General features: G+C 40.8%; 1 protein-coding gene and 1 long non-coding RNA gene across 2 annotated transcripts; one reads left to right on the top strand and one right to left on the bottom strand.

The window, feature by feature from the left end:
* The first annotated feature begins 13415 nt into the window (after positions 1–13415).
* On the top strand, positions 13416–16218 carry LOC147615296 (uncharacterized). Its single transcript, XR_015262821.1, has 2 exons — positions 13416–15949; positions 15989–16218. It is a non-coding gene; the product is annotated as an uncharacterized LOC147615296 (long non-coding RNA).
* Positions 16219–63335: 47117 nt separating this feature from the next.
* LOC147615295 (Cytochrome c oxidase, subunit Vib family protein) lies at positions 63336–64443 on the bottom strand. Its single transcript, XM_086778910.1, has 3 exons — positions 64281–64443; positions 63780–63917; positions 63336–63680 (listed from the first exon to the last, which is right to left on the bottom strand). The coding sequence occupies exons 1-3, from the start codon at positions 64344–64346 to the stop codon at positions 63564–63566; spliced, it is 321 nt and encodes a 106-aa protein (XP_086635036.1). The 5' UTR covers positions 64347–64443; the 3' UTR covers positions 63336–63563.
* Positions 64444–72089: the final 7646 nt, after the last annotated feature.

The raw sequence follows: 72089 nt of genomic DNA, 5'->3' as shown, positions 1-72089 counted from the left end.
GAGAGCTTGTGGTGGGGACAAGATCACCTTTTATAATAGCATGAAGCTTTACAATGGCAATAGCCAAGAGGAGTGTTGCACTTGTGCTTAGATTGGTTACATGAAGTGAATATAAGAGCTGGCTGACTACTCCACGACTTGCAAGAATAGGAGAAAGAGATAAAATCCCATAAAATAGGGAAAGCCTCATAACACTAAGTTGCACAATTCCTAACACCCCCTCTTTAGCTCATAGTGTGCAAGAGTCTAAAGAAGATAAGTTGATGAAGATGCAACCATGGACCCTCCATTACTATAGATACCGGAATCACCTCAGAGAGAGCACCTGCTAACTTGTTTCCTTGAAACAAAATGCCACCACGAATAGCAAGGAACCTTTCTTGTCTCTCCAAATTCCCACACAAGTGTGCAGTGAACTCCAAGAATATGATGATGAGCTACTGGACACACCGCGCCCATAATCCTCAACATTGGACTGTGAACACATTACCTTCCAAAAGCCTTGAACAATGAACTCAGAAGCAGATCGTGTCCATAATCTCTGCTACACCAAAGATGGCCATGTCCTGTCAGATTTTTAATGCTTGGAACTCCGACTCACGGTTCCCATGCACCAACAAATGGAGCTACTAACAGCCCCCTCTCCCGCCCACACAAGCCTCCTCTGGCTGGAAGCACATGGGAGAAACTGCATGTATACTAGAGAAGTACACCATCTTGGTCCTCCCTGAGCAGCCAGAAGCACCCTGGGAGCCCTAGATGTGTTACTAGAAGTATCTGTATCATTATCGTGTGTCGTGTCTTTGCCCTTCTTCTGAGATGAAGGCTTGCCCTTGGTCTTGTCCTTCTTCTTGGAAAAACAATCCTTGGACATATGTCCTCTCTTGCCACATGAGAAGCAACGACTCCAACCTTTCTTCTGAAAGTGAAGTAAGTACATGGTTAGAACTGTTAAAAAGAGACACCTTGATCTTACCCTAAGAAATGGTTAGAACTATTAAAAAGAGACACTTGATCTTACCCTAAGAAATGAGGACGAACTCTTCTTCCAAGAGAAGGAAGCTAAGTTCATCAAAATCCAATTGAGTGGTTATGACCTGCAACTTCAAAGCTTGAGAAACCACATCATACTCTTGGGGAAGCTTGGTGAGGATAAGTGCAACAAACTGAGCAGAGAACAAAGTAGCACCCATTGCCAATAATTGGTCATGGATAACTTTGGCCTTCATGAGAAACGACTGCAAAGAATTGCTAGCAGGAAATAACAAACCATTGCCAATAATTGGTCATGGATAACTTTGGCCTTCATGAGAAACGACTGCAAGAACTGCTAGCAGGAAATAACAAACCACAAAGTTGCTCTTGCAAAGTAATTGCCCACATCGACGAATCTTGAGCAAAGAGATCCTCCAATTTGGACCATACTTGATGAGCACTAGTAAGAGTTTGCACGGTTGGTGAGCCCTCCTTTGTAATGGTCTGCACAACCACTGAATGCACCTTCGAATCACGATTCTATCAAAGTCAAGTAGCAGCAGCACGCACACCACCCTAGGGCACTGAGCAACGTCAGTGGTGGCTGGGCTCCCAGCCATTGCTCCCCCCCAAAAACCCAACCAGGAGAGGAGATATCTATGACAAGGTGCCACCACACCCTATATATGGCTCTTCGACTTTCCATGCTCTTGCATATGGGATAATCCACCACAACTTCTAGTCATGTGATAACCTGAGAGTAGCTACGAGAATTGCCACCTCCTTCAATTCGAGCACCTCGATTAAACAGAGGTTAGGACTGCCCAAGACCATAGAGGTTAGGACTGCCCAAGACCACAGGTCGAGCTTTGATACCATGTCAAAGTCATGCAATAGCAGCACACACATTACCCTAGGGCACTGAGCAACATTGGTGTGGCTGGGCTCCCATCTCCTAGCCATTGCTTAGTGCCCTAGAGTGGTGTGCTACTACTACTGCGTGACTTTGACACCTCCAACATCGGTGGCTGGGCTCCCATCTCCTAGCTTTGTAATTCTGTAAGGAAGCCGTTGCTCACTGCCCTAGGGTGACGTGTGGGCTGCTACTGCGTGACTTTGACACCTCCAACGTCAGTGGTCCATCTCCTAGCCTTGTAATTCCACAAGGAATTCATTCTCTTAATGCTTGGTCCACCTCCTCGAGTTCTGAGGATGCTCGGGCTTCTTCTCACTTCCCTGAACAATCTCCCATAAACCCTTATGGATGAACCAGATCCACATATTCAGCTTCCAATGGGGGAGCCATATCCAGAGCAACAAAGTACACAAATCTCAGACTCCAAGACTCCTCTCGAGCACTTTCCAATGAAGCGAGGCACCATGACCAATCAGCCCCCTCTCAAATGTAAGAGAGAAAGAGCAGCAAAACAGTCCACCAAAACTCACTGGAATTACCCAACCAAAGGGAAGGGAAGCCGGGAAGAATATAACTTAGTTAGTGTGACTGTAACATGTATTTTTAGTAAGTACAGTAAGTATAATTTTTAACTTTTTATCGGGGCCGCTTGTTGTCGAGATGAACCACACGCGAGAAGAGAATACCTTTCACTGCAGTCCATGCTATAAAAACAGATAAAACAGCTATTTCACCTCAAACACTGAAAAACAGCACCAAGAAGCTTGTTGATGATGCTTGGTATGAAGTAGCAGGTCAGTCGGGGGAGTGAAAACACACATGAAGAAGAGCACCAGGAGAAGAAAAACGCAGTTATGTTCAGAAAACACAACCACTCCTTCGATCTCCAAAAAATGCAATAGTGGAAGGAGAATAAATAGTCGCCTTCAAGAGCTAGAAATGCAACCAGTAAATGAAGAAAACATAGTCACCTTCAAGAGCTAGAAATGCAGCCAGCAGATGAAAACACAGTTGCCTTGTAGAATGCAGTCTCGTACTTAAGTGATTGATACCATGTTGGAGTATGCACAGGCAAAAGCGTAGACAAACAAGAGAATGAAGGAGAAAAGGAGATAGAGAGCTTGTGGACAAGATCACCTTTTATAATAGCATGAAGTTTTACAATAGCAATAGCCAACAAGAGGAGTGTTACACTTGTGCTTGGATTGGTTACATGAAGTGAATATGAGAGACCCCTTTTATAGTGATTTGAGGAAGCTGGACGAGTACTCCAGAACTTGCTAAAATAGGAGAAATAGATAAAATCCTATAAAATAGGGAAGGCCTCATAACACTAAGATGCACAATTTCTAACAGCCTAGATGATCTTGGCTTTTCCTACCCAGAATAGCAACTCATGGAAGCTAATCTTACATGAAGAGTGCCCACGCTTGAGTTTTGACCATTAAAATTTGGTCCAACTTGTAAGCCCAATGGAGCGTGCATTGACGGATTCAACCACGTGTCCAAGAGATATAGATAGAGAGAGCAGGGGGAGAGAGAGAGAGAGGTATAGGGGTTTTACACAGTACACCACGTTGAGCGAGGAACAAGCTTCGCCCCCTTTTCAGGAATTTATTTCAAGAGCAATCCATGGGCTTTTCCAAGCATGGACCAATACAAGAAAATGAACACAATATCGAATAAATACATCAATGACGAGGTCAGGCTGGTGTCGGTGTGTCGAGGCACAAGATCTCTGATGCTGAGCACACCACGAGAATGACCCACAAGAGTCCTACACCGGGCTAGTACCAATATCCAAGGTCTAAATCAAATCTTGAGGATCACAGATACCCACAAGAACTCTGTACCAAATCTGGAAGGGATCTCAAAAAAATGATAAGCACAAGAACTCTGTACCAAATCTGGAAGGGATCTCAAAAAAATGATTAGCACCAAGGACAATGGTGGTGATGCAAAAATAGCTCAGTATTCTTCTTGTGTGGATGGCATGGGTTACAAGGCAAGCAACGGCAGTACTTTGAGATGGATGCGGCACTCTTAGAGCAACAACGGCAGCAGTATCAGCAGAGCATTATTGTGGTTGGTTTTGCACAAGCTGCACGACGTAGGGCACTCCAAAGTGTGGCGCAGCCGGCGGCTTCTGGCGACGATTACAGGCAGTGTGCACTGTGAGAGCGGCAATGACATTGCACATGGAGGAGCAACCAGTGGAGTAGTGGTGCAGAAAGCTTCAAACTTCTCTTGAGGCAATGCCTTCGTAAACAAATCTACAACATTAGCTTGTGTAGAGCAGTAAGATAATGAGATCTCCCATGCATAAATCCTCTCTCCCTGATATAGTGATAATGAATCTCTATGTGCTTAGTACATGCATGAAACACTAGGTTTCATACCACGGCTATAGCACTCTGACTGTCAGTAAGTATGGTGGTGGGTGTCAGCTGACACTCACGAAGATCAGTCATCAATCTCCTTAACCATACACAATCTACTATTGCTGTAAAGGCTGCCCGTACTCACCCTCATAAGTAGATGTGGCAATAGTGGGTTGCTTTTTGCTCAGCCATGATATGCATGAATGCCCCAAAAAGAAACAATTCACACTGGTGGATTTCCATATATCATAGTCACTAGCCCAGTCCGAATCATGGTAAGCATGTAACTGCAAGCTGCCCCCATACCAATGCAAGATCCAGGGAGCCCTGAAGATAGCGGAAGATCCGCTTCACTACTTGCCAATGCTTTGTACTTGGGCTGTGCATGAATTTGCTACACTGGGAAACCCCAAACTAAATATCTGGGTGTGTGTTGCATAAATATATGAGGCAGCCCACTGCTTGGCTGTAAACACTCATATCAAAAGGCTCTCCAACATCATACATGCTCAATTTCAGCCCCTTAGAATCTTGAAACCCAAATTTGTGCAGCAGTTTTTGAATTTACTTTGATTGGTGTAAATAAATCCCCACATCTGTCTGCACAAATTGTATGCCCAATTAATAATGCAACAATCCCAAATCTGTTGCCTCAAATGATATTTGCAACTCAGCTTTGAATGCTGAAATTTTCTCCATATCATTCCCAGTTAGCAACATGTTATCCACATAAAGAATGAGAATAATCAAAGTGCCATGATTCTCTTTCACATAGAGTGCTCTCCGTTGGACTATTGCAAAATCCCTACGTGGTCAAATAAGTATGTATCTTCTCATACCAAGCTCGAGGAGCTTGTTTGAGACCATAAAGTGCTTTTTGAGGCTTGCATTCTTTGTTTTCATGACCATGCATCACAAAACCAATGGGCTGATTTACATACACTTCTTCTTGCAAATCCCCATTGAGAAAAGTTGATTTTATGTACAATTGATGCACATTCCATCCATGATGGCCAGCCAATGCAACATCACATCTAACTGTGGCCATATGCAAAGTAGGTGTAAAAGTCTCATCATAATCCATGCCTTTCTGCTGGGCATATCCTTTGGCCACTAGCCTGGCCTTGTACCTGTCAATGGTACCACTAGATTTTCTTTTAAACTTGTAAACCCACTTTGAGCCAATGGGCTTCTTGCCACAGCAGGCAAGTCTACCAAATCCCATGTGCTATTTTTATGGATAGAATCCATCTCATTTTGCATGGCTTGCATCCAATGCTCATCCTCATGAGCCTCTTCAAATGAATTTGGCTCATCTGCATCACAAAGTGTACCCATGCAAGCAACATCTCCATGTTCTCTTGTATTATGTGAACCAACCCAAGTTCTGCTACCAAGTGGAGCTAAAAGTTTGCTCTCCTATAAAGTACAGAGTAGCCAACGAGGCACAACTCTAGCCTCTTCCGTTGTTGTTTGCTCTTGCTCCACTGCCTCCTCCACATTTTGAGGTGTAATGAGCTCATTCATGGGCTGATTTTGAGCACTCAAATGCTGTCCATTAGGCAAAGTTGATGGCTGATCTATTGTGCCATCAATTCCCAATGGGAGAAGTCCTTCAAACATGTTAAGTGGGCCTCCACCCTGGGGTGTGTGATACTCACCCTTCCCAACGTCATGTTGTGTATGATTTTACGGTTCATGGTTTAATTTGTGTTTGTTATATATACGAGATTTTTTACATAAATGGCACCATTACCTGTAGCCATCCTTGGCCGCAGTCATTCAACCTCCCCATGCTATCTGAGTGGATGCGCACCTCACCCTTTCACTGGACCAATGTGATCTCGCCTTGATGTTGGCAGTCCAGCTTATGGAGAAGAGACCAAGACCTTCTCCAAAAAATTCAGCCAATGGTGCTGATCTGAATTTTCAACAAATACATCTCTGCTGTCCAAAATCCTTTGTGTGGAAGGATTAAAGAGATGGTAGCCTTTACTGCCACTATTGTAACCCACAAATATTCACTTGTCATCAAGCTTACCTCTCAACTACTGAGGTACATGTGCATAAACTATACATCCAAAAACTCTAAAGTGATCAACTTTAGGTTTCCTTTCGTGCCAGGCCTCATATGGCGTTATGGTTTTCAATGCTTTGGTAGGGCATCTATTCAACACATGTGTAGCACACATTATTGCCTCCATCCAGAATTTGTGAGGCAAGCCTTTGCCTTTAACCATGCATCTAGCCATTTTCATCAAAGACATGTTCTTTCTCTTAGAAACACCATTTTGCTGAGGAGAATATAGCATTGTGCATTAATGCTTTATGCCTTTCTTTGCCATAAAAGCTTTGAAAGCAATGGACATGTATTCCCCCCCTCAATCTGTACGGAGAGTCTGCACTTTGCAACTTGTTTGATATCAATAAAGGTTACAAAGTATATATGCTTTCCAATAGATGGTGTCTACATAGGATGACACACATCACTATGCACAAGCTGTAATTTTCAGACAGCCCTTGTTGATCCATATTTTGGAAATGCATTTCTGTGCATTTTACACAATATGTACCCTTCACATACATGTTTTGGTGGCAGCTCTACATGAGGCATATCCTGTACCATTTTATGCCTTTGCAATAGCATCAAACTGCCATAATTCACATGCCCAAACGTGGCATGCCACAATTCTACCTCATGCATGGCAGGTGTAAGAGTGGTAACCACATGAGCATCATACTCTCTCGTGTCAAACCTATCAAGCTGTTATAACCCATGGTACCACATGAGCATCATTTTCCCTCGTGTCAAACCTATCAAGCTGATATAACCCATGGTACAATGTGCCAGAAGTGAGCAATGCATAGCCACCTTCACAGTCTTTCATTGTGCATTTGTCGTCCTCAAAGTTCATTGCATTGTTGTGGAGAATGCACATGCGGAAGCATAAACAAGACAAGAGAGAGTAGAGAGAGCTTGTGGACAAGATCACCTTTTATATTAGCTTGAAGCATTACAATGGCAATTGGCCAGCAAGAGAATGTTGAACTTGTGCAAGGGAATGGATGAGAAAGTGAATAATGGGAGAACTCCTTATATAGTCCATGTGTGAGCTGGCCGACTGCCTCTAGGGCTGGCCGACTGGCACAAGATAAATAAATAGGATAAAATTACATAAAATATCAAATAAATAGTACAACCCTAAAACACTGAGATGCATAAATTCTAACACCCCCTCTGTAGCCCATAGTGTGCAAGAGTCAAAAGAAGATAAGCTGATGAAGATGCAACCATGAACACCCTCTAGCACCATAAATACTGGAATCACCTCGGATAGAGCATCCACCAACCTGTCTCCTCGAAACAAAATGCCACCATGAACAGCAAGGAACTTTGCTTGGCCACGAATTCCCACACAAGTGTGCAGTGATCTTCAAGAATAGATGATGAGCTACTAGACACACTGCACCTAGAATCCCCAACAGTGGACGGTGAACACATCACATCCCAAAAGCCTCGAACAATTAACTCGGAATAGATCCAATTCATAATCTCTACTACACAAAAGATAACCATGTCTTGCCATATGCTTAAGGCTTGGAACTCCGAATCACGGTCCCCTCTCCCACCCACAAGCCTCCTCTGGCTGGAACACATGGGAGGAAATTGCATGTGTACTAGAGAAGTACACCATCTGGGTTCTCTTGAGCCGATTGGGAGCCCTAAAAGTGGTACTAGAATCTGTATCACTATCCTATGTCGTGTCTTTGCCCTTTCTTTGAGATGAAGCCTTGCCCTTGGTCTTGTCCTTCTTTTTGAACAAACAATCATTAGGCAGATGTCCTCTCTTTACACAAGAGAAGCAATGACTCCGACCTTTCTTTTGAATTGAGGAAAGTGCCTAGTTAGAACTGTTGACTAACACCTTCAACTTACAAGAACAGACTCCTCCTCCAAAAGTAGGGAGGTAAGATCATCAAAATCCAACTGAGTGGATGTGACCTAGCACTGCAAAGATCGAGAAATCACATCATAGTCCAGGGGAAGCTTGGTGAGGATAAGTGTAGCCAGGTGAGCAAAGGACAAAGCAACACCCATAGCTAGTAACTGGTCATGGATAACCTTGGCCTTCATGAGAAATGACTGCATGGAACTTCCCTCAGGGAATAAGAAACCGTAGAGCTGCCCTTGCAAGGTAACTGTCCTCATCGACGAATCTCAAGCAAAGAGATCCTCCAATTTAGACCATACCTAATGAGCACTGGTGAGAGTTTTCCCTGCCAGTGAGACCTCCTTTGTGATGGTCTGCACAACCACAGAATGCGCCTTCGAGTCTCATTCTCCCGGTCTTGTAATTTTGCAACAAATTCATCCTCTTGATCCTCAGTCCACCTCTCCTAGAGTTTTGAGGACGATCAGGCTTCCTTTTAGTGCCCTAAACAATATCCCACAAACCCTTGTGGATGACCCAGATCCGCATCTGAAGCTTCCAATGAGCATAGTTGGGTTCTTCCAACTTGTCATCCTTGTTCGAAAAGGGGGGAGCCATATTCACAGTAACAAGAAACACAGACCTCGGCTCTCAAACACTTCTCTTAAGTGCTTTCCAACTAAGCGAGGCTCCATAATCAATTAGCCACCTCTCAAACCGGAGAGAGGAAGCAAAACAGTCTCTAAGAAACCACTGGGAACCTCCTACCGGAAGGATAGGGACTCGTGGAGGAATAAGGAAATGTACAACCACTTGTCTGGCAACTCCACGTGCAAGAGAACTCACCAATAACTAATGCCAGAGCAGAAATTACAGCCAAAACTCCAACGCTTGCCTCCTCTCTAGAAGAAAACGCATCCAAGTACCTGGTCGGCTTGCCTCTATAGGAGAAAACATAGCCAACAAACTGGCTAGCAGCAATGGAAGGGCTGGCTGGACCAGAAAACGTAGTAGTGTAGGAAAACGCAGCCATTGTTTGGGATTGATCTTCAGCCAGGAGGAGGTAGGGCAGAAAATGCAAGGCACATATGAGAAGGCGGGCAGATTTGTAGAAGATGGAGCAGCCTGAACCTAACCGAATGATACCATGTTGGAGAATGTACAGGTGGAAGCATAAACAAGACAAGAGAGAGAGAGTAGAGAGAGCTTGTGGACAAGATCACCTTTTATATTACCTTGAAGCTTTACAATGGCAATTGGCTAGCAAGATAATGTTGAACTTGTGCAAGGGAATGGATCAGAAAGTGAATAATGGGGAAACTCCTTATATAGTCCGTGTGTGAGTTGGCCGACTACCTCTAGGGTTGGCTAACTAGCACAAGACAAATAAATAGGAGAAAATTACATAAAATACCAAATAAATGGTATAACCCCAAAACATTAAGATAAATAAATTCTAACATGCATATCCTCTTTTAGCAAAACAGGAGATAGACAACAAGTTCTTCTTAATCCTTGGCACATACAATTCATAGGAAGACATAAGTCTGCATAAATTCTAACATGCATATCCTCTTTTAGCAAAACAGGAGATAGACAACAAGTTCTTCTTAATCCTTGGCACATACAATTCATAGGAAGACATAAATCTGCACCATCTACTGTTGTGCAGATCACCACACTAACACCTTGAACTGAATAATAATAATTGTTTGCACATGTTACCCGCTTGCGTTGAGGGGCAACCATAAGCTTCTTAAACAAATCCCTCTATGAGGTAATGTGTTTAGAAGCACCACTGTCAAACTACCATGTGTCATGTCTTTCATTGACACTGAGAGACATATGCTCCAATGATACATCATAATTGCAAGTAAGGAAAGTCCACTCATCTTGCACAAGATTTAATGATGCATTATCTTTCCATGTAGGTGATCAAGAAGAATCTATAGCCATGTTGCTTTCCTTTTTCTTCTCCTTTCCAAGCCTTTTTCTTCTCCTTTCCAAGCCTTTTTTTGCACTCATTCAAGTAATGACCTGGCTTCTTACGGTACTGACATTTTCCCTTTTTCTTGGGCTTTGCCTGCATCATTTTTAGCCTTTTGTGAAGGCTTTCCTGAAGCAACCTTTCGTTAAAAAGTGTGTTTGGCTTTTCCCTTGCCCTTGTGTTGGGCAACAAAAGCCCCATCATCGCCACGCATGCTGGAAGATTTGTTCTTCCAATTCTACTCCTCTTGTAGTAACAAACCAGCCAACTGTTCAAATAAGATTGAATCTGGTTTTTCTCGCATAGAGAGAGTGAGCGATGTGTGGAAGTTTAAGTAGGTTTCTGGCCAAGATGATGGTGTCCTGGAAACCAGCTCCTTTTTGGAAATGACCTCATCAATATTGAGCAACCGCTCAATATTGAGCAGCTGCTCTTGAAGATTCTGAGTCTTCTTAGTAAGATGATCATCCATACTATCGCCATCATTCATGTCCAAGTTCTCAAGCCCTTTCTTGAGAAATGTAACCTTGGCCTCATTCTTTGCTTGATACTTGGTTTTAAGTACATCCCAAGCTTGCCATGAGGTCCTACAAGACCGAATATATGGTATGATTAATGCTTTACTGACAAAAAGCAATCAAAGGCATCGCTTGGGCATTGCGAGTATCCCATCCCTTCTGCTCCTGTGAGGGAGTCTGATAAACCTCCTATAATATGCACATAACCCAAGAAAACTCCTAACCTGAGGAACAAACTTCAACTCTAGCCAATCCTGGATAGCATGTATCTTGCTTGGATCCATGCGTATCCCATCCTTGGATCATAGTAACAAAAAACCCGCATCTAGCTTTCGAAACCTCGAAACCTTAAAACTTCGAAACGGTTTTTAAAAACCTCGAAACCTCTTTAGTAGTACGGTAGTTTTGCCCGAATTTCAAGTCCCCCCCCATTTTTTGAGGATTTTTTTATTTAAATTTTTTTTCTATATCCCCCTCATCACCTTCCTTCCCTCTTCTTCTCCTACCTCCCTCCTTCCGTTTTCCATCTTCTGCTACTTCTTTCACCTCTACTCCTTCCTTCATTCTCTTCTTCTCCTCTACTCCTTCCTTCATTCTCTTCTTCTCCTTCCTTTCTCTTCTTCTCTCCTCTTCTTCTTGTTTTCTCTTCTTCACCTCTTTTCTTTCCCCTTTTTCTTCATTCACCATCCATCAATGTCTTAAATCTTTCCCAATTTCTACCTTCTCTGCTTCAATTTCTTAAGAGTCCTTGATCGAACCACTTGTGGCATCTAATCAAGCAAAATTGCCATAATGCCTCACCAAAATAAGAATAGTTCCCTGAGATGTGTGAGAAGACACCATTTTTTCATCATTACACTATGTTTTTAGATGGCTACTATAATTTCTTTAAGTATTTATACTTTATGAAATTATTGATTTTTTGAAACCTCGCAGTTTCTTAGCAAAACCTTTCGAAACAAAACTTGAAAAACCTTGAAATGATAAAAACCTCAAAACGTTTCTTGTGAATATGCCTTGGATACGATACGACCAAGATAATGAATCTCAGATAAGAAGAATTCACTCTTCTTACCATTTATGTAGAGCTTATGTTGCCTAAGCTCCTCAAAAATTGTTACCAAATGTTCTCTATGTTCAACCTCATTCTTTGAGAAGACAATGATGTCATCAAAGAATGTGCCAATAAACTTTCGATGTTTCCTGAATATGCGGTCCATCATTTGATTAAAAGTGGCGCGAGCATTGGTGAGGCCAAAAGGCACTACCAAAAACTCATAGAGAGCCCAAAAGCGGTTCCAAAAGCCGTCTTATGAACATCCTGAGGTGCCACTCTAATTTGATGATAGCTGCTTTTAAGATTAATGCGGGGCTAAAACAAGCAGCTCCTCCCAGTTTATCCAAAATATCATCTATGCATGGAATAGGAAACTTGTTCTTAATCTCGTGATCTTATTCAAGGCACGATAATCCACACACATGCAATATGAACCATCCTTCTTTGTACCAATAAAACTGGTGAGGAATAGCAAGAAGAGCTAGGGCATACTAGCCCTTTCTCAAGCAAGTCGTTAACTTGTGTCATAATCTCCTCTTGTTGGTTGGCACTTACCTAATCAGGTGGCTTATCAGGAGGAGAACTACCTAGAATTAGATCAATGTGATGACCTTTGGGTCCCTCTGGCAGTAATGCACCAGGCAAAGCATCACGAGAATAATCGCTAAAACCATGTAAGAACTTTACCCTTTCTTGCGTCAAATGATCCATGTTCACATTAGTTTGAGCATTGTGTTGCCATATATTTGAGGTTGATATATCGCCTGCACAACAATTTGCACTAGTGGTTTGCTTTTTGGAGAGAGAGGCTAGTTGGCTGATGTACTCCAAAACATATGCACAGGCAGCTGGTTGCTCTAGACACACAGGCGGCCAGGGGGGGCTGGTTTCTCTGGACACATAGGCAGCACAGTGCTGAATTGTGCACCTACTCTCGCTGGCTAGGAATCGGGCAGCATAAACATGTGCGTTTTCTCTCTTAGAAGAGGGGGTTGGACAACAGGTTGAAAGGAGGCGTAGGACTATAGGTGGCTGCAAGAAGTGCACAGTCGTGTGGGTTTCTCTATCTCCTACACACTTGTGGGGCATCAGCAGCTTGGTGTTGGTGGTTCCGAACACATGAACACAGACATCGTCAATGGCGTTCAACTGATGGAACTTTGAGCTTCTTTTTGCTTTAGTTTAGGACTGTTTTGGAAAGGGTTTATGGACTGTTTCGTGGCAGTGCATGTGGCTATGAACATGAGCAATTTCGGGGTTGTTTTGAGACCCGTTGAGGGCTATTTTGAGACTATTTATGGGTTGTTTTGCTTGGCTGCAAGTACACTGTGTACATGGGTTATTGGCTGTAAGTACACTGTGTACATGGGTTATTGGCTGCAAGTACTTTAATGTAACTTGGTTATGTTTCTTGGCATGGGAGCGATGCAAGCTCTCATGGGTGCATACCCATGGACCAGATTGCTTTCTTCCTGCCTGGAGGAATAGAGGGACCTACAATTTTGGGCATATCTATGAAACATAGTTGTGGGGAAGAAATACAGCCAGACATATTCAGTAAGAGTTCTCTCTCTTTTGTTTGTGTGTTGTGTTGGCACTACATTTGAGTATGTGCTGAGAATGTTTTCACGTGGAAACATGTTGAGAGATATAATCGCGGTGTTGTGTGTATGTGGGAAAGCACCCTAGAGGTGCAAGATATTGTGTGTATGTGTGTATGTGGGAAAGCACTCTAGAAGTGCAAGATATTGTGGTGAGATGGAATGCCACATGTAATATTGTATGGTGTGTGAGTGTTGACCAAAAGAAGTGGAAAAGGAGTTGCCACATGGATGATGATGTGTAAAGTGGGATAAGGCTTGAGAGCCTATATCATTGTATGGTTCATTGTGATAAGTGAATACAAGGGAATAGTGTTGAGTGTGCAATCTCCCTCTCTCTCTCTAGTCATGGAGTTTTTAGTGTGGTTTAATCCACCTTAATCTTATGCTTAATCTATGTCCTTCACCATGACCAATCCCATTTCTAGAATCTTAACATGGTATCAGAGCCAAATGGGCTCTTGGTCATGGGTGATTATTATGTATATTAGCTTGTTTGTGTGTTTGTTTGATTAAGCATTATATTTTCAGTTTATTATGAAAAAAAATTATGCACACTCATATTATCATTTGGATTTGCATTTGTGAGGATTTGAGAGGAGATTTGCAACAAGGAGGTTGCATAGAAGCTGCCCAAGAGAGTTGCAAAGGGAGTTTTGCAACAAGGAAAGCCTGCTCATCATCAAAGAAGCTGAAAATGGAGATTTCAGCAAGTGTGAAGACTATGGAGTCTTCGGTTTCATCAAGGAGAAGCTGCCAAGGAGATTTGTGAAGACTATGGAGTCTTTGGTTTCATCAAGGAGAAGCTGCCAAGGAGATTTGTGAAGGTATTATAATGTTTTTGCCTCTAATTTGGTGTTTGAGCATAGGAGAATGCTCATTTTTTATAAGGGTTGCTATGTGATGGGATGAGTGGATCCCATGGCTCTTGCACTTAGGCAAAGAGCATGAGAAGGTGCAAGCTTGTCCAAGTAAGGGGACAAATAGTGTGGGCAAAGAATGAAGCCCATGTTTGAACTCACCGAAAGGGGTGGAGCATGGTTAAGTTTGCTCATGAAAGGTGAGCAAAATTGTGTGGAAGTCATTGAAGGCTTTCAAGAGATTGTGCACCTATGGTTTCTCTAAGGAAACCAATGAAGAGAAAGCACCCTTCAAGATTTGGCATGCAAATAGGAGAGCATGTAAGTTTTGGAACTCCTCAAGGAGCTCATTGTAGCTATAATGATGGCTATTGGAACCTTAAAAGCACAGTATAGGAAGAGGTGAAGAGAGTTGCAGCTAAGAGGAGCTGCATACACGAAGGACATGCAATGAAGATGGACTTGGGCATAGGAAAGCAAAGAGCAAGTGCAGGACCACCTAAAGAAGACAATGAGTACATAATATGATATGGCGCAAGCGCTATGAAACAAAGCAGCAGAGAAAGGTCATCATGGAAGCTAGCAGTTAGAGAGAAAGCAGTAGCAGCAAACCTCCACTGCAGCAAGCACTCAATAACCAAAGCGAACAGTAGCAGAGGCAGCAGACTACCATCGCTTAGCTGAATAGTAAAGGAAGGCGACAACCTCTGGAGAAAATAGGTGATAGCATAGAGAGGCTTGCATCAGCAGAGTAAAGCTCTGGATATGGCGATGCACAGAGCCACAAGCAGCTAGAAGGCAGCTTGAGGTAAAGGGCTTGAAGCTCAGCAAGGCGGCAGAAGAGTGCTGGTAGAAGGTCGCCATGGAAGGTCGGCCCCGCAGGCAGCTCACGAAGGTGAACACCCACGTGGGGTCTGCATCTACCTAGCAGAGGCCAGGTCTGATAGACGAGAGCATTAATGGAGTGTAGCTGGCATCTCTGCATATAGCTGTGTTGCACTCTTGAAGAAGAGGGGCCCGTGTGGCGTGTATTGCATTGCACGTTGCACGTTAAAATTAAAAAAAAAAATACTTGACCTTCATTAAACCTTGGCTTTGTTCCCATGCTTTAAAAAAAAAAAAAACAAAAAAAAACAAAATCATTATCAAAGAGATTTTCACACACACAAGGTTGTAAGTGCCCTAAATAATTGGGCAAAATATTGGTCTACCAATGTGAAGTCGTGGATAACTTTCATATGTAGGTCCCCTACCCGGTTGCGAGACCAAAATGGAGAAAAAAAATTGTATTTGTTTCACCCATGTATATGAGGGCAACCGTGCCCGAGCCTGCATGCTCAAAACGAGATGTGTATTCACCCATTGGTATGAGGGTTGCTTGCCCGAGCTCACCTACAAGCTCAAAATGGTTGTTGAGATGTGTGCATGAGCGATGCACGTGTGAGGTGCATGCGCATGGGTTGGATCCTACCCGAACTTCCATGTTCAAATTGGACTCAGTGGTTCCGCTGTGAGCGATGCGTCGACTCAAAATGGACTAGGTGTCTAAGATGGTAGACACGGGCACACATGTTTGGTTGACGGACACTCCAATGTATCATTGAGGGGGAGTGTTGAAAGATAGCAATTGCGTTTGTGCAATGCTACATTGTATGGGTGATGGATGATGGGTGAGTTGTGGAACACCTCGATTAAGAGGGGGTGTTGAGAGATATAATCGCGGTGTTGTGTGTATGTGGGAAAGCACCCTAGAGGTGCAAGATATTGTGTGTATGTGTGTATGTGGGAAAGCACTCTAGAAGTGCAAGATATTGTGGTGAGATGGAATGCCACATGTAATATTGTATGGTGTGTGAGTGTTGACCAAAAGAAGTGGAAAAGGAGTTGCCACATGGATGATGATGTGTAAAGTGGGATAAGGCTTGAGAGCCTATATCATTGTATGGTTCATTGTGATAAGTGAATACAAGGGAATAGTGTTGAGTGTGCAATCTCCCTCTCTCTCTCTAGTCATGGAGTTTTTAGTGTGGTTTAATCCACCTTAATCTTATGCTTAATCTATGTCCTTCACCATGACCAATCCCATTTCTAGAATCTTAACAAAACAGGACATGGGTTTCATGCTAGGCCAGATCAGATGTTTAATGGGAAAACAAGTCACCCGATGTTTGCTGAAATAGGTCTTTGTTTCATGCGGAAACACGTTTTTGGGTTTCTCCTGAGATAGGTCACATGAGTGGACACATGTTCCTTGGAAGTAGAGAGGGAGTGTATAGGTGTGTCTACTGTATGGTATGCTATGCTGTGATGCGAGTTCTCCTATGTGAGATAGTTTGGGAGTCTTTGTGTTTGTGATGCAGAAGCATTGGATGTGTGAGGGTGTGATGTTGTTCATAGGGTGAGAGGCTATGGATGGTTGTGGTGGCAGCCCTGTTCATGGGAGAAAGCTTCTGTATGCAGACTCAATGTGTGGGAGTCTTTTCATGTGAACAATGGCTGGACTTGTTTGTGGATGCCGAGTGGATATGAAGCCATGATGCAGGGTCTTTGTAGGCTTCAGGAGTTCTACTGTGACGGCTGAGTTTCCAGCCTTATTGTAGTGAAATCTCTTTTATAATCAATTAAAGAATACCGCAAGGGTGCCACTGCGTTTTGTGGCCAATCGGTGTCCATGTACTATTTGCAGGAGCACACTAGCTCCCCCTGTTTGTTTTCCTTTTTCTAGTTCATCAAAGATGTTGAAGTGTTTTGTGTGAAAGTTTGTTTTTGCACCACCCTCTGGTTTTGTCTGAAGGCTAGAGGCCCCGGTTTACAAGGTTCCGTTTTGCCGGGACATCGTCAACTTTCTCAAGGAGGTGAGCCCGTGATTGCTCTGGCCAGGATAATCGCCAACTTTCCTAAGGGGGCAAGCTTGTGGTTGTCTCATGAGAGTCACATCAAAAGCTTGTGGTTGTCTCATGAGAGTCACATCAAAAGCTTCAACATGTGGAAAGTGAAAGGGAAGTGTAGGAGGCAGTGCAGGATTGTGTGTCTTTGCCTATATGAGGTGAATAGCAAAAGCTGAGGATGAAGCTCAGGAGAAAAGACCCCAAGGACAAGAAGTAGTCGGCTAGGAACAAGAAGCAGTTGAAGTGTTATGGTGTAAAACATGGGTTGAAGGCTATGGCTTTCGACAGTCTGTCATCACCGGTGGTATCTTTACGGAGGCTTCATGGGTTTGGAAGGTAGCCTCTTTCTATGTTTAGTAGTGGTGGTCTACTATGCTTCATTAGGGACTTGTGCTTACCACTTGGGTGGGGTGCAAGCAAGTTTTGGGTGCCTAAGGATGTATCAGATGAGGCTCAGTCGGAAGTAGATGAACTTGATGAGGTTCTTATTCCCAAGCAGATACTAGCACACAAGGAAAGAAAGGTATGAGGTAAAGTTTCCCATCGCTATCTTGTGAAGTTCAAGAACCATTCACCAATGGATGAAAAGTGGGTGGAGGAGGGTGACTTAGCAGATTCACCTCTCAGGTATTATAGCTTTATCTTGATGCCTTTGAGTTGGAGCCGACTCTTGCTCTACGGCTCATTCAGGTTCAGCAGAGCTAAGGTCTGGAGCTGTGACATGTGAGGGATTGATCATAGTAATCACAACCTTAGGCTAACTAAACTTCACTTAATGATGCTTAAGAGATAGACAATTAGTGTCAATGCAATGCAATGCAGCTACATTAAAATGAATAGTTACAATGAAGATCTAGAAATAGATCTATTATGCTGTCCTAGATGAAGATCCTTCTCGGGATGAGAGGGATAGGCTGAATGCTGATGATGAGGATTGTTCCTTGCTCTCCAATACTGAGGTCCACCACTTGAATGCCGGTTTTCCTTTATGTAGGAGGTAGGAAGATGACTTGAGTGCTGAATATGCTGCCTGGTGCTAAATATGCTGATTTGATGACTATATGCTGGGTGAACTGCTGTCACGCTGACTTCCCTTGTCTCCTAGGAAGGAAACACTGAAGAGAAGATGAGATGACCATGTTGAAATGATGTGCTACGCTTATATATGAGAGCATGGTTGCTGGTTGGCTAGTGTGCGCTGCTGTAGTTAGGGGCCTATCTAGGACCTCACGACCTCATCAATGCATAATTGCTGCTGTCGGTTGCCCATAATATGATGTCGGCTGGTGCTAACAGCCCTGACCTAATGCCAATAAATGCCCTACATGTAATGAAGACTAAGGTACTGATGGTGGTGCTGAAACAGCCCCATATACATGCTTATGCTGATATATGCGTGAATAATACTTGGATTAATGCTTAATTATCTTGATTAATGTTTATGGATGCTTGATGATGCCAGGCCACTTGTACACCTGATGGGTGTGCACGTGACATTCCCCTCTGTTAAACTATTGCTAGGTGGTATAACTGGCAACCTCTAATGCTTTGATACCAATGTGACATGTGAGGGATTGATCATAGTAATCACAACCTTAGGCTAACTAAACCCCACTTAATGATGCTTAAGAGATAGACAATCAGTGTCAATGCAATGCAATGCAACTATATTAAAATGAATAGTTACACAATGAAGATCTAGAAATAGATCTATGATGCTGTCCTAGATAAAGATCCTTCTCGGGATGAGAGGGATAGGTTGAATGCTGATGATGAGGACTATTCCTTGCTCCAATGCTAAGGTCCACCACTTGAATGCCAGTTTTCCTCTATGTAGGAGGTAGGAAGATGACTCGAGTGCTGAATATGCTGCCTATGGTGCTAAATATGCTGATTTGATGACTATATGCTAGGTGAACTGTTGTCCCGCTGACTTCCCTTATCTCCTAGGAAGAAAACCTGAAGAGAAGATGAGATGACCATGCTGAAATGATGTGTTGCTTATATATGAGAGCGTGGTCGGCTAGTGTGCTGCAGTCGGCCAGCCTGCTCACGACCTCATAAATGCATAATTGCTGCTATTGATTGCCCATAATATGCTGTCGGCTGGTGCTGATAGCCCCGACCTGATGCAAATAAATGCCCTACATGCTGATGAAAACTAAGGTACTGATGTTGGTGCTGAAACAGCCCCATATACATGCTTATGCTGATATATGCTTGAATAATACTTGGATTAATGCTTAACTATCCTAATTAATGTTTATGGATGCTTGATGATGCCATGCCACTTGTACACCTGATGGGTGTGCACGTGACAGGAGCATTTCTTGATGCTCAACCTTGTTAGACATGCTCAGTTGTCATCTAGGAGTCGCTTGGTGACATCTTTGTATTCACCCGAAGGAGTAGTAGCTGATAGTACATCTCGTAGCCACGCCCACCCCCCCTCTCATCTCCATGCCATCGCCAGCCCCCCTGCCTCTCATAGTGGAACAAGGAGTAAGAGTTGTTTTCTGAATTCGGGCATGGATCTGGTTGATTGACCTTGTTGGTCCTCAACGGAGTTTCCATTTTGATATGTGAATATATTGCCAATTACTATGAGCTAGGAACTATTGAAAAGGCCCCTGAGTGGTCAGGTGGTGAGCGTTTTGGTTGCCAATGATGCCATAGATACACCGATGAAGGAATGATTGGAAATAAGGATTCAATTGGAGATTTTGAGGATTATGATCAGTGAGACAATGGTTTCATTAAATGATTATTTTTAAAGATAGATGATGCTGAGAAAAAGACAATTTCATATTGGGTGTATAAGTGGTGTGACTAGTTTTAAGTTTACATGAATATCTGGTTAGGGGGCCTGGAAACTCTTTTCCCTGGTACCCGGGACAAAACCTAACCAAATTCTTAATTGGATCCCATGACTACAGTGGTTGGGCGGTTGGCTAACCCATGGGACTGGATGAGGCTACAGTGGTTGGGCGGTTGGCTAACCCATGGGACTGGATGAGGCTAGACTGATGGATCCCTAAAATGAGACTAAATTTCTGTTGGTACGATAGATGAAGTAAATCCCGGATAAAAATTGTTCTATGGAAAAGAATCAATGGCTGTGCCTCTCAATGAGGAAAAAAGCATTGGTCTCTATGATCCAAGTGCAATCTTTCCTTGACTATGGGACTTATGGGTTCGATCATATCAGTTTAGTTAGTTAAGGCTTTTGTGACTATGTTAGAGAAAAGTTATCTTGGAGGAATCGCCCATGCTTTCCGAGCAAGGGGAGTTTTTTCGAGTTTGGTTTTGGAAGAACCGATGGATTAGTCTCTTGTCTGGATATCCGTGGGCGAGGCCCGAGTGTGGGACCCTGCCCCATGCAAGAAGTGCTACTTCCGCTCTGCTAGCACCCCAAAATTCATTGCACAGCAGGGTCAGGGATCTTACAAGACCCAGCACCCTTGTAGGGACGGCCTATAAGATTTTGGCCATCAGCAAAACAAGCGACTTCAGCCTTCTCTCCCAGACTTGATCCACAACACTCAGCGTGGTTTTGTTCAGGATCAGAGCATTCTAAACAACATCTTTACCTTTTGGGAGGCGACAGCTTCGACCAGGATGCTACAGCAGGACCTCATTGTGCTACTCCTAGACTTTGAGAAAGCTTATGGACAGGGTGGAATAGAGCTTTCTAGAGGGAATAATGAATCGGATGGGGTGGATTCGTGGAATCTTAGAAATTTATTCAGCATCTCACAGCTAGGTTCTCATTCAGGGAGCCAAGGCGATAGATTTCCCCTTTCCCACTCGGTTTGACAGGGCTATCCTCTGGCACCGTACCTCTTTCTATTTGTCGCCAAAGCCATGAGTAGTTTTATCTCCGCCCAAAAGACCGGACTTTAGGGATTATGCCTTCCCCTCCACACATGGGAGGAGCTACCGGACTCAGAGTTTGCAAATGAGACAACAACTTGCCTTGCTACTAGAGATGTTGGGAATCTCTAGAGATTCACGGAGGCAATAGAGATTTTCTACTGTGCATGAGGAGCACAAATCAAATGGCACAAGTCGTGTGGTTTTTGGGTAGGCTCACCACCCCGACTTGGCGACCAATTGAGGCTTTCCAGTGGATCCCAAGGGGCACTCTAGTTCAATACCTCGGTTGCCAAGTTGGCAATGATATCTCTCTCGAGCAGCAGCTCGCTCCCCTTCTTCTGAGTATTCGGAAGAAGCTTTTATACTGGAGCTCGGCAAGGCTATCCCTAGTAGGCAGAGTGGTGGTGGCAAACCAGGTGCTACTTGCCACCATGTGGTACATCACCTCGTGGTGCTGGGCCTTTTCTCAAGCTTGTATTGGCCAGGTACAACGTTTGATCCGAAACTTCTTGTGGGATGGAAGTGATGGGAGGCCAGACAAACAAGGCCAAGGAGGCATGGAGAGTGATCATTCAGCCACATAGCAGGGGGGGCTTGGCCTCATCCATCTATTTATACAAAGCTATACCCTGCTGGGCAAGTTGATTGTCAGAAGGCTCCTACCCGGTGGTGGTGAGCCTTGGAAGGATTTCCTCTTGGCCCGGATTTCATCTCCCACTGTAAGCCTTGGAGGCTTGTGGCTACAGAGTACTAGATGGATCTTCACAAAGTGCAAGCCCCCGTGGTTTAGTCCTGCCTTTGAGGATAGATTCGCAGCCAATCTACTTCATTCTTGGGATCATCTTAGGCCAACCCTCAAACAAATTGTTCCAGTGGCCTTAGAGGAGAAGCTTCGGCAGGCTTTGATCTAGAACCATCTGATCCGTCACTACCTAGTGGCCACATGCTAGGGGACCGATCATATATATCCTAGGGTGCCTTGAGCGTGGGACCGGCCAGGTCTCTTGGAGATTGGATTGCACATAGGCAGTTACCTCAGGAGGAGCAAGAGAGAGGCCTAACAGGGATCCGGGGTAGAGACAGGCTCAACATCGACATCGACTCAGCTATTCCTCAAGAGTGGCTGACTCCGATTCCAAACCTGACCCCCCAGAATGGCTAGGTGTGTTCACCAAACATGATATCCTCATGGCGGTCCATGGAGTAGATGAGGACATTGGTCTGCTCACTTTTTCCATTGGATTACATGGCAGATTAAAGATATCAGAGCACCCCTTGGAGGATTTCAGAGGCTGCACCTAGGGTGAGGGTGATTGGTTTTCAGGCACGGCCATGGCACATAGATCCAGCATCGGCCAAGGTGGCTAGGGAGAGACTTTGGCGGTTATGGATTTGGGAGTGCCGACCTCTCACACGGTTGAAGTGGAACCCTTAAGAGTGGACTTGGCATCACTTGGTTGGTTCTCCTATCTCTCTAGAAATGAGAGGGGGTGGGGAAGTTAGTAAGATAGAAAGAAGTTAGTGGAGTACTAGCGATTAAGAATCCAACTAGTTGTATGGGCTCTTATGAGCTTGCTTTTTTGTATGTGCCCAATAGTACTCTTTATTATTATTATTATTATTATTATTTTGTTGCCATTGCGGAGGACATCCTCATTAGAGGAGTTAGAGCATGTGAATAAGTAGACTAGCATGGACTACTTAATGACGAGCAGTATCCAAGTGGTAGGTGGTATATAGAAGGAAGAGTTAGTCAAATAAGCAAGTGGTGAGGGGGGAATTCTGGAGGGACAAGGAGGCAATGCACATAGAGACTGCTTGCGCTCCGAGATGTTATATGTCGATGGCGATGTACATGAAGCTCTAGCATCATTGTCAAGACACCTTGATGGGTATCTTGGCTCCCGTGGAAGTATCGGTTTATGGTGTTGTCTCTTTTTCTTTTTGTGGGTTGTCTTCTTCTGTTATGGAGCTCGGGGATCCTGTGTTGATAATAGGAGTGGTAGTTTATGGGCGAGGATCTATAGGTGTTGAGCCAAAGAAGAAGTTATGGGTCAGATGGGTTAGGCATGAAGCACAGTTTATTGGGGTGAAGTGGGGGTGATTAAGATGATCCAGGCGATGGGTCGTACCTAGATGGCTATCGATGATGAAGCTTTGTGCGGTGTGTGCACGTAGGACAAAGCCTAATGATGAGAAGTGTAGGTGTCGTGCATAGGAGTGGTAGTTTATGGGCGAGGATCTATAGGTGTTGAGCCAAAGAAGAAGTTATGGGTCAGATGGGTTAGGCATGAAGCACAGTTTATTGGGGTGAAGTGGGGGTGATTAAGAAGATCCAGGCGATGGGTCGTACCTAGATGGCTATCGATGATGAAGCTTTGTGCGGTGTGTGCGGTGTGTGCGCGTAGGACAAAGCCTAATGATGAGAAGTGTAGGTGTCGTGCATGGGTGAGGGAAAAAGGTGTGCCCGTGGTCCTAATCCCCTAGAGACTTTTTTAAAAGGCCTCATGTGGATGAGGACTTACATTTGTTTATTAATCAGCACCCCTAAAAAAGAGGGTTTTGTATTGAGTGGCCCATGTGGCTAGATTTGTGAGCTTACCTTTGAGTTTATCTTTGAGTTGTTGGATAAGCTTAGCCATTTGTAGCACTTTCCCGTGAGAAGTTGAGGGGTGGACTGGAGCTTCGTGTGGTTGAGGATACAGTGGGAAAAAGGGCTAGGTGAATTGAACTTTTGAGTGCCCATGGGTGGGGTGTGGCGAAGTCCGTAGGATTTTTTCAAGGAGGAGGGGACTCGCCTACCCATTGGTTGCCAAACCACTTTTTTCGATTGGACAAGTACCGACTTAGCTGGTGTGGTTTGGGCAAACCGCTGAGGTTTTGCTATGGGAGCCAAATGATGGAGTTGCCATCATGGAAGCCTTGGGCTTCTAAGAGATGTGTGGGCACTCATTGCCTACCGACGAGTGATGAAGGTCCATGGTGTCGAGGCTTCTTGGGTTTTGGTCAATGAGGCTTTGAGCTAGATGTAGGTTGTCGATGCTAAGGATAGGCTTTTGATGGGGGCTTGGGGAGCCACATGTGTGTGTTTCCTTCATGGAAGCCTTGAGCTTTAAGCACCTTGGTAGGCACCCAACGTTGTTGGCTTCGTTGTGCTTGGAGTTGCCTAACTCGGCTGTGGGACCTTTTGTTGCAGCTTCCAGGGAGTTTCTATAGGGGATGAGCACATGCGGCATGCTTGGTTAACCAAAGGTGAGTGTTGCCTTTATAGTAGCCTTGTGCTCATTAATAGGTGGTCGAGCCAACGTTGAAGCTTCGGCGTAGGGTTGGTTTTTGTTGGCTTAGTTGGCTTCTTGTGCTTGGGTGGTGGAGATGGCCATTTGGGGATCCATAGTTCTGTGTAGCCATCGTAGAATCCTTGAGCAACAAGAAGAGTCTTGGGCACCCACCATTGATTGTTATGATAAAGATATGAGGTCGGGGTGCTTGCAATGTGGGTGGTCAAGGAGGTAGAGTTGAGGGAAAATGTCGACGAGGCTTGATTGTCATTGTTGGATGGTGTCGACAGTGGTGGCCAATCGACCAGCTGTGGTGAGGCATGGGATATGGTCACAGGGAAGACAGTCGGTGATGATAAGGATGGAACACATGAGGGGAAAGGGAAGTTGGGGGTGAGGGTGTGTATGTTTTCCTCTTGGGGACACAAGAGGACAATGGCCTTTTTGCCATTGATTTCCATGGTGGCCATTTCTTCGCACCAATTTGTTGGAATTATTTGTCATTTATGGATTTATTGATGGATATGTATTTTATGTGCAAGCGAGACTGATCACCTCTAACTTGTCACATATTTTGAGCTTATATTGTGAATGTCAGTGCAAATCAGTGGTGGTAGGGTTAATGTGCAGGATGTGCATGGATCCACTAGGCTTGTATCAACAAAAATTTATTGATGCATGGTGCATAGCGATTATTTATGATTGGCAATGTGGCAGTGATATTTTATGTGCACATTAGTGTGCAACATTTTGATATACATTAGTTCTATTTCATGAGTGAACCTTAGAGTGTTCACACTTTTTTATTTAGTTTTATGTAAGCCCAAAGTGGAGATCCATATTTTTGGCTACATGTATTTTTGGCTCTTCCTTTTTGTACAAGAAGGAAATATATTTAAATACACCATGTACAAGAAGGAAATATATTTAAATACACCATGTAGAGGATGTGAGCCACTCTCATGGTGGGGGAGATTTAACCCATGATTCTTGAGTCATGTGCATAATATTTCATCTATTTTGATTGTATTCCTCTCAAGTTTATTTTTATGGAGGGCCAACCGTCAGTATTGGTATCAGAGCCAGAGTTAGAACTGTTGTACTTCTGCCATCATACCTTCTTGCTGTTAGAAAAAAAAAGTTTATGAATTGGGCACTCAGACAGCTTGGGACTATTGTCTTTTGCGTGTGAAGGTGAGGAATGCCGGCATGAAACCCAATGTGACAGCAATTTGTCAGAGCACCGCCCGAGTAGACAGGCATCTACAATGGACACCGTGATAGTGGACAGTCACCAGTGCACCAGGCCACCGACAAGCAAACACACTAGCCCAGCACATGGGCTAGCAAGCAAACATAGAATCGCCAGCGCATCGACAAGCATAAGGGAGCACATAGCACCGCCAGCGCATCGGCACAACAAAGCACTGAGGCGGATGGGCATAGCCACAAACCAATGCACCTCACCCCCCACAAATTAAGTGTGGATGTCTCCTAAGAGACAAGGGTAAACACATGTCTTTTCTTCCCTTTATACTCCTCTCATACATCCCTCTCCACGCTATATTATAGGTGCCTACATGGCAGCCTTTGGTGAGGCCGTGAGAGGAGAAAGAAGAGAAGAAGAAGAGATAAGAAGAAGAAGAAGAGAGAAGAAGAAGAAAAGAGAAGAGAAGAGAAGAGGGAAAGAGAAGAAGAAAAGGAAAAAGAAAAAGCAAAAAGAGAAATAAAGAAATATATATATATCTTTCATCTTTTTGAAGGGGTCTTTTTTTTCAAAGATCTTTCAAAACTCAACTCAAAGATCTTTCAAAACTTTGTTTTGCTCAACATCTTTGATTTCTTCAAAGCATCTATAGCCATGGATTCTGATGACGGCACTTAACCACCAACGATTTCGAATGTGTCACCTCTTCCCGCTCCTACTTTGGAGGAGCGCATTCTTCTACTCAAGATGGAACTTGAAGAACAACGTAAACGCTAGCGCATTCAAGAAGAATCTCCTGATGTCATGCCTCCTAAAGTCTATGATCGCTTGAGCAAGATTCTCAAATCCATTTTTGTGGACTCACAAGGACTCCAAGACTAGCCATTGTGTATTCACGTTTTCCAAATTTGATGGTAAAAAAGATGGTCATTTAGTTCTTTCTTGGCTAACTCAATTTGCAATCCCCTGCACACGGAACTCTGTTCTATATCGTTGGAGAATCTCCTTCACTGTGCAAGCGAAAGGGATTCTTCTCAGTGTTCCTCTGATAAAACTTGATTTCTTGTAGAGCCCTATGCCCTTGGCACATCCTTCTCCTTGGAGCTCTCTGTGTTGTGTTAGTGCGTTGGCGAGGTTGGGACTTTATTGGCTTGAAGAGCTTGACCTTTCTACGCTTACGCGCACTTGCAGGAACCTCCTCTTGGTCTCTCTCATAGTCTGAATCCTCCTCCTCCTATTGCTGTGGTACCTGTGTATCAAGTTCCTCCCGGGTAGGTAGGGGACCCTATCCTGGTAGTAGGGTCTTGCCAGCTATGGTGCTGCGCAATGTAGGAATGTTTTCACCAACCCAGTCGAATTGCTCATCGGCCTCTCTGTCTTGATCTCTGGGGTGGCTGCATTGTGGGATCTTCTTCACACGCTTTCTCCCACTAGCAGGGCCTACATGTGTGTGCGTTGGTGTTGCTGTGGGAGGAGGGTTGGACTCTAGTGATCCCATTGGGCATGTCCTAGAATCCAAGGGGTCACTCTCTTCCGTGGTGTCGCCAGTATGTGGTCATTGGGTGCACTGTGTTTTGTGAAGGCATGGTAACACATGCAGTGTTCTTGGTGCGTGCCATATCCATGTATGACTATGCTAATGTGGTGATGTGCTGGTGTCCTTACGTGGGTGTCTACGTAGATCTTGAGCTCAAGCTCTCTAAAAAAGTGAAATGAAAATGAAGTGAGAGAAGGAACTATTAATAGTTTTTTTTAAGTGCAAAAAAAACCTAACTAAACTTATTTTCTTAGCCTTATTACATCTAGATTTATGTTGGTGCGTGCACAACCCAACGCCTCCCTTGTCTCCTCATTCGTGCATGCCAAGCACCATGCCTATGGGGAGCATTAGTCTGCAACCATTCAAGCCGACACATGTAAACATACCCATCATCATAGTTGATGATGAATAGTTAAAGCCATTGTTGGCCCCTGGGTGTCACAGCCAGTAAAGAAAAGAAAACAAGTAGGGCAAGTGGAAGAAATAGTGATTGATCGAGTGCTACCTGCGGTAACATGTGAAGAGCCAGATTTGAACCAAAAACTAGCTTCAGAGGAGAATGATCGCAAAGCATTGATACTAGATCTTAATGATGTGTTGTTGTGCCATTTTAGGGAAGGTGAATATATTCCAAGGTATACAACATGAATGAAAGAGGTGCATGTGCCCTTGGAGAGCGAGTATTTGTCCATGAGGGAGCCTCTACATTTTTGCTATGGTGCATGGAGAACTTCACTGTGTTTATATGGAGTTATGCGAGGTCACAGAATGTAAGCAGGCTGCTAAGGGTAGCATTTCCAGAGTCTGCAACCAAATTAGCAGGCCAGATTTTGTCCTAGCAGCATTGCCAAAGACAGGAAGACAACGCAAAAGTTCTTGGAATAGAAAAGCCAATTGTTTATAAGTGCTTGTCTGATTTTTGGAGCCACTACAAGCAGTTTAATGATTTGAACACTTTGATAGTTGATGATTCAGCTTACAAGTGTTTCAAAAACCCACGTCACTGTTGTTTAATCATTCCAAAGCTTGCATACGTGGAAATGTTAAAAATCGTAGGGTTTCTTAATAACAAGATTCTTAATTGGATTTGGCATTGGTTGCTTGCAGAGAACCATCCATAGCATGCAATCGCGAATCTTATGTATACACCCTTGGATAAAGAGAGCCAAGAAGTGTTTCACATGGTAACCAAAAAGTAGCTTTAGAGGGATTTTGTAAATTTGTGGCCCAATGTGTAATCAATACTGTTTTTCACCTCTTTTTTAGGACTTTTTTAAATTTTTTTTAAATTTTTGGCCCAATATGTAATCATTACTGGGGCGGCCTCTTAAGAGGGCGATGGTAATTTTTTTGGCTTGATGATAATACAATGAATATACATATACATTCAAAGAATGTGCAGTCTATTAAAGTGTGTATAAACATGTACAGTTTATGAAAAAGTGTTGTTTGTTCAAATGAGTCACCTGTTGATTAGTTACAACAGACACCTATTCTCTCTAGTTAGTAACATGTACAGTTTATGAAAAAATGTTGTTTGTTCAAATGAGTCACCTGTTGATTAGTTACAACAGTCACCTATTCTCTCTAGTTAGTTAATATGTTTAGTTAATAGTCACTTGTATGCTAGTTAACAGTTACCAATATGTTTGTTAACAGTCACCTTTTCACTAGCATGTTATCAACAGAAGTCGCCTCTGTTAGTTAACAGTATACTGGTCTTCTATTCTCTAGGAAAACAAAGAGGCTAGTTAGTTCTCTAGCTATCCATGTTTTGCTTGCACACACATGTTCCATGCTTAACATGTGAGGTCCCCGCCCGCCCGCTCCGGGGCTCCTGCCACCCCAGCGGCACACACATGTTCCATGCTTAACATGTGAGGTCCCCGCCCGCTCCGGGGCTCCTGCCACCCCAGTGGCGAAAGTGGTGTCGGCCTCCCGCGCCGCGAGGCAGGGGTCCTGCACACTCGGGGCCTTGCTCGCGGATGTCCGGGACGAGAGGCTAGCCCGGGGGGCAGTCCCTCCAAGACCGGCCCCGAAAGACTTCCCTCGCCCGAAACACACGGGCGATTCCTCTAGGAAGGTGAAAAATCTTTTAACTAGGAGATTACTCTAACGAGTCAAGTCTTAACTAAATTAAACTGATCTAACCAAACCTGAAGTCACATGTTCAGATCAAGAAAAGACTTGCACTTGGTCCATGGAATCACCGCTTTTTTCCTCATTTTCGAGTCACATCCAATGATCCTTTCCCATAGAACAAGGTCTTCTCAGGATTTAAACTGATTAACGTAACTAATCGTATCTAGTTGTTTCTCAGGAATCCTCCGATCCAGCGGCCCATGGGTTAGCCAACCACCCGCTGACCACTGAATTGGTGGGATTCTTTTATAAAGATTTGATTGGGTTTTTGCCCGGGTACCGAGGAAAAGAGTTCCCAGGCCCCCTACCCGGCGATTCATACAAAAATCAAATAGGCACACCACATACACACCCAATATGAAATTGCCATTTATAACAGATTCGATTGGCTTTAAGACAATCCTTGAATAAAATCATAATATTTCCTATCATCATTTTCCAAAATTCCAAGTCCATTGCATTACAAAAATGCATCATCTGAACTCTCCGGCGTTGAAGACCAGCTGGCCAACCAACGAGATCCAGTATCAAATTTTTGTTCCCAAAAATCTTTCCTTTTTATCCATCAGATATCTTCCTCGACGTACGCTTGGGTGTCCTAGCAACTGCAAGCCTGTGCATCGCCTGGTCAGAACCCTCTAGGATCCTCCTTAGGTGTCCTAGCACTTCACTCAGGGACCGCTTCGTTGGCCCTTGCCCATCGTACTGGAAGCGTACCATTTTAATCGTACCGAGGCTGGTCAAGACCTCGGTAAGCTGTACCGCGGGCGACATCCCTTGACGACTCCCCGCTTGCTGTTCCAACGAACCTTCTTTAGAAAAAACATAAGCCAAATGCTTCCTCCAGCATTCTGGCGCGTAAAACAGTCCTTTGAATGAAAAACAGAGTTTTCAATGCAAGTGAGATTCTAGTTTGAGATTGGTTCCAAAGACCCTTTTTCCAATAATTCCCAGTTTCATACTGAGGATCCTGGATCTCTCATGAGGGTAATCTACCCGTCATTTTATCCATTTATCCAACTAGATTCTTGGTGAGATTGGTCAGGAAAAAACTAGATTAGTTCCGGTAGTCTATTCTTTGGATTTAGTAACTGGAATTGGTCACGAAGTTTTTGTCTGATTCAGATCGAGAGAAGGACAATTAGGTTTACTGTCCGACCTCATGTGGTCTAACTAAATTCATTCACTTTAGTTCTACCAGGATTACTTTCAACTAAACATCTAGTTTTTGGGTAAATATCTATTTAGTGATTTTACCAATTCAATTACCCAAGATTTTCTTTTTCCCACATAAATTCTCAACCTTAATTCATTAGGTAGAATTATGATGGAAATTCATCTTTTGACATTAGAATTTAATTCAAACCCATCTTTTCTCAATTATCATGAAAACTCATCTTTTAACTAAAATATCAATACCTATTTTTTTGAATAAACTTGAAATCCTTCTTTTTCTCGTTTCAATGAGTGCAATCCAATTATCATGGGAATTCCTCTTTTCCCTAAATTAAATCTATTAAAATTCTTCTTAAAAATTATATAAAAATAACCATTAATTCCTTTAAGCTAAAAATTTCACTTTTCTCATCTAAACATTTGAATTCCAATATAGTAGGAATTCCTCTTTTATCGTTTAAACTTATCTATGCAAAAAGATAAATTTAATTAATATTTTCTCTTAAAATTTAAATAAAAAACTCCATTAATTCCTTTGCACTAGGAATTACACTTTCTTCATTTAATTAATTGGATTCCAATATGGTGGGAATTCCTCTTTCATCATAAAAATTTATCTATACAAAAAGATAAATTTAACTATATTTTCTCTTAAAAATTAAATAAAAATCTTCATTAATTCCTTTGCACTAGGAATTATACTTCCCTTATTTAAATATTTGAATTTCAATATGGTGGGAATTCCTCTTTCATCATAAAAGTTTATCTATACAAAAAGATAAATTTAACTAAAATCTTTCATAAATAATACATTATCTTAGCATTCCAATTTTATTCTCTAAATCATTGGAATACATGGATTTCCAATGTCTTGGGGATTACTCTTTTAACATAAAAATAAATTACCAAAAATTTCTCTTTTTTCTAATTTACTAATTATGCATAATCATAAAAATAAATTTCTTCATGAGTGATTACAATGAGAATCATTCAATTAATCTAGGATGATAATTCCTAGAATATGGTAGGAAGTCCTCTTTTCATATTATGAATGAAAATGTTTTATGTGTTTATTTTACAGAAATTTTACCATAGCTCCGCTGCTATTACTGATAATTCTCAATTTAATTGAGAGAATGAAGTTTAATATGATTAGGATGATCACTAATTGGATCATTATCCAATTATGGATTGATCCATAATTTCTCTATGAAATAAATATCATAAAAGCATTAAAAAGCCATTATTTTGGTCTCCAATTAAACAAGCATAAAAATTACTTTTGGATTAGAGAAATGCTTCATGAGAAGCTTCATTTGGATTGAGAATAGGTCATAGGAATGACCTTTCTTTGGGGGGGGGGAGAGAGAGAGAGAGAGAGAGAAATGCTTAAAAACCATTAAAATTAAACATAAGTAGAAATTTATGTGTTTCTTTATTACAATACGTTGAAGCAATTCAATAATGTTCAAAAGCCATTCAAATTAAATCTTCTCAAGCTTGAGAGGGATTGAGAAGAAAGGAACATTTAGAAATTATAGAAAAAAGACCATAATCCACTCTTTACCTCCTAAAATGCTTGATTTTTTAGTCACTCTAGAGGACCCTAACCAATCAATTGGTTTGGTATGTTGTAGGAGTCACCAAGGAATATTGAAGAGAGAGAGAGAGAGAAGCTCCAATCTCTTCAATTTTGTAGAGGTTTTTAGAGGATAATAGAAATTAAGCTTAGTTTAGAGTAATACCGGCATAGTTTAGTTCACAGATAATAATACAAAGGAATGAGGGTCTATTTATAGGAGAGGAAGGCCACTAACTAAGTCCAATTGAGTTCTAGAATTTTCCAGCTTCAGTTTGGCTGAATTTGGACAAGTTTTGGACCAGTTTGGCTCCCTTTTTGATTTGGTTTGATTTAGGAGAGAGGAGAGATAAAAATATCCTATTATTTTTGAGTTTTAAACTCATCCAAGCATGTGAAATAGGCGCCTTCTTAAAGGTCTCCCTTTTTCTTACACATGTGTCAAAAATAAATGATTACTCTAAAATATCTCTTTTTTTATTAATACACCATAATTTTTAACTAATAAACCTAGTACTTGGTCAACTCTTCATCTTATGTGGGCATTTACTCATTTTTGGGTATTTTATTTTATTCTTTAGATTTAACTTGTCCTAACACTTGGATTAATCTTATTGGTCCATAGGAACCTTAATTGGACCATAATTTAAAAAAATTCGAAAATCTGGAGGTCTTCTGAATCAATTTTAATTAATTCCAATTGCACCTTGGAAAATCTATTTTGATTTTTTGTTTTAGGGAAACATTTTTTTGATATTTGAAGAATTTATTTATCCAAAAATATCCCAATTTTGATTTACCACTCTCTAGAATTTTTTTATCTCACTAGGCAAAACAAAGAAAAATGATATTTTCTTGTATTCAAAATCATAGAATGATTACAAGAGATTCAAGTAGAGGCTTATTTGATATTCAAGCTGAGGAGGAATCTTACATCCTCTCCCACTTGAAAAACGTGAGATGTCCTCATCTCGCAAAGTGATGGTAATCCTTCGCCAACTCTTCTTCTTTCTTCCAGGTGGCGTCTTCTAGAGGGAAGAACTTCCACTTTACTAAGAATTCTCTGAGGACTTTGCTTCTGAGAATCTTCTCTCGAACGTTAAGGATTTCCTCAGGTTGGAATACCATCTGGCCTTGAGTCAGAGAGATCAATTGCTCGTCACCAAGCATGTGATTCGGGCTAGATACATACTTCTTAAGCAAACTAACATGGAATATATCATGTACCTTGAGATGGGGAGGCAGAAGAAGTTTGTAGGCTAGATCGCCCACTTTCTTTATGATAGCATACGGCCCATAGTATCTGGGAGAGAGTTTCTTGTACTTCCCTAAGGATAAGGAACTTCTTTTTGGTCGTACTCGAATGAAGACCATATCTGATTCTTCAAGCTCTCTCTCGGATCTCTTTTTATCTGCATACTGCTTTTGCCTGTCTTGGGCTGCCTTCTTTATATCTTTACGGATTGATTGCATCTGCTAGTCCATGTCATCAAGCATTTATCTGGACATTTTGACTCTGATCAATGGGTCAGACCAAGTCAACGGTGTAAGGCAATCTGGTCCATACAAAGCTTTGAAAGGACTCATCCCAATGCTCCGATGATAAGATGCATTGTAAGCAAATTCGACCAGATGCAAATTCGACCAGATGCAAATGACTTAACCACTTCTTGGGTTCCCGGCTGCTGCAGTAAGGACTCATCCCAATGCTCCGATGATAAGAAGCATTGTAAGCAAATTCGACCAGATGCAAATGACTTAACCACTTCTTGGGTTCCCTCCTGCAACATGACCGAAGGATATCTTCAATTACTTGATTCACCCTTTCCGTTTGGCCATCTGTTTCGGGGTGGTAGGCTGTGCTGAGATCCAAGAAAGTTCCTACTGCTTCAAAGAATGCAATCCAGAATTTTGATGTGAATTTGGGATCTCGGTCACTTACTATCCTCCTGGGTAAACCATGCAATCTGAAGATCTCCTTAAGGAAAACTCTGGCAACATCCACTGCAGAGTATGCTTCTTTCACTGGAATCAGATGGGCAACTTTGGTTAGCCTATCAAACTACCACAAAAATGGAGTTGTAACCTGATTGCACTGAAGGTAATCCAGTGATAAAGTCCATACTGATGCATTCCCACTTCATCTGTGGAATGTCTGGAGGCTATAGTTTCCCTGACATCTTGACTCTTTGGCACATTAAGCATTTCCTTACATGATCAAGTACATCCTTTTTGAGTCTTGGCTAGAAGAAGCTTTTCTTCACAGACATATAGGTTTTTATAAACCCTGGATGTCCAGCTATCAAGCTATCATGGGCTTCTCTCAGAATTCTTCCCTTTATTCCTGCATCATTGGGGATACATAGCCGATTATTATAATACATGCATCCTTCATCCAATTTGTATCCAAGAACTCGACTCATTTCCTGAGGAGTCTTGCTTTCCTGCATCAGAAGGGTAGCAATAGGGGTAAAGAATTTATCCTGCATGATTTTCTCCTTTGCTTCATTGATCAATGGATTTGACACCCCACTGTAATTGCAAGCAAGGAGGCTTTTCTGCTGAGCGCATCTGCAAAACCACATTCTCTTTCCCCGGCCGATAATTTATTTCAAAATCAAATTCCTGCAGGGTCTGCATCCATCTCCTTCGACGCATGTTGAGATCCCTTTGGGTCAAGATCCACTTCAAACTTTGATGATCTGTCATCAAGGTGAATCTTTGTCCCAAAAGATAATGTCTCCACAACTTCAGAGCATACACTACTGAGAGTAACTCCAAGTCATGGACGACATAATTCCTCTCATGTGTTCTGAGTTTTCTGGATTCATAGGTCACTGCATGACCTTCCCACATTAGAGCACCGCCTAAGGCAAATCCACTAGCATCAGTAACTACCTCAAAGGGTTTGATAAAATCTGGCAATTTAAGGACAGGGTTGGTTACTAAGGCTGTCTTCAGCTTGTCGAGAAGGCACTTTGACACATTGCAGTCCAGTAAAATCTGGCAATTTAAGGACAGGGTTGGTTACTAAGGCTGTCTTCAGCTTGTCGAAGGCACTCTGACACATTGCAGTTCAGTGAAAAAGTGTACTTTTCTTGAGAAGGTTAGTTAAAGGGGATGCTATCTGAGCATACCTAGGTATAAAGATCCTATACCATCCGGTTAGCCCTAAGAATCCTCTGACTTCCTTTACTGACTTAGGTTCTGGCCATTCAACTACTACTGCTTGGATCTGTGTGGGGTCAGGAGAAATCCCATCCTTTGACACTATGAATCCCAAGTATTCCACCACTTGGTCAACAGAGAAGGAACACTTGCTCTTCTTTGCAAAGAGTTGGTGTTTCCTTAGGATTTTCAGGACTTTGCACACATGATCTTCATGGTCTGCAGCATTCTTCGTCGAGTATACTAAGATATCATCAAAGAAGACAAGAACAAAATCATCCAAGTATTCTCTAAGAATACCTTGCATAAGACGATTGAATGTCGCCAGGGAATTAGTTAATCCAAACGGCATGACTGTGAACTCATAATGCCCATAGCGAGTATTGAATGCTGTCTTTGGGATGTCTTGCTCCTTGATTCTGATCTGGTAGTACCCAGATTTGAGATCTATCTTTGTAAACATTTGGGTACCACTTAACCGATCCAGAAGTTCATCAATCCTAGGAATAGGATACTTATTCTTAATTGTTAATTGATTCAGTCCTCTGTAGTCAATACAGAATCTTAACGTGTGAGACATTGGGTCTGACAAATCCCTGCTCTAACAGTTGTCTTAACTGCTCCTTAAGTTCTATGGCTTCAGGGAGCTTCAGGGACTGGCATTTTGTATGCACGCTAGGCTACCGGGCTGAGCTCTAGGGGTTAATTTGATCTCATGATCTACTTCACGAGACGGAGGCATCTCAGTCAGCTCTTCAGGAAATACATCTGCATACTCACTTAACCACTTTGGCTCTTTAGCCTTGCATTTTATGTCTACCGGATTCATTTTAACGACATACATAGCTTGCCTTTTTCTGAGCCCTTTTAATAATTTGGAAGCCTTGACTAATTGCAGCACTGGGGATCCGAAAATTCCAATTCTTTGAACTTTATTCCCGTGAAGGTCTAGGAAAGAGATGGTTCCTTTGTGATGACAATGAATGTCAGCCTGATTCTTTTAGAGCCAATCCATTTCAAGGATTCCGTCATATATTCCCAGGGGTAGGACTCTGAACTGGCACTCTGTTACATTCCCATCTAAGCTAAACTGAATAAGGTCAGTCAAGGTGAGTGAAAAGAATCTTCCCACTGGCTAATTCCACTTGCAGAGGTTTCCTTGATTTTTGATTTAGGACTAATTTACGCAGACATCTTGGGGAAATAAAAGAATGAGTATTGGATGAATCAATCAAAAGCTTGAATTTCTTACCCTGGTACTCTGTTGGAGTCTAGAGGACTGAGAATTGACAGTTATTCCCCTGATGCTTAATTGCTGCATAGATCTGTCCTTTCTCTTCCTCCACTTCCTCAACTATGGTGACTACTCTGGCTTCTGCAGTTTGAGGTGGAACTCTCTCTCTTTGGTTATTCCAATTATGGGAGGGAGTTCAGAGATTGCTTTGGGGTTACCCTGATTTTGGCACTAGGGACCTTGATTGGACTGATATGAAGGAATCTATCTCGGAACTCTAGGACCCTGGCTTCCTTGGCCCACAGAAGGAGATGGGCAATCCTTGAGGAGCTGGTGCCCAAGTCCTTGACATCCGAAGCATCTGTTCTCCCTTCGAAGGTCTTCCCTTTGCATTCCGGGAGAGAGCCGGAGTTCCTGAGAATGTACTTTGGGTAAAAGGTCTTCCTTCATTTCTGAAGCTTCCCATCTCCACATTCTGGTTAGGACCTTGGTGTCTCTTTGGAGGCATTCCAAAGTTGGAAGAACTTCCCGGTGTCTGAAATCTCTTGAAGGATGAGGGAGCTGGCTTTGGCAGGACTTTTACGATGAAGGCTTTGGCAAAGTCCTTCGTCATTCTGACAGCTTCTACCATGGACGCTGGCTTGGCAATTTTGACAAGTGTATCCAAGGGTTTGTTCATTCCCCGAATGAACCTAGCCATGAGTTGCTCTTCATCTAGAGGTGGTGAATATTTGAGTAGAAGAGCAAAGGCCTGGTGATATTCCTCGATGGTTTTGCTCCCATGCTTTAGCTCTAAGAATTCGTTCATTTTGGTTTCCAAAAATCCAGGGGGACAAAATCTCTTTCTCAAATAGGTTTTAAGGTCGTTCCAGGATTGAGTATTTCTATCCAAACGGTTGGTGTCACAGTGGTTCCTCCATGCCACCCTGGCTGTTTCCATTATTTTCAGCCTGGCAAGAGCCATTTTGCTCCGCTCATTATAGCCTGTGACATCAAAATATTCTTTCATGGCTTCCACCCATTTCTCCATAGCCTCGCCCAAGTTCTCCCCTTCTCCTTTGAAGGGTCCTGGGTGAGTCCTATAAAGAGCCTTGCGAACATCAGGGTCAAGCTCATCATCTTCAGAGAGAGGGTCTGGCTGATGGCCATGGTTTCCTCGTCTCATGATTCTACCAAAAATTATATATTATTAAATTTTTATTTTGATATCGTCCACGAGATCCTAAGACTTAAGAGGTTCGGAAAATAATTTCTTAAACAAGACAATGATCTTATTGGACATCTATGACATATGTTTGATAACATATTTTTCTTCAACAGTTCATCCATAAACAATCACTTATACAACAGGGAATTTTTCTTCAGAAAACATTTCTTTATTTATATAAAAGTTGCAATATGTACATAGAGCAGCTCGGCTCCAGAATTCAAAATCTCCTTGGGAGACGCATAAGACAACGATACTGGGCCATAGCCATGCCCTGATACAAACGTTCACTTACTGAGACAAGGGAGCTATTATCTTCTCCTTTTAGGAATAAAGCAACTAAGGAGTCTGTAGACTTGGCATGAAAGTCTGAAATTCCGAGGCGTTGAATGATATAGAATGACACCACGCACCATTTTCAGCTTTAACAGAATCATTGTTGCCAATGAGAGGTTCTGCCTCAGCATTGCATGCCGATCGCAAGAGGCGTGGACATATTGCCCTGCAAACCACTTATGCTATCGTCTCTCCGTTGGGTCAAGAAAATATAAATCCTCGAAATGGCGTGCGAGGCTTGCTCGGCTTGTTCGAGTTGAAGCGGAAGAGATGAGATGCTCGAAGATGAACGCACTCATATCTTAAGACTGGGTGAGGTCGGGAATACCAAATAAATAGGGAACTTCCATCTATAAAAACAATTAACTTCCATCTATAAAAACAATTTCTTTGATTAAAAACTCTTCATTAAAGAAGCTTACGGAATGAAAATACATTATGAAAAAATGCTTTTTTTAAGTTTTTATTATGAATTTCTGATAAGAATTTGTTTATCCTCATTAGCTTTCAACAATGCTCTGATACCAACTGTGAGGTCCCCGCCCACCCGCTGCTCCGAGGCTCTTGCCGGCGGCGGCGGCGGCCTCCCGCGCGCGGGGCGGGGGTCCTGCACACTCGGGGCCTTGCCTGCGGATGTCTAGGAGGACGAGAGGCCCCAGGGGGCAGCGGTCCCTCTGAGACCGGGCCCGAAAGACTCCCCTCGCCCGGAAGACACGGGCGATTCCGCCAAGAAGGTGAAAAATCTTTTAACTAGGAGATTACTCTAATGACTCAGTCTTAACAAAATTAAACTGATCTGACCAAACCTAAAGTCACATGGTCAGATCAAGAAAAGACTTGCACTTGGTCCATGTAATCACCGCTTTTTTTCTCATTTTCTAGGCACAGCCGATGATCCCTTCCCACAGAACAAGGTCTTCTTAGGATTTAAACTGATTAACGTAACTAATCGTATCTAGTTGTTTCTCAGGAAGCCTCCAATCCAGCGGCCCATGGGTTAGCCAACCACCCAACCACTGAATTGATGGGATTCCTTTATAAAGATTTGATTGGGTTTTTGCCCGGGTACATCGAGGAAAAGAGTTCCCAGGCCCCCTAGCTGGCGATTCATACAAAAATCAAATAGGCACACCACATACACACCCAATATGAAAAGGAGAATAGAGAGAAAATAGAGGAAACCCTTCCTTCCAACTATGGCCAACTTCTTCTGTGTACACGACTTCTTGCTGTAGAGAAGATGATGAAGACCTTTGGGATAAGGTTATCCCCCCAATTTTGATTGAGAGCCAATCATTAAACGGCTGGGCCCGCTTCGCACGCCACTCGCGATCTCGACACCAAGCTCTAATACCAATGTTAGATCTCCGTAGTGCCGCTATGGGTGCTACTATAGGAGGGGATGGCTTCTAGCTCACTACCCAGCCGCCGCAGAGGAAGAACCCTCATCCCCCAGGCTATATAGTGTGTGGCCTGCCATCCACACTAGCCTGGCTTGGCCACGTCCTCGGCCATCCGGTCTGCCGCGCCGTCGATCATAGGCATTACAGCCTACGTGACAGTCCTATGGATTACTTATGGCAATTTTCGCTTCAAGAGCATGTGGTAGTAAGTTAGGATGAGGTCCCAAGTGATGTTCACGGCGGATATATTATGAGAGTAGTCCTTGTAATAGCATTAGGCCTCTTATGAGATCCTAAAGTGCCCAACCGGCCACAGTTTAAGTGAGTGTGAACACTTATGGCCATGTATACAAGTGAAAATCTCTCATAATACAAAAAGCTCTCCCATTGTGCAATAGAGTCTTGCTCTTGCTAATCCTCTTGCTAATCTCTCTCTCTCTAATGCATGCTAGTGAGTGTGTGAGTGAAGTGAAGTGAGAGGAGGGACGAGTACACGTAGTGCAACGTGGCGGTGTGACAACGCTCGAGGGAGACACGGTGGAATTGCTTCTCAAGGAGTTGTAGAGCTTGGAGACCTCAAGGATTATGAGCTTAGCCATTGGAAAGATCCTAACGGGGCAGTTTGCGGTTCACCAGGTAATCTCTTGTTGGATGTGTTTCAAGGGGGCTTAGGGTGAGCCATAACATTTTAAGTCCTAAAGGCCACGGGTCATCCCCTTTGTGGGGCTAACCTAGGGCTCAATCATGTACATGCATTCAGCCACCTTTTGTACCATATAAAATATAAGAAAAAAACTTAACAGCAATCTCTTTCTTCTTCTCTCCTCAGTCTTAAACATGTTTAAATAAGCATCATGTTCTTAGCTAGGCTTAGGGTTGTGGATCAATACAGCAAGGCTTCCATGCATGCAACAATCAAAGTTTTAAATAATTTTGATTGGCATCAACTTTTGTGTCCAAGTCAAATCCTGCCACCTAATGAGATAGGCAGGCATTTGGGTTATCCCATTAGTTGGGAGTTGTCTTTGAAGGATGAGACTCAATGGGTGATGGCCGAATTGCATTCTAAAATAGAATATTGGAAATTATCTACATGGCCTCAACATGTGCGATTGCACATAGTATAGTCAATAATAATGGCATACGTCCAGTTTTATCTTCTGTTTCTACCTTGGTCACACAAACAGATTGACAATTTCATGTTTAAAGCAATGGAATGCCTATGAAAAACCAAACCGGATAGAAAAGGATTATGTTTGCTAAGGTAAGAGCTTATATGTTTGCCTAAGATGCATGGTGGGCTCGATGTCCTTAATATTCATTATCATATACTAGCAAGGAAGGCCACTCTTTTACCTGCATTTATAGAGCAAGTCAGGCCATGGGCACGCATGCTGGGAGCTATGTAGACTAACATGCCAACATATACATATGGACATTTGATTATCAATTATGATGGTATAGTCTTTGGGAATTTCCATGGTCATATTCCAAGGTCTCCATATTCAACTGCTCTCATTCGAGATTGTCAAGATATTATTGGTAGGCTCCCGAATCGAGGTAACTTTGTTGTTGCAGAGTATTAATTAGAACACGGTTTTTGATCGACCACTTGCTTTGTCTCAACCAAGAAAGGCATACAATCTATCTACATTGGGGATTTGTCACATACGTGACATCGTGGATGAAAATGGTTATGTTTTCAAATTTTCATGTGCAATCAGACAATGTAATTTGGGGATGCATCACAGGCCAATATGGAGAGTCATTTTGGAAACAATGCAACCATTTCAACCAGTCCCAATGCTTGAGGAGACGGAGAGACTTCAAGATTGGTGTTTTGATAGGCAGCTTCCAAACTACACTCATCTGCCTTTTTCCCAATTGTCTATGACCAAATCTTATAGGTTACCCTTACCTTCTCCATGGATTGAGGATCATGTAAATCGCCTTGGCATATGTCAAAATCTCTTGCGTGGTGGAAAGTTGCATTGAAAAGGATTTGGACGAGTGGATTGCCTCTCAAACAACGACTATTCCTATGGAGATGTCTGGTTGGGGTATTACCAGTGGATTCTCTTTTGGCATGAAGGCATATTTCCACTGCATCTTGTAGGCAGTGCTCCCATGCTATAGAGATAGTGCCTCACCTTTTTTGGTTTTGCTCTCAGTCTTGGGATTTTCTTGATGAAATATTTGTCTAGACATCTCCGAGCTTGTTTTTTGGGAAAGCATTTAGGATGAATGTTCTAGATTTTTGGTTGCCTTTGTCCTACTAGATTATATATACTTCCTAGAGACTAGACTAGGTTCTGGGCATTGTGGACTATCTACCATGCTCAGAATCAGTTTCTCTTCTCTGGAGATTTTATTTGGCTCTTTTCTTACTTCCAAGGAGCCCTTTTACAATTCCCTTCCATGCCTTCACCCATAACCACTATTGGTTTATGTCTTCTCACAAGCTTCAAAGAAATCTCTTCCATGCCTTTATAGGCTTGAGAGAACTCATCTCTTCCATGCCTTTATAGGCTTGAGAGAACTCATCTCTTCCATGCCTTCACCCACAACCATTGTTGGTTTGGGTCCTAGAAGTCATCTCTTCCATGCCTTGACCCACAACCGCTGTTGGTTTGGGTCTTCATAAGCTTCAGAGAACTTTCTTCCACGCCTTCACTGACATACCAGTGCACACATGCATGCTTGGTATACATGGGGTTAACTTGTGATCAATGCAATAGAAAAGTTTTTCTAGTCCTCTTTGTCTAGTGAAACCATAGTATCACTGATCGTGGAAGAATGGATGTGGATGTGTATGTGAAAGAATGGATGTGGATGTGTATGTGAAAGGATGCGATGTTGATGTGAGTGAATGGGTGAGATGTGATGTGATGTGAATCGGGATAAGAATGAATGAGATGAGATGTGAAATGAATGTGATGAGATGTGATATTGATGGCCACTGCCGTCTTCACAAGCGTCCAAAGAATGTGTGTGTGCTTTACTGCATATTCTACACCCTTCTTGATAAAGGACATGCACCAAAACACTAATGTCCACTGTTTGGCTCCCTTCTCAAGAGGAAATCGTGACTACCTTGGTATTCATTGACACATGTTGTCATGACCTGCAAATAGTACCTGATATATTAGATTTTACCCTTGAGAAAGCTCTGTTATGAAGCCTTATCTCAACTATGTGTTTGTTGAGCTTACTTGCATAGTGTCTATACCCTTGATCCACTATGGTGTCTTCGAAATTTTGTCAATTTTACATGCAAAACTATTAAGTTTACATATCTTTACATCAAGAATTCACCAATATGTCCTCTACATTGCATTGTTTGCATATATCTGAAATAGAATTACATTTTACACATTTTCTTGATAAAAAAATGCATCAAAACATTGTTGTCCACATTGTGTGCTTACAAATAGTGTTTTCCCAATACTTTTCTTGCTGTCTTTACTTGCAGTACATTGTTGTCCACATTGTGTGCTTACAAATAGTGCTTTCTCAACACTATTCTTATTGTTGTCTTTACTTGCAGTATATCAAGATTAATACTAATCTATGTAGATTAATATTAATCCAATAGATTTGAGTTCTTTGACCAACTTCTTGCAAGAAAATAACAAGAAATGTAAAGTAATAATACATTAAGCTTGAAAACAATCTTACTATTGTAAGTTTATACAAATCTTCGATGAACCTTGATCACAACATCAAAAACTTAAATTCTGCACACTTGTCTTTGCACATTGCATTAGAATCTTTGGCAAATTGCACTCTACTTATCAACTCTGCACAATCGACAAAACTTTGGATATGAGATGTGCAACTGGACTGTATTCTGCACACAAATCTGTAGCTAAATGCAAACTGCTCACTTCTTGATGAAAACTCCACCAAGGCTTGCACAACAACCTTCCATATTCTCCAAACTGCCAAGATTCCCCAGAATGAAGGGAAACTAGGCAAATATAGAAGGAAACTAAGTTTATGAAAAGATTTGATGAAAGGAAACACTAATCAAGAGGATTTAGCAAGAAAGTTCAAAGAAAATCACTCTAAAAATGGTTGGAAACCTTAATCCGAAAATCACTCTGTAAATGGTTGGAAACCTCAATCCAAAAATCACTATGAAAATGGTTGGAAACCTCAATTCAAAAATTACTCTGAAAATGTTTGGAAACCTTAATCCGAAAATCAAGATTCTCCCAAATCTTTGCAAGAATTAGGTTTTTTAAAATATGTGACTAGCATGAACCCAAAAATGATTACCATTAATGTTATTGCTAATCCACTCAAAAGAAAATCTAAAAACTATGTAAAAGTACTAATGTGAAAATGGATTAAGTACTAATCACTCCTTAATCAAAATATCAAAATCTAATCCACAAGCTGTGATACCAATGCAATGAAGGGACATAAGGGATTTCACTCACATTAGCATGGAGTACACACGTCCCACTCATAGTAGGGAGTAGCACGTAAACATGGAAAGACTACCATGAATTAGCCATGAAAGCTTGGGCATAAGCTCCAAGAAATGACATAATAGTCAAAAGTCATAAAAGATGTCAAAAGGTACAATAGCATAGACCAAAGTCACTTATATAGTGCTTAGCCATTTCATACTAGCTAACAATATGCCCATGCCCCAAATCTGTGCTCAAGGTACCTAAGGTCCATGTGCCTAGGCCCAAACTAGGAACTGCCTAGGACTAGCCTTGAGGTTTCCCTTAGGGCTGTCCCTGTTAGCCTATTCTACTGAGCACATCTTTTACAAGATTATGTCCTTGACTAGGACTCTTACTAGTGTTGGTTCGGCATGCTTAGCCACCGAGGATTTGGATGATGTGCCCCCTATCTCTTAGTTTAAGTGGACTTCTACAACCCTGCCTTCTTACAGATTGTCTAGTAGGTCTATCGCCTTATGGAAACACTCGTCAAAGATGTAGTGTCTAGACTTATAGAGATGGTCATGAAGCCTATAGAGATGATTGTCTATTACCTGACAGCTATCAAAGATGGTCATGAAGCCTATAGAGATGGTTATCTATTACCTCATGGCTATAAAAAATGTAGTATCTTGATCTGTACAGATGGTAGCCTCTTGCTCTCTTGAGATCGATCATAAATTGATCAATTGTGATAAGTCATTGATCAATAAGTGATAAGTCATCCATGGGGACTGCATCTCAAATATAGATTCTTGGTTCTAGCAATGTAATCTCGCATTATCTCACCTTTTCTCTTGCTTAAGGTTATATATTATGCTGCTATGGGGCTCCATTCTAGATCCATTGGTGGGGATGAGAATCCCACATGATGAAAGTGTGTCTCAAGACCTCTAAGGTAGCCTTTTCAAGTGGGGTTAGTGATCTACACCACTAGTCTGATTTGACTTCAAGGAACAGTCTCAATGAATAGATCGTCAATCCTACCCACCATGGGTTCACTATAGTTCTATTAAATTTGTCACCATCCTTCAGATGTGGATTGTCTTAGTGCTATGTTTATGGAAACTCCCCTTTCCACTTTAAATGTCATCTTTTATGGTGGGTAATGTAAGGGAATGGTTGTGTAAATCCCTATGCTTTTAAGGTTTGTAATTTCTTTCCCCATGCAGTTGGGTTGTGCCATTTCCAAATGGCACGTATCCTATGCTAGCCTAGATTTTTGAGGTTGTAGGCAACGAGATTGAGGACGCATTATATGAATGATCTTATGGATAACTTCGTTTTGAGGTAGTCTTAGCCACTACCTTTTTACCCTTCAATTTGAGGTAGTCCCGATCATTAGCTCTTTACCCTTCCCCATGTTCCATGTTCCTCATCTAAATGAAGACATCTAAATAGAGAGGAATTGGAACTTTTTTCCATGGTGAAGAAGCTTTCATAATAACGGACTTCTATAGAATATGGGACTCCTACCTACATTGAGCCTACACTCTATGTGCTTGTGCGTGTTTTATGGAATGCTTGCCCCTAATGGGACATCAAAAGAGACATGTCTCGATTGCCATAACTATAAGTGTTGGGCTACTTGGCCATGGTCAGTTGGCCATGGTCAGCTTGGACTAAACCCAGCTGAGGATCGACACCAAAGGTTTGAAACATTGTGTATTGACACTAAAGGTTTGAGAGAAGCATTCATGCTCCTTCACCAGAGCTTCACCTTAAGATATAATAGCCTAATGCCCTTTTCACTCATGAGTTAATAGTGTTGTTTATAGAGCCAACTGGTTGTATAAAATAAGCTCATGGAGGTCTGATCTAGAGTCACATCATACATGGTGGGCTTACGGTGCCTATGGGCTCACGTCTCTAAGATCTCATGCTTATAGACTTATTTAGGCTCACATCTATGGGCTCATGCCCACCTCTAAGGTCACGTCTATAGGATCATGCCTTTCTTGTATGAACTAGGCTCACAAATTTAATTTTTATAAAACATGTCGACATGTGCATGAATTTTTATGTTAACATAGTTAACATAAATTTTTTTATGAAATAGGCCTACATGTGCATGACTTTTTATGTTAACATAGTTAACAAAACACTACACTATAGGGTATATCTTCTCCACCTAAGAGGATATATCATTGTGAGATAATGAAAATATGAGTTGTGAAGGTGATGACGAGGGGGTGAGGGGGGCTAAGAGAACATGCATGCTCTAATACTAATTATTAGAGTGGAGACAAAGGTAGCAACACACACATAGATGCAAGTAAGCAGAGTTAAAGAGAATCACAACACTCAAAAGTAGATAGAAGTGAATGAGTAAAGTATACTGAAGTGACATGATAAGGTCACTTACACACACATAGATGCAAGAAAGCTTAGATAAAGAAAAACACAACACTCATAAGTAGATTGATGAGAATGAGTAATGTATAAGTGAAGTGACATGATAAGGTCACTTACATACTCATAAGTACAATTGAAGTGACAAATGAGTGTACACATGCTCAATGGAAAAAACCTCCTAACAAGGTAAAAAGTAACCCAACCCATAATTAGGCTATGTCCGCATTAACTAAGTTAACAAACTTTTTGCATCTTCAAGACCGTTTGGAGCACATTTTCAGACTCGTTTTCATGATGTAAACATCCGAAAGGAGTATCAATTCAAACTATCTTTGTTCAATTTTAGGTTTTCTGCCTTGCAATAGCAACATCATACATTTAATGTATAGAAAGGGTCGTTATCTCCATTGTCTCATTGACGTCGCATCTTTAATCTCATCATCAATAGATTTAACATCATTTTCATTGTTGTCATTGATTTTTGCATCCCTACCAATAAGATTTCTACACTCTACACTGCCATTTTTTGTACATTTTTTTTGCAGGTTTCTTTGTCATCATCATGAGTGATCTACTAGTAGCCATCTTGGTTACATTCAGTAGGCATTGAGACATGGTACCTACTACAAATAGTTGAGATATTTACATTTTGTGTCAAAGAACCTATATTTGCAGGTTGAAATGGCATGCACTGATGTTTTTGGGATTCTTTCTGTTGAGGATAAGCTTGAGATAAGACCAACAACTACTCGTTGTTATGGTCCTACATGATGCATAATGTATTGATTGGGTGTTTCAAATATTGTTATTTGCATTGAGGTACACCTTGTCTCATAAGCTTTACGTTGAGGATAAGTGGGCGGTATCTATAGACATATTTGTATTTTACGTCTGAGATCGTTATATGCCTCTACACCTCCCACAAAATGGAACAAGCTAGGTGGGATACACATGTATTAGTGGGCGATGCTTTCCTTCGCTAAGGATAAGCTTGATGGGACCAACTACCCGTTGTGGTCTTTTGCCACTAGTGTAGGGTAGTACACGTACTTTGGATGGTGATACTAGTTCAAATGTAACTATGGCATCCACCTCTACACCCTCCACATCAAAACAAGCCAAGTGCACATGTATTAGTGCCACTTTCCATGAAAAGAATTATTATTTCTCATATTCGTTCATATGAAACTGGCAAGCAAGCTTTAGATGCACTTGTTTGCTTTACTAGGTGCATACTGAGGTAGGAGTGGCATACATACACATGTCTAGTATTTTAATAGTGGTGCTAGCAAGCACATTACTTCTTAGCATGATTTATTTTCCTCCCTTGAGTATGCTCCTCGAAGGAGGTATAAATCATATGTGCAAACAACTCATCATATTTTTGGACTTTTTTAAAAGAGAGTAGTGATGAGTTGTTTGCACAAATCACATGTGCAAACAACTCATCATATTTTTGGACTTTTTTAAAAGAGATTAGTGATGAGTACTCTATTTTCTAGACTCTTGAGATTTGTGTTTGTGAGCGTTACTCTGAGCATTGCCTGGGTTAGTGAGGTGTCCAAATCATATTGCCACCCTGATAAAAGCCCCGAGATACTAATAACTTCTGTTCTACTCACCTTTTAACACCACAAAGATATTCTAACATTGACTTAAGTGGTGAATATACCTTCTTCTGTAGAACTGAAGGTTTGGTACCCTTCTTGGCATTTTCTTGCAAAGGAGTAGTGACATGTGTCAGTTTGGGCCCATAGATGATGATGAGACTTAGGTCTTTATGAGAGGGGTTGCCCATGGTGGTATTGATTTGATGGCTTTACCTTTGCTAACTATAGAAGTGATGACTGTTAACCCGAAGACCTCTATGGCGTCAATGTTAGCCACCATATCATTTTCACCTTCTTTGGGCCATATGCAACAAAATGACGTGAATTTACTTAAAAGCCATGTATTGTATATTTTGCATGTGTGCTCACCACTTGTCTATGAAAGGCGCACCACCACGAGATGAAGAAGTCTAAGTTACTACCTTTGGATGAGTGTTTACACTAGCCTAGGTGGGCTAGAGAGCCCGAGAACCTTATTTTTAAGTTTGTCTACCCAAATGGTGCAAACCCTAGAAACAAAGGAGATAACGCAAAACGAAAGAAAACCTCTCATGGACTTATATGCTCTTGTGCTAATTCGATAGAGAGATCTTCTTCTCTACTTTTGTATGATATTGCTTTCTTGCATGCCTCTTGCTTGTTTGAGCTCTTGTGTGCTTGCATGTATGTGATAGAGTGCATGTGTGAGATTGAGTTGTGAGGAGGGAGCTTCCATTGGTGTGCAGTGGCAAGATGAGACAAGGTAGAGCTCTTGAGTGCTTATTTTGTGATGCTACCTATGAGGATCAGCAAGCCACAAGCATTCACAAGGTGAGTGATACACCGTGGCCATGTTTTGTGTGTTAGACCATGGCATAGTGGTTTCCTGATTGAGCTTCCACGTGCTTTCGAGGACAGTGAGGCAAAGCCCCATGAAAAGAGTAGTTTTCTATGCCCTTCCCATGGTGCAAACAATTACCACAAATGGCACTGTTGTCGGGGGGAATAGATCGATCGCATAAACATAATGCATTTTGAATACTTGTGAATGGTGTAATTATGTTATATTTATGGTTTTTTCAAGAATGGATTATAAATGAAATCTCAAAAAAACATTTAATTTTTTTACATTGTTCTTGTTTTCCATTGTATTTTCTAGTTATCTTAAGAAAATTATCTTTAGTTTTTCTTATTACCCTTAAAACTGTCTTTAAATTGCTATAATTCGTGTCTTGGCAATTTTGCATTTTTTATTTTTTGTTCATTTTTCATTTTCACACAAAAATAGTAATTTGGGCTTGAAATCGAATCAATTTGGTTAAGTAGACCTGAAAATTGGTTTCTAGGTATGGGGTTTATCCCAATTTTGACTCATAATAGAGAATTTGGGACAAAAACAAGGATTTGGGTAGGATTTGCATAACGGATTAATTTTATGTTTTCGTATATTTTTTACATTTTTATATTAGTTCTAATAATATAAATTACCTTGATTTAATCTCCCTATAATTTGTGAATCATCAAGCGGACTGTAGATAAGGACTGGAGAAAACTTATAAGCCACTTAGAAAGCCATATGGACACCCAAATCTGCTAAGGGGATGACAGCTTGGTGGCTGAGAGCCAAAGATGACTTCTTCTATCACCTTTGGGCTGTAGCACAATGAAGTGCTCTAGTGAAAGATGTATGCACAAGTCCTAGGACTTAAGAACACACGATAGAGATTGTGTTTCACTTCTACTAAAATATGAGAGAATGAGATTATTTATGCAGCAAGGGATTGAAGGGCTCCTTATATAGGTCCCTAGGATGCCGATCAATTGCTCTTCATGATGTTGACCTATTTAATAATGCTCAATAGACATGTATGTTGTGTTTATGCCCACGTATGTGAAATGTGCACCCTTCTACTACTGGTCGACTCGGCACATGCCCTCTTGGGTTGGCTAACTCGACACTAAGGCCAATGCTTGGCCCCTTTGATGGCCCATGGGCTGCCCTAAGAGCAAGGGCCTTAGGCTGGTCATAAGGCAAGACTATGTCCATGCAATACATGCTTGCTATATGCATCTATATGCTAGGGTGACCTACATGCTCTATTCTCTAAGTGGTTTAAGGGACAAAAACTGACACCTAAGGGGCTTGGAAAAGACCTACGTAGCTTGTGCTTTTGACAAGTCCCTAGACTAAGGCTCACAACATACATCAAAAAAGTTACAACTGGTGTACAAATGTAGCATTGATGAAAAGCCAGTGTGCCACATAGCACCTCACTGTATGGGTGCATGTGACATTCCCTTCTACTTAGCTTGGCGACAATTGCATGGTTTCCAAGTAGTCAGCCAATCTATGGGTACTCCTGGAAAAACTCCTCATTCACCCAAATGGCTTCATGAGAGCCTCGAACCTTGAACTTGGTGTAAAACTATTTGAGTCTTCGAGTGGAACCATGCTTCCACTTGTGGAGGAGAATCTGCTTGAGCTCAATTACTTCTAGCTCATCAGCTATTTCACACTGCTACTAATCTGAAACCTCTTGCAAAGGATTTTAGGATTCCTCCCTCTAGCTTTTGAGGTGTGTAGGTGTAAGAACCTCCCCTTCTGATCTTATAATTATTCCCCTCTAGCTTTTGAGGTGTGTAGGTGTAAGAACCTCCCCTTCTGATCTTATAATTATTCCCCTCTCTGAAATAAAAGAAAGATACCCTCTTTTGGCCTGGAGAGAGAAAATGTCTAGACGGAGGTAATTCAAAATTGAGATATTTTTGGATATAAAAATCCTCCTAGTGTCTAAAATGGTTTCTCTTGAAACAGAAATTCAAAAAGAACTTTCCAATGTGCAATTGGAATTAATTGAAAATAGGTATTAAGGACCTTAGCCTAAGGTCTAGATTTTCAAAAAAATTTGGTTTATGGTCCAATTAAGGTTCCTATGGACCAATAGGATCAATCCAAGAGTAGAGAGGAGATAAATTGAAGAATAAAAGAAACCCCCCCAAAAAAAAAGAATAAATGCTCACATAAGATGAAGAGTGGACTAAGGACCAAAGAAAAGAATTAAAATACTAAAATTTGACACCTCAATGTGGCAATCTCTCCTCATGAAGTAGGCACCTTTTTCTTATCATTATCCCCAATTTTTAATCAGTAAAATGAGATATTTTCATCTCTCCTGTTTCAAAACTAGATCCAAAAAGTAAGCTGAACTGACCCAAAAAATGGTCAAAATTTGACCAAACTGATCTGGAAAATTTTAGAATTAGTTTTCTTGGTTAGAGACTCACTTTTTCCTATAAATAGAAGCCTCCCCCTTTGTAAAAGCTTAATGGTGTTTATGCACTGTTACTCTACTCCTGTCCTACACCATCTACATTGAATTTTTTAATAATTCAATTATTTTTGGCCTAATCCTCTCCAAAGTGAATTGGTGGCCACTATTGCTTCAAACAATAGTAGAACCCTCAATCCCTCAAGCCATAGGAGAGCTTACAAGCTCCATGTAAGCTAATTTTCTTACTTTGTTTACGAATTTTTATGAAAAATCTATGGTTTTCTTTATTTTTATGTTTTACAAATGATTGAATTAAATTCAAATACTATGTCTTTGATGAAAAGGCCACCCCTCTTCCCTTCATTATATTTTAACCTTTCTTAATCTTAGAAAGATTAACTAAGTGATTAATTAAACTCTTCTTATTGTTTACTCTCTAGAATTTAAAAAATTATGTAGATTAGAGTTCTATAATTCTAAATTGGGTTGATTAAGTTAAATAAAGAAAGATAAAAATGAGAAATGGTTAGCCATACAAAGGAGGTTATAGCAAAAAAATTTAGAATTTTGTGAAAAAGAAAGTTTATTTTTATGTTATTCCAAAAAAAGAGTAATTCCCACCATTTTTGCATCTAAAAGAAATATTCTAATTACTCCATGTACATATTCACCTATGAATATGCATGGATATCACTGATATTAATTATTAAATTTGATTTTTATGCATAGAAAGATGCATAAAAGAATTTTTTTATTATAAAAGTGTTATTCTTAATAAATTTAATTTCTATGCATAGAAAGATGCATAATTGAATTTTTTTATTACAAAAGTGTTATTCTTATTAAATTTAATTTTTATGCATAGAAAGATGCATAAAGAAATTTTTTTTATTATGAAAGCGTTATTCTTATTAAATTTAATTTCTATGCATAGAAAGATGAATAATGAAATTTTCATTTATTACAAAAGTGTTATTCTTATATTAAATTTGATTTCTATGCATAAAAATATGCATAATAGATTTTTTTAATTATAAAAGTGTTATTCTTATTAAATTTAATTTTTATACATAAAAAGATGCATAAAGAAATTTTATTATTATGAAAGTGTTATTCTTATTAAATTTGATTTCTATGCATAGAAAGATGCATAATGGAATTTTTTATTACAAAATTGTTATTCTTATTAAATTTGATTTCTATGCATAGAAAGATACATGAATAAAATTTTTTATTATAAAAGTGTTATTCTTATTAAATTTGATTTCTATGCATAGAAAGATGCATAATGAAAATTTTTTATTATAAAAGTGTTATTCTTATTAAATTAATTTTTATGCATAGAAAGATGCATAAAGAAATTTTTTGATTATAAAAGTGTTATTCTTATTAAATTTGATTCTATGCATAGAAAGACCCATAAAGAAAAAAATAATAATTATAAAAGTGTTATTCTTATTAAATTTGATTTTTATGCATAGAAAGATGCATAAAGAAATTTTTTTATTATAAAAGTGTTATTCTTATTAAATTTAATTTTTATGCATAGAAAGATGCATAAAGGATTTTTTTAATTATAAAAGCGTTATTCTTATAAAAATTAATTTTTATGCATAAATAGATGCATAAAGATATTCTTTTTATTTTAAAAGTGTTATTCCTATTAAATTTGATTTTATGCATAAATAGATGCATAAAGAACTTCTTTTTATAAAAGTGTTATTCCCATTAAAGTTGATTTTTATGCATAAATAGATGTATAAAGAATTTTTATATCAAAATTAGAATTCTCTTAAATTCTATGAGTATTTAATAAATGAATAATTAAATACTCTAAGAGAGAAATTTCTATTGTTTTATATTCACACGGATTGTAAAAAAAAAATTCAAGAAATCTATCGAAATCGAAATATTCAGATAAATGATTAATTTGTTCCTCATTGGAATTCATAACTAATTTAGAAATCAGTTAAGTGAATATTTAAAGAAAGAAATTTAGTAAAATAGTAACTCAATTATCAAACCTTTTCGAGAAAGATAGTTCAAGAAAAATCTTATTCGCCTCGAATCTTGAATCAGACTATGACCAAGACCAAACTCGTTCGTCAGTTTCGAGGAAAGGTGTGACCAGTTTAGAAAAATACACTCAAAACTCCCGCCAAATCTGAAACTGAATTTGAGACCCTTCGAATTGATCTCTGGGGTCAAGGTTATAGAATTCGAGAAATTCTGATATGAAAATTCAGAATTTCGATCAAGAAGTTTTGGGGATACCGATTCAAGAAATACTCCTTGTATTCAAAAGAAAATCAAACTGAAAACTTGCATAGAAACCCTGTTTTCTTAAAGGACTGTCTTACGCCATAATGCTGGAGGGAGCATTTGGTATATGTTTTTCTAAAGGAAGTTCGGTTACAATCAGCTGGCGGAGAGTGTTCAAAGGACGGCTCACGCGGTAAAGCTTACCCAAGTCTTGACCAACCTCGGTATGGTTGAAAAATGGTGCGCTTCTGGTACGATGGGCGAGGACCGACGAAGCGGTCCCTGAGTGAATAGATGTGATGAGATGTGATGTAAATTAGATAGATGTGAATGAATGGATGAGATATAATGTGATGTGAATCAGGATGTGCATGAATGAGATATGATGACATGTGAATCACATAGATGTGAATGAATGAATGAGATGTGAAACGGGATGTGAATGAATGAGATGTGATGTCATGTGAATAGGGATGTAAATGAATGATATGGATGTGTATGTGACGAAAATGGATGTGAATGTGTATGTGAAGAATGGATGTGGATGTGTATGTGAAGAATGAATGTGGATGTGATGTGGATATGTGTGAAGAATAGATGTGGATGTGTATGTGATGAAAATGGATGTGAATGTGTATGTGAAGAATGGATGTGGATGTGGATGTGATGAAAATGGATGTGAATGTGTATGTGAAGAATGGATGTGGATGTATGTGAAAGAATGGATGTGGATGTGTATGTGAAAGAATGGATGTGGATGTGTATGTGAAAGAATGTGATGTGATGTAAAGAGATGTGGAGTGACATGAATATATGTGGATGTGAAGTGATAGATATGAATGTATGGATAGATGTGGGTAGTCGTAAACATGTAAACGATTGGATGGATGTGGATGAATGAGATGAGATGTGTATGAGTGAGATATGATGTGGATAGATGTGATGTGATGTTATGTGGATAGAATGTATGTGATGGGATGGTGATGAGAATGAATGTGATGGATATGAATGAATGTGATGTGATGGATGTGAATGGATGGAGGTGATGTGATGTGAAATGGATAGATGTGAGTGAATGTGATGTGATGTGAGTCGGGATGTGAATGAATGAGATGTGATGTGAAATAGATGTGATGTAAATTGGGATAGATGAGAATGGATGATATGTGATGTGAATGAATGTGATGTGAAACGGGATAGATGTGAATGAATGAGATGTGATGTGAATGGATGAGATGTGATGGGATGTGAATCGAGAATGAATGAGATGTGAGGTGAAATGGATGTGATGTGATGTGATGTGGATCGGGGTAGATATGAATGGATGAGATGTGAATGAATGAGATGTGATGAGATGTGGATATGGGTAGATGCGAGTGGATGAGATCTGATGAGAATAAATGAGGAAAGATGTGATGAGATGAAAATAATGTGATGAAATGAATGTGGATTAAATAATGTGGATTGATGTGGAACAATGTGGAAAGACGAGAGTTCGTTATAAAAACTGTATTTATGACCTGTTTTTAAATGACTGTTTTATGTCAAGATTGCTGGGGAAGCATTTTGACGTCTTGTGAATGAGGTCGTGGAGACCTAACTGATAAAGTTGCAACAGCTGACGGAGAGTCAACGGAGGACGTCTCGCGTTGCAAGGTCAGCCGAGGTCTTGACCAGCCTCGGTTCGATTTAAATGGTGAGCTTTCGATACGGTGGATGAGGGACTAAGGAAGCGGCCTATGAATGAAGCGCTAGGTGACCTACAAAGGATCCTAGAGAGTGCTGACTATACGGTGCTCGGGCTCTAGGTCACCGAAGATACCCACACGTGCGTCGTGGAAGATATTAGATCAAGGAGTAAGAGTTATTTTCTCAATTCGGGCATGGATCTGGTTGATTGATCTTGCTGGTCCTCAACGGATGAGTCTATGGCTCTTTTATATGGATCTGTCTTCAACGTAGATTCTAATTTTTTATTATATTACCGGGTACATGAGCTAGGAACTATCGAAAAGGCCCCTGAGTGTGGTGAGCGTTCTGGTTGCCAATGATGTCATAGGTACATCGATGAAGGAAAAATTAAAAATTAGGATTCAACTGAATATTTTGGAGGATTATGATCAGTGATACTATAGTTTCATTAAAAGATTGTTTTAAAGACAGCTGAATCTATGTGAAAAAGGCAATTTCATATTGGGTGTGTAAGTGGTGTGACTAGTTTTGAGTTTGCATGAATATCCAACTAGGGAGCCTAGGAACTCTTTTCCCTGGTACCTAGGACAAAACCTAACCAAATCTTTAAATGGATCCCATCACTACAGTGGTTGGGCGGTTGGCTAACCCACGGGACTGGATGGGGTTAGGCTGGACTCATGGATCCCTAAAAAGAGACTCAATTCTGTTATGGTATGATAGATGAAGTAAATCCCGGATAAAAATTGTTATATGGAAAAGAATCAACGGCTGTGCCTCTCAATGAGGAAAAAAGCGTTGGTCTCTATGATCCAAGTGCAAGTCTTTTCCTTGATCTGACTATGGGACTTACGGGTTCGGTCAGATCAGTTCAGTTAGTTAAGGCTCTTGACTACGTTAAAGTAAAAATATCACGGAGGAATGGCCCATGCTTTCCGGGCGAGAGAAGTTTTTTCGGGTTCGGTTTTGAAAGAACCGAGAGATTAGTCTCTTGTCCGGATATACATGGGCGAGGCCCCGACGAGTGAAGGACCCTACCCCGTGCAAGAAGTGCTACTTCCGCTGCTAGCACCCCAGAATTCGTTGCGCGAAGGGGACATGGATCTTTCAAGGATGGTAGTCCAAGATAAGGCTGCAACCACAAGACATGGAATACATTATGCATAGTCCAATTGTCTAGTAACTTCAACTGGAGACATCACTAAGCTTCTTCAAAATAGTAAATGGGCCAAAGCTTCGGAAAGAGAGCTTGGGATAACACTTGCCAACTTGCTTCAACTGTTGCTTCATGATTTGGACAAACACCCAATCTCCTTTCTCGTAGTTGTTGACATCTCTTCTAGACTTGTTGGGTTTCATGGTGTAGGCTTCTTGTGCATTGGTTAGGTTCTCCTTCATGGAATCAATAATCTCTAAAAACGTTTCTATAGTTTTGTTGGCCTACAATGATGGCGATGCCATTCTTGTAAGAAGACACAAGAAACGGCGTGACCAAATGATGCCTCATATGGAGTCCCGGCCAATATTGAATGAATGAGTGACGTTCAAGATAGTATGCACCCAAGAAAGATAGTGTTCCCATTTCGACTGCTAGTCATGGCAATATGATTTGAGAACATTAAAGGAGAGCTAATTATAAATTCATACTTGAGGATCTGTCCGTGGAGATGAAATGCACTGGACAAATGTAACTTAGTCCCAAAGCTATCAAATAATGTTCTCTAGAAATGTGAAGTGAACTTGGAATCTTTGTTTGACTGTGATTGTCCCTCTGGTAAACCACAAACGGGGTACCACATGCAAGCAATGTCCTCCGTTATGGCCATTTGCTTGCAAGGAATGAGCAATGTCCTCCATTGTGGCCATCTGTTTACAAGGAATGAGCATGCAAAACTTATTGAATCGATCAACAATATTGGCATCATGGTGGCTCATAGATGATAAAAAATTTCATGGTTTAGAAAAAAATAAACATGCTAATCTAGATGGTTAGCCTAATCACAGTATGATTAAGATAATGATAAGCATAATGACACCAAGATGAGAGAGTGAGAGATGTATTTTCATTAGATGTATGCCTCTTAAATAGGCAGAGTACAAGATGATTAGTAAATGCTAATCATGTTTAGTAGCTTAACAAAGTCAATGTGCTCTCCACAAATATCTCCATGATTCTCTCCCTAGAATCTCTCCATGGTTGTAGCCTCCACATGCCCTAGATTCTGGCTTCCAAAGTCAACAAAGGAGGGCTCCTAGCTTCTAGTACACCTCATGGATTCTTTCACCTTTACTGGCATAGTTTACAACTACTGTGAGATTCTAACCTTTGACAAATGACCTAAGGCTTATGCTCTACATCCATAAATCCCAAGTAGATCAATTTGTCCAATAATTCCCCCTTCAAATTGATGACCCCAACCCCTAGCATTAGTCCATGGGATGCTTCATGACTTGTCCACCCTTGTGACAACATACATGACCCCAATTTGAAACTCACTGTGAGATTCTAACCTTTGACAAATGACCTAAGGCTTATGCTCTACATCCATAAATCCCAAGTAGATCAATTTGTCCAATAATTCCCCCTTCAAATTGATGACCCCAACCCCTAGCATTAGTCCATGGGATGCTTCATGACTTGTCCACCCTTGTGACAACATACATGACCCCAATTTGAAACTCACTCTAGTTTGGAGGTTTACAAAGTAAGGTGAATTCAAAAGGCATATAATGAGTACAATGGATTAGGATGTAAGTGAGCTGGCCTAGACGGTCCATTGAGTATCAACAACAAGATTGGCCTCATGTGAGGCATCAACAGTATTGTCTTCACCTTCTTCTTGATTTTCTTCTTCCACGAGGTTGGCGAAGATCTTATTCTTGATGTAGTAATCCTTTTCGAGGTGCCCTGGCCTACCACAAAAGTTGCATTTACCATTTGCTTTGTTTTTTAAGGTACCCTTTATTGATGTACACCCTTTGAATATATTATTTGTGTAGTAGGCCTCATTATGGGAGAAGAGATGGCTTCTTCCATGTTTTTGCTTTGTCTTCTTCTCTTCCTCCATCAAGGATGCAGTGATGTCGACCAACTTTGAAGTGTAGTGACTATGTTTCCATAGTCTTCATGTGGTAGACTTTTAAGCAACAAAGTAATGCAAATATCTTCATCAATGTTTATTTTAATACCTGCAAGTTAAGTTTTGAGACTCTTCTTATGATTAAGATGTGCAACAAGAGAGTCTCCTTCATCATGTTGAGCTCAAATAGTTGAATTAGTAAGCTAATCTTGGATCTCTTAGCTTGCACTCCAAAGAGTTTTTCCAACTCTTCCCAAGCTTCAAAGGATATATCCATTCTATCGATATGATGAATAAATTGATCACTGAGACCCAAAGCTATTTTGGCAAGAGCTTTCTCATCTTTGGATACCCATATAGTTGCAACTTCCCTTGTGGTAAGCTTATTTTCCTTGCCACATGCTATGTTCCACAAATCCTTCCTCTCATAAGATTGAACGTGACCTTAGTTTTCCAAGTATGAAATGAGTAGCCTTCAAATTTGTCAATTTTAGTCGGCTAGCCCTATGAAAATGTGAGGGAAGGTCTTACCTTTGAGTAATTGTCCTAAAGGAAGGTCTTACCTTTGAGTAATTGTCCTAAAGGAAGTGTCTAATCCCTTCACAAATGGATTTGCTAAACATAAATATTAATGTCAAACGCACTCCCAAAAACATAAAACAATGAATAGACTAATTTGAAGTGAGTGTTTTGAGGCACCAAATCAAAGAGCTTTTACAATGTAAAGTGATATGGGACTGTAGCAGGTGCCTAATGTCAAGATTGATACAATTGGCAAGTGACTGAGATTAGGCTCAATTAAACCTTGATTAGTGAGGTTAACTCACTATTAACAATACAAAAAATAGAGCAATATTAGAGTATCCAAATGAGGGTGTTAAACTTGGAGTGAGCTCAAATGCTCTTAGGGCAAGGCATGGCAATGTATTAGCTCTCATTTGAACCCATTAACCATACCATTAACTTAATGAAGCATGGATTAATCACTGAATTACCAGAATATGCTTCTTTGGACTGCACAAGCTGAAATTTGGTATAGGGTGACGTTTTCTTCAAGAATGCATGTTGTAGGCGTGTCGAGCTCGGGATCTACATTTTCCTTAGAAAACCTGCACCGTTTTGAACGTGTGTTGCTGGTGAAATTACGAGTTGATGCGTCGATTCTACCTGATGGTGATGGTCATCTATGAACTGTGGGAGAAGTTGAATTTTAGGCAATGGTTGAGAGTGGGAGAAGAAATCGAGCCTCCATGGCTGGAGGGTATGGAGGAGAAGTTAAAAAAGATTTTTTTTAAAATGATTAATGCCTAATTAGAGAGATTAATCTTGTGATTACTTTAATTAATGTAAAAAGTGAAAATGTTGATCTAAGCTCTGATACCGATTGTTGGCATCATGGTGACTCATAGATGATGAGAAATCTCATGGTTTAAACAAAATAAACATGCTAATCTAGATGGTTAGCCTAATCACAATATGATTAAGATAATAATGAGCATAATGACACCAAGATGGCAGAGTGAGAGATGTATTTCCATTAGATGTGTGCCTCTTAAATAGGCTGAGTATAAGATGGATTAGCAAATGCTAATCATGCTTAGTAGCTTAACAAAATCAATGATGCTCTCCATAAATCTCTCCATGATTCTCTCCCTAGAATCTCTCCATGATTGTAGCCTTCACATGCCCTAGATTCTAAAGTCAACAAAGGAGGTTGCCTTTAATACTCCTGGCTCCTAGTACACCTCATGGATTCTTTCACCTTTACTGGCGCAGTTTACAGCTACTACGAGATTCTAACCTTTGATAAATGACCTAAGGCTTATGCTCTACATCCATAAATCCCAAGTACATCAATTTGTCCAATAAACAATGGACACACTAATGTATTCTTGGTTCTCCCATAGTTGCTAGAAGAGGCCTACAAAGTCTATGTTGAAAAGGCCCCTTGGGAATAGGCAAAGACTAAAGCAACCCAGCTTGCTTCGAGTGTGGAAGCTTCACTTTCTAGTAGATTTGGCATGCCTAGACATACTAGTAGACATCTATTCTCATTTTTCGCCGATAGAATTATTGCTCTAACTTCTCCAAAGTACTTTTGATAACGCAATGACACCCAACAAGAGAATCATGGGCATGGTGAAGAAGTTTATGTCTTTTCTCCCTTAGTACACATAGCCAATTTTTGTAAAACAACCAACCATCTTGAATTGTGAAGTGGCCTGGGTTTGTTGAACTCAGGTCCAAGTTATACGGAGTCCCAAATTCCGAGAATCCACACATTGTGCTTTGATACAATCCAGATCTTTGCCTTGAATCTCAATCACAGTGGACTTGTGCATGGTTTGAATGGTGGTCTTTCGACTAAGAACATCAACAACGGGGTTATTTTTGCCAACGACATTCAATCATGCCTTCAAATTGTTGGAAAGTTGACTCCACTTAGCTTGCCTATCACTCCATGGGACACAATAGGCATGGTCTGTAACCATTTCAGTGCCTCGTGATATGTCATTATTATGAATTCCCTTCCATAAAGGAAAGGCTTCCAATGCTTGAGTGTTGTAATCAACCCAAAAGCTGCTTGTCATATACAAATAGTTTTTTTTGGTGACATTCAACTTTCGATTGTAAATAAGCCACTTATATGCCATCTTGCTGCAAACCAGGTCTGATGGAAAGAATGCTAGCACATCAGTAAATAACCTCGAAGGAGTCATCCCATGATGCTAGCTTAAGAATCATGGGATGACTCCTTCAAGGCATGAAATGCCTCAAGAGCATTGCTCCTAACACACACTTTTTGGACATGTCTTCACCCCTTTGAGCAGATATGTGAGGTATTGCAAGGTCAAAAAACTTGTCCATAACGTGATCTCCTAAGCAATCCTGGAAAATCATAGAGCTTGCACCTTTTCAAGATCAAGACAAATATCGAAAGCACTTATAGCATATCCCAAGTAATGAACTTGTAATAGTCCAAATGCGCTCTTTTCTCATTGATGTAGATCTCATCGTCCTACAAAAGTTGCAAAAGTTTCTCCACATCCCATTCATGTTGCTCTAGAGTGAGAAAAAATAAGTATATGATACAAAAAGATAAATACACCCTTTCCAATGACCTCCATGAACACCCAAGACATCATTTTATTGAATGTCGTTGGTCCCTTGGTGAGTCCAAATGGCATCACCACAAACTTATAATGGTCATAATGGCCACACTCGGTCCTACTCTTAAGATCTATCTTGGAAAAATACTTAGCACCATTGAGACGCTCCATACCTTTCTTCTAGACAAATAATATGGGGTAGCAAACGGTGAGGATGATCGCCGAATTAATCCAACCCTGAGTAACTAGGACAATTGTTGTTTCAGCTCGCCCTCTAATGCCTTGGACAAGCAGTAGGAAGCAATATCCCCCTGCTTTCCTGTTTCGATGCTTCAAACGCTAGGATTGCGGTTGCCTAATAGGGGAAGCGAATGGGAAATTTATTAGGGAGGCTCTATCCCTGGGACCAACTCAATCCGATGATGCTTAGGAAGAATGGGTGTGAGCTTGGGCGTCTTCTTAGGTTTTGCTTCTTTGTTTTTCTTACCACATGAGTTGCTCTAAGATTCCTTCTTACTGTCCTTATTGTCTTGATGTTATGTGCTCTGTTACCCTGCTAGGATGATCCTTAGGAAGAATGGGTGGGAGCTTCGGCATCTTCTTTGTTTTTCTTACCATATGAGTTGCTCTAAGACTCCTTACTACTAACCTTAATGTCTTTGATGTTATGTGCTCTCTTACCCTGTTGGGATGATGACTACTACTATGATGTTGGCGTTTGGGGCTTGTCTCGGCTTGGGCTTTGCCTTCGTTCAACATCATCTCCTAATTCTCAACCAGAGTCGCAACCTGATCATATGTAAGATTGAGGCTCAAAATTCCGTACAAGAAACCTGACGTTAGTATCCAATCCCTTGAGAAACGGTTTCAACATTTCGTCCCCAAATTTCCCCAACTATTGTGCCATGGTGTTGACTTTATTGGAGCATGTCAACACAAGTGACCCATTTTGGGAGAGTTGATAAAACGCATCCGCAAGATTGGTCAAAAACTAGGGTGTGTGGAACCTAGTTTTGAGGTCAAACACAAAGGTGTCCCATACACCCTTGTGGTCGAATCCACCTAAAGACTCAACCAATGTTGCCCAATTCTGTGGGACCTTGCCTTTTAGGCTTTTCTGCTTTTTTGCCTGTTGAGGTTATAACTTTAACCGTATATTTTGCTCCATTAGCTCTTGAAGAAAATCCTTTAGTGCTTTGTGGAAGCGTTTCTTTGGTGGTGACTTCTTGGACACTTTCTTCTATGGTGGTGTCTTCTTTGAAGCTTCTTTCTTCTTCTCCTGACATGGTGGATGGCTAGGTAGTTTTTCCTGACCTCAGTTTTAACGTCCACGTAATGCTAACTTTAAGTAGCCAAGTTGGATTACAACCAAAAGATCTGATACAATGTAGCACACAACCAGTATGATCATGTAACACAAAGCAAGGCCTTCTTTATACCTTTTATTTTAGTGAGTTTAAGCAATCCACTTTAATCTTTGTACAAAGTAAATGGTGCTGCAAAGACAGAGTCAAGACACGATTGGGTCCCAACTACCCACTCAAGCACCCCCTCCCGCAAGCAAGAGTATTTGCTTTATTACTTTGGATAACTTCTTTTACAATGCAGACTTTACCTAGAACTTACTTGACAATGATCGACTGTGGAATGTCAGGGTAGACCAAACGCCAACTAAATCATCAAGCGGACCGTAGACAACTTGTAAGCCACTTCCAAAGCCCAATATGCACACCCAAATCTGCCAAGGAACAAATGTAATGCATCATGACTCGTACATAACACTCTACGACAAGGAAAGTCTGCATTGCAATCTTGGATGAAGGGGCTATGATAGCATCTGATTGCAAAGGTTTAAGTTACTGCAATATGTTTTCCCGAAAAGCAGGTTCCATCGGAGGACTCAGGGAGGGAGGGAGGACACATAAAACAGCCTCTTCTGTACTGATCAAATGCGTCCCCTCAAGGGGATACATCAATGGCCTGAACTGGAATTCAACTTATTCTCATATAAGGTCAAATGTACGATAGTTTTCATTACACAAGCGTAACACATCATGACTGGTACATCTCAACACTTTTAACCATAATCTGTTCAAGCCAAACATTTATGCAATGAAAGGTAGCTTTACTTATATAATGGAAGGCGTGAATGCAGAGATAGTAGATGCTGCAGAGCATATGTACATGTAAGAACATGTGCTTTTCAATTGCCCTTTGAACACATCTCTATCATAAAACCAGATCCGGAATGGGGAAAACTCAACTTCTTGCCACAGCAGATATCTCAAATTCCAAAATTTCTGCATAGGACCAGTGCAGAAATCGTCTGCTTACAATGACAAATTGCGTACTTATGCACCCAAGCCCATTTAACGACACCCAAAAGCCAAGAATCTTAACAAGAAACGACACCCCTTGACACGAGGAAAGCTGACCTTCAGCTGCATATTGCCCAGAATTACATCGAAGGAGGCATGCCCTCTCACTGCTTAAAAGTTGAGGGTTCTGGAAGGGTTATGGGGCCACCTCGAGGGTTCTCTTTATCCAGCAATCGGTTTACTCGTTTCGTCGCACAGTATTGTCGGTCGAAATGCTTCACCTGTGTTGTTGGTCCCAGCATTCTCAGATGCATCCCTTCGTGTGCACACCAATACAACAAAAAACCACAGGAAAAAAACACCTACAAATGACATCATACCCAAGTCAGCCGACAGTTATTCTCAAATTCGGCGCGCGCTTTCTTGCATGCCGCGGGGTAGAGCAAACCTACAGATGCGATTTCTGTAGGGGTGATGTTCTTTTGCTTCTCCAGACACGTGTAGAACAGATCACGGGCCTGAGGGCATTTAAAAAGTTTTAGACCCTGATCTATCCCAGAAACCAGACCCTAGTTTATCACAGTGGAAACCCTAATTTCACCCAACCCTGGTTTATCTGAACAGGAAAAACGAGAAGCGACAAGAAGAAACAAAGATTTAGTTGAAACCCTAATTTTATCATATAAGCTAGGACGTGAAACCCTAACTCATCCACATAACATAAGGTAGGACATGAAACCCTAACTTTGTCAAATGGACTAATTCCAGACCCTTAAGATGTAACAGAAACCCTTGAGGTTAAGCCCAAACCCAAATTTCGTCAGAGGAAACATACAGATTATACGCTGATTACATCTAAATCATAGATACAAAGAAGGCACCTTGTAGCAAGCTGCTCTGCCGCTTGCCAAGACGTCGGAGGCCACCCCCAGCTGCTGTTGCTCCATGGAAGGAATCCCACAAACTCAATATGAATTCATATGATGTTAAGTAGTCCGGATGGTCTACGAATCTGAGCACACCTTCTCATTGGCTCTTTACACACTTCCCTTTTTTTTTTTTAAAGGATGGTGTACGAATCTGGACACACCTTCTCATTGGCATTATTCATCTCTTGCACCCCATGGTTTCAAGTTCTTGCCATATATTTGTTGAAGTCTTAAGTCTTACTGAGGGGGACCTCACAACCGTCCGCCTCCCCCCCCCCCCCCCCCCCCCCCCCCCGCCCTATAAAAGTTGGGTGGGCCAAAAATGGCTGGTTGTCCACCTTGCTTTCACATGCAAGGTGGACGGTCGGCTTGGCTAGAAACTACCCTGGATGGCCAGCCTTGCATGTGAAAACATTTTTTCAAGCGGACGGTTTGCAATTGTCAACGTTAGAAGAAATCTAATTGGCCCGCCATCAACAACGGACACCTTCTTGGGCGAGGCTCCAGCGCCACCCATAACCCTGTAGAAAGGAGACAATGACTAGGACGACACGTAAGATAAAGGGGATATTTGTCCGCCTACTTGGTGAAAGAGCTGAGACCTTGGTGTCAACTCCCCACTAGCTTCTTGTACTTCCTGATGTCTACTACTGGTGAGAAATCTTCTGCAGAAAGCTTCACGTTCACCTTCATAGGCGTAGGCACAGGTTTGCAGTCGGTCATCCCAAATGCTATGAGAATCTCCTAAGCATACTTTTGCTATTATATGAAGCTCTTGTCTAACTCCTACCAAACCTCAATCCGCAAATAGAAATGCATAAGATCCAAGTCTGTCATCTCAAACTCATAGCTCCGCATATCCATTATTTGCTGGATCATTTCTTCATTGTCACCTGTGATGTTTACGTCATCTACATACACGACAACCAAAGCAATCTTGCTATGCCGTTTTAGAACATACAAGTTAGCATCAGAAGCACTTTTAGTAAACCCAATCTTTTTGAAAATTTGGTCGATCCTGTGATACCATGCCCTTGGGACATGTTTCAGTCCATACAATGCCTTCTTCAACCTGTAAACTTTGTTTTCTCATATGGGCATCTCAAAACCTAGTGGTTGAGGTACATACACCTAGTGGCTAGTGTGGTGTGTGAGAGTCTTCGTCCTCTGAAAACACCTCAGGATGACCTAGCCGCTCTCACACAACCTCTCTCAAGAAATGAGGAACTGTCAACAAGGAGATGTGGAGAAAACTTACACCAAGGTTGAGGTAGATGCAATGTTACGAACCCTAGATATCGAGGAGTACATAAAAGGCTTGTTGTTTTATAAGGAGAGAGCTTGGGAGGGGCAGTCTTGGACGATGGCATAAATAGAAACATGGAAAATATCCCAATACCACTTGACCCAAGGGTACATATGAATCGACATGTTCGAGCCACAAGAGGCCGAGGTAGGGGGGATAGATAAGATGGCGTACAAGGCCCTATACTAAAGGGAGCCAATGAGATAATCCCCTCTTATATGGGAGTCGCAACACCCATAGATTTATTAAGGATGGCCAAAGAAATAGGAAGGGAGTTGCTAGGGAGTTAGGTACTACACCGGCACCACAAAGAGTAACACTAGTCAAGCCCAATCATGTGGCAACGTTAATGTCAAAGTTTTCAAGTGATGGTGAAGCCATACAACATCTGGAGATATTCGAATCGGTGTGCAAGATGTGTGGACCAATCAGTGATTAAGCAAAAATATTTACGTTTTCCCTTACACTAGAAGGGAAAGCACAACAATGGTATCAATTGCTTAAGCCAGAAGATAAGATTACCTTCGCGCACGACTTAAGAGTGTGTTTGTATTGTTTGTACAAAGTGGATATAAGTGGAGTCCTGTTGCTCAATTGTATGACATCAAGCAAGAGGATCATGAGTCGATGCGAGACTACATCTCTCGTGTGAAGAACCTAAGCTCCAAGTGTAAACCTAGAGAAAGGTTAGCAGATGAGCAATTGCTACCATGCTTTCGTAGGGGAGTAAGGGATACTAAAATGCATAACCTCTTACTATTGGCCTTGCACTCCTAGAGAAAGGTTAGCAGATGAGCAATTGCTACCATGCTTTCGTAGGGGAGTAAGGGATACTAAAATGCATAACCTCTTACTATTGGCCTTGCACTCCTAGAGAAGATAAAGCTAAAAGAGGTGAAGGATACACCCGCAAACCAACATTTATGCCCTTAATGAGAGTTGGTGTCCTCAGTTGAGGCCTCCCTCACATTGATGTATTGTGCTCTAAGATTCCTCCCTCCAGCTTTTACGGTGTACAGGTGTAAGAACCTCCCCTTCTGATCTTGTAATAATTCCCCTAGAGAAAGGTTAGCAGATGAGCAATTGCTACCATGCTTTCGTAGGGGAGTAAGGGATACTAAAATGCATAACCTCTTACTATTGGCCTTGCACTCCTAGAGAAGATAAAGCTAAAAGAGGTGAAGGATACACCCGCAAACCAACATTTATGCCCTTAATGAGAGTTGGTGTCCTCAGTTGAGGCCTCCCTCACATTGATGTATTGTGCTCTAAGATTCCTCCCTCCAGCTTTTACGGTGTACAGGTGTAAGAACCTCCCCTTCTGATCTTGTAATAATTCCCCTCTCTGAAATAGAAGAAAGATCCTATTTTACCATGTTTTGGCCTGGAGAGAGAAAATGTCTAGAGAGAGATAATCCAAAATTGAGATATTTTTGGATATAAAAATCCTCCTAGTGTCTAAAATGGTTTTCCCTGAAACAGAAATTCAAAAAGAACATTCCAATGTGTGCAATTGGAATTAATTGAAAATGTGTATAAAGGACCTTAGCCTAAGGGTCTAGATTTTCAAAAAAAAGTGGATTATAGTCCAATTAAGGTTCCTATGGGCTAATAGGATCAATCCAAGTGTGGGGAGAAGATAAATCCAATGAATAAAAGAAAATACCCAAAAATGAGTAAATGCCCACATAAGATGAAGAGTTGACTAAGTACAAGGTTTATTAGAACTATGAGGTATTACTAAAAAAAATAAGATATTTTGGTATAATGATACATTTTTGACACCTTGGTAAGGAGGGGGGGAGACTTCAAGGAGGCGCCTATTTCACACATGTGGTAGAGTTTTTAACTCAAAAAAATTGTGATATTTTTATCTCTCCTCTCTCCTGGATCAAACCAAATCAAAAGGGAGCCAAACTAGGCAAAATCTTGTCCAAATTCAGCCAAACTGAACTTGGAAAATTCTAGAACCTAGTTGGACTTGGTTAGAGACCTCCCTCACCTATAAATCTTTTGTAAAAAAATCTGTGAACTATACCATGCCAGTATTACATTAAAATAATGATATTTTTTATTATCCCTTAAAAATCCTCTACTTTTGGAGAGAGTGGAGCCTCTCCCTCTCTTCAACCATCCTTGGAGCTTTCCTTTCAACACACTAACCAATTGATTGGTTGGGGGCTTCTTCTAAGATAGAGAAGCAAGCAAAAATAAGAGGTAAAGTGTAATTTTATGGTTTTTCTCTACTATTCTCAATGTTTTCACTTCTCAACCCCTCTCAAGCTTGAGAAGTTTCTAAATTAAGTGTTTATAATGCAAATCAAGCTTTTCTTAAGAGTTGTAATGGAATAATTAAAAAAATACATTTAGGCTTAATTAGGATGCTTTTTATGTTTATCTCTCTCCCCCCCAAAGAATGGTCATTCCTATGACCAATTCTCTATTCAATTGATGCTTCTCATGGAGAAATTCTCAATTCACAAATCAAACTCTAGGCTTGTGAAGCTAGAGGTTAAGAAAATGGTTTTTATACTTATATGCTTGTAAATTATGGTAATCTTATGAGTTAAATCCATAAATTGGATTTAAATTTAAAAGATAGTTATACTATCATAATAACATTACTAAGTCTTATTCTTTTCAAAAATATAAAAAATTATCAATAATAGCAGCGGAGCTATGGTAAAATTTTTAAGAAATTGATACATAATTCATTCTTATGCATAATGTGAAAAGAGAACTTCCTACCATATTCTAGGATTAAATATCCTAGGCTAAAAGAATTAATTTCATCACAGTCAAGGGAAAACTAATTTTTAAGGTTTATGTATAATTAAATAATTAAGAAAAAAGAAAATTATGGTAATTTTATTTAAATGATAAAAGAGGAATTTCCATGACATTTGGAATTCAATCATTTAAATAGGAAGAGTGGAATTCCTAGCATATTGGAATTAATGGATATTTTATTTAAATTCAAAGAGAAATTTTAGATAAATTTAAATGATAAAAGAGAAATTTCCATGACATTTGGAATTCAATCATTTAAATAGTAAAAGTGAAATTCTTGGCATATTGAATTAATGGATATATTTTTTAAAGAAAAGAGAAATTTTAGATAAATTTATTTGATAATAAAAGAGGAATTTTCATGAGATTTAGAATTCAAGCAATTAAATAAAAAGAGGAATTTCCATGATATTTGAGATCCAAGAAATTAAATGGAAAAAAGAGAAATTTTTAGTATAATTCAATTTATGAATATTTATCAAAAGTGGAAATACGGGTAGAATTGATTTTTGTAAATCCCATGAATTCTTTTATTCAAAAGAGGAATATTGAATATAATTCATTTGAGAAATTGAGAAAATATGAAAATAGTCGTCGAGAAAAAGAACCTTTATCTAAGCCAAACAATTGGTAGAAATTTAGAAAAAGTCTCATTATTGGTATCGAAGTAGGAAAAGCTACTAAATGCAATAAGATGTGAATGGGATGTGATAGGATATGAATAGATGTGATAAGATGTAAATGGGATGCGATAAGATGTGAATGGGATGTAAATGGGATGCGATAAGATGTAAATGGGATGTGATAAGATGTGAATAGATGTAAATGGGATGTGATAGGATGTGAATAGATATGATAGGATGTAAATGGGATGCGATAGGATGTGAATAGATGTGATAAGATGTAAATGGGATGCGATAGGATGTGATAGAATGTGGTGTGATAAAAATGAATGTGGATGAGATGTGAAGTAAATGGATGTGGATGTGAATGATGAGATGAGAATGAGATGAGAGGATATGTGAAAGGGTGAGATGGGAAGTAAATGAATGTGGATGTGTATGTGAAAGAATGTGATGTAAATGGATGTGGATGTGTATGTGAAAGAATGTGATGTAAATAGATGTGGATGTGTATGTGAAAGAATGTGATGTAAATGGATGTGGATGTGTATGTGAAAGAATGTAATATAAAGGGATGTGGATGTGAAAGTGATGTGGATGTGGATGAGATGTGATGTAATGTAAAGAGATATGGATGTGGATGTGGATGTGGATGTGGATGTGGATGTGGATGAGATGTGATGTGATGTAAAGAGATGTGGATGAAATGTGATGTGATGTGAATATATGTGGATGTGAAGTGATAGATGTGAATGTATGGATAGATGTGGATAGTCGTGCATGTGAATGAGTGGATGGATGTGGATGAATGAGATGGGATATGTATGAATGAGATATGATGTGGATGTGATGTAAAGTGGATGGAATGAATGAGATATGATGTGGATAGATGTGGACATGATGTAATGTGGATAGAATGTATGTGATGGAATGGGGATACAATGAATGTGATGAATGTGAATGGATGTGATGTGATGTGAGTGATGAAATGGGGATACAATGAATGTGATGAATGCGAATGGATGTGATGTGAGTTGGGATAAGTGTGAATGGGTGAGATGTGATGTGAAATGGATGTGATGTGATATATGATGTTAATTGGGATAGATGTGAATGGATGATATGTGATGTGAATCGGGATAGATGTGAATGAATGAGTTGTGATGTGAATGGATGAGATGTGATGGGATGTGAATCGGGATAAATGTGAATGAATGAGATGTGGGGTGAAATGGATGTGATGTGATGTGGATTGGGGTAGATATGAATGGATGAGATGTGAATGAATGTGATGTGATGAGATGTGGATATGGGTAGATGCGAGTGGATGAGATGTGATGAGTATAAATGTGGAAAGATGTGATGAGATGAAAAATGATGTGATTAGATGAGAATGGATGAAGGATGATTGGATGAGAATGATGTGATTGGATGAGAATGATGTGATTGGATGATTGGATGAGAATGATGTGATTGGATGAGAATGGATGAAGGACGATGGGAATACATATGATTGGACTTGGATTAAGTAATATGGATTGATGTGAAACAATGTGTAAAGACGAGAGTTCGTTATTATAGAAACTGTATTTATGACCTGTTTTTAAATGACTATTTTATGTCAAGAATGCTGGGGAAGCATTTTGACCGTCTTGTGAATGAGGTCATGGAGACCTAAGTGATAAAGTTGCAATAGTTGATGGAGAGTCAACGGAGGACGTCTCGCGTAGCACGGTCGGCCGAGGTTGACCAAGGAAGTGGCCTATGAGTGAAGCGCTAGGTGACCTGCGAAAAGGATCCTAGAGGGTGTTGACCATACGGTGCTCGGGCTCTGGGTAGCCGAAGATACCCACGCGTGCGTCGAGGAAGATATTGGAACAAGGAGTAAGAGTTGTCTTTTGAATTCGGGTATGGATCTGGTTGATTGACCTTGCTGGTCCTCAACGGATGAGTCCATGGCTCTTTTATATGGATTTGTTGGTCGATCTTGCTGATCTTCAACGGAGAGTCCATCTGTATTTTTATAAGTGAATATATTTTCGGGTACTATGAGCTAGGAACTATTGAAAAGGCCCCTGATGAGTGGACAGGTGGTGAGCGTTCTCATTGCCAATGATGCCATAGGTACACTGATGAAGGAATGATTGGAAACTAGAATTCAACCGGATATTTTGGAGGATTATGATCAGTGATACTATGATTTCATTAAAAGATTGTTTTAAAGTTAGCTGAATCTGTGAAACAGGTAATTTCATATTGGTGGGTGTCTAAGTGGTGTGACTACCCAGGACAAAACATAACCAAATTCCTAAACGGATTCTATCACTATAGTGGTTGGGCAGTTGGCTAACCCATGGGACTGGATGGGGTTAGGCTGGACTGATGGATCCCTAAAATGAGACTCAATTCTGTTATGGTACAATAGATGAAGTAAATCCCGGACAGTCCTTGTTCTATGGAAAAGAATCAACGGTTGTGCCTCTCGATGAGGAAAAAAGCGTTGGTCTCTATGATCCAAGTGCAAGTCTTTTCCTTGATCTGACCATGTGACATACGGGTTCGGTCGGATCAGTTTGGTTAGTGATGACCTTGACTACGTTAGAATAAAAATACCCTGGAGGAATCGCCCGTGCTTTTTGGGCGAGGGAAGTTTTTCTAGGTTTGAAGAACCGAGGGATTAGTCTCTTGTCCAGATATTCGTGGACGAGGCCCCGAGTGAGAGGCTCTGTCTCGCGCAAGAAGTGCTACTTCCGCTGCTAGCACCCCCCAATTCGTTGCGCGGAGGAGGCAAGGATCTTTCATGTGCAGACTGTATATGATTGGGAAACCATGATATTTTGAGTATGTGTAGGCACCCCTATTTAATGCAATAGATGTAAGTACCTCAACTGCCTCAGTTACCTTCCACATGGCAAAAGTTAGCTTTACTTACATCACCTACTAGGCAAGGGGCAAGTCTTTCAAACATGCAAAACCAGACAAGGGGAATGTATAGAGCACCCGCACACTTATGTAATGGGCACCAGTACTATATATTGTAAA

Source organism: Cibotium barometz, chromosome 40, assembly GCF_041138505.1.
Source record: "Cibotium barometz isolate CiBa-2024 chromosome 40, ASM4113850v1, whole genome shotgun sequence".
In the NCBI taxonomy this organism is placed as follows: Eukaryota; Viridiplantae; Streptophyta; class Polypodiopsida; order Cyatheales; family Cibotiaceae; genus Cibotium; species Cibotium barometz.
This window is presented reverse-complemented; position numbering and strand designations above follow the sequence as displayed.

Bases quoted from the DNA above. Each gene is read 5' to 3' on its own strand.
- LOC147615295 (XM_086778910.1), bottom strand. From the start codon at position 64,346: ATGGAGCAACAGCAGCTGGGGGTGGCCTCCGACGTCTTGGCAAGCGGC. The intron at 63,918-64,280 runs GTGCCTTCTTTG...AAATGCCCTCAG, and splicing joins GCAGAGCAGCTTGCTACAAG to GCCCGTGATCTGTTCTACAC. The intron at 63,681-63,779 runs GTATGATGTCAT...CCAACAACACAG, and splicing joins ATAACTGTCGGCTGACTTGG to GTGAAGCATTTCGACCGACA.